This window comes from Salminus brasiliensis, chromosome 22 (assembly GCF_030463535.1).
Source record: "Salminus brasiliensis chromosome 22, fSalBra1.hap2, whole genome shotgun sequence".
In the NCBI taxonomy this organism is placed as follows: Eukaryota; Metazoa; Chordata; class Actinopteri; order Characiformes; family Bryconidae; genus Salminus; species Salminus brasiliensis.
The window spans coordinates 4,164,556-4,236,644 of NC_132899.1; the positions used below are offsets into that span (position 1 = coordinate 4,164,556).

General features: G+C 39.7%; 1 protein-coding gene across 4 annotated transcripts; it reads left to right on the plus strand.

Annotated features, from left to right (window-relative positions):
• Positions 1–14,225: 14,225 nt before the first annotated feature.
• On the plus strand, positions 14,226–58,874 carry pax2b (paired box 2b). 4 transcript variants are annotated; one of them, XM_072666798.1, is made up of 13 exons: positions 14,262–14,304; positions 16,619–16,796; positions 17,552–17,749; positions 23,725–23,804; positions 25,608–25,727; positions 36,111–36,128; positions 36,384–36,410; positions 39,909–40,084; positions 46,704–46,818; positions 53,203–53,208; positions 54,795–54,896; positions 56,796–56,882; positions 58,801–58,874. In XM_072666798.1, the coding sequence occupies exons 1-13, from the start codon at positions 14,262–14,264 to the stop codon at positions 58,872–58,874; spliced, it is 1,224 nt and encodes a 407-aa protein (XP_072522899.1). The 4 variants fall into 4 exon arrangements, with proteins under 4 accessions (XP_072522902.1, XP_072522899.1, XP_072522900.1 ...); XM_072666799.1 differs by having other exon boundaries at positions 16,631–16,796; XM_072666801.1 differs by lacking the exons at positions 36,111–36,128; positions 36,384–36,410 and having other exon boundaries at positions 14,226–14,304.
• Positions 58,875–72,089: the final 13,215 nt, after the last annotated feature.

Sequence of the window (72,089 nt, forward strand, 5' to 3'; positions counted from 1 at the left end):
ATTTCGTTTAAACACATAATGGCAACTTGCTGCAGATTCCTGTTCGTAGTTTGTGGCCATGTGAGAGAAATACAGGTGTAGACGTTTCTCAGACAAAACACAGCAGGCTGTCCATTAGATTTTAATTGATCATCAGAAAGAATGGAGAGAGAAATGGAGTTTAAAATGAGTGTGGAGCCATTCGCTACGACTCTCATTACTGAGTAACTGCATCCATATTCAGTTATTACTCTCCTGTGACTGCGAGAAACAAAAGGGAAGTGATGCGGACTCCGGCGTAACTTACACACCAGTTTTCAGAGCCCTAAATTCCTCCTGCCTGCCGTTACTGACTGATTCTGCCACTAGTCTCAACCTTCACGTCCACTCTTTGCCCACCGCTCTTTCTTCGTGAAATGCCCATAATGTAGCCCAGAGTCCGTGCTAATGGTTCCAGAGAGTGAAATCTCATCCTGAAAATGGTGATCTGTGTTCGACCTTGGCTGGCAACTCGTTCCTCTCGTCGTGTGTCTAAATGATTCCCTCTGAAACGGTTATAAAAGAGAAACTGAGCCATTCGCAGCCATTCTGATTGGCCTTAAGCAGTTTCCTATTTTTCTCCTCTCTTTGTCTACTTTCCACTTTTTTCGTAAGATCACTTGTGAAGACAATAAAACAAAGGACTCCATGTAGAGTGTAGAATGTCATTGCATCTCAGTAATCTACAGGGATGACCCAAAACATGACCACCCGTGGATGAAGCGAAGGTCCGGGATATACAGTCAGGTCCATAAGTAAAGCATTTGGGCAGTGATGTCATTTTTTGTCATTTTTAATCAGTAGACAACCTCAATGAATTTGAAATGAGGAAATCAAGATTTGGTTGAAATGCAGATTTTCAGCTTTAAATCAAGGGATTCAACAAAAATATTGCATAACTGTCAGGAATTATGGTCAATTTCTTACTTTTACAGGCAAATATCATACCTGACCATATCTGACAGGTATAAATATGAGGTGTATTTTAATGCTTGGATGCAAATTTCCCTTGCCATGCCTTTACTGCAGTTTGTTTGGTTATATCTGACCAAAGATCTTCTACTGATCTAGAGCTGATTTAGAGCTTTTCAATTAGTCTAATCTTTAGACTAGTCAATCTTTAGACTAATCTTTAGACTGTTCTTGTGTTACCAGTGGTTTGCCTCTTCAATTAAACCCTCTTTATTTATTTACATTCATGAAGGCATCTCTTGAGCATAGTCTGAAGCCCTATTTGGACGGGATTAGTTTACATTAGGAGGTGGAGTAATTTAATTTTACTGCAGGTCGTCTGCAAAACGTCCAACTTCTGAATTACATGGGACAAGAAATCTCAGCATAATGACTGAGACAGGAGTGGCTACTCAACTTAAGCATTAGCATCACCTCCAAAACATCTTCCTGTGATGTCCTGCATGGACAACCAATCGCATAACCCACTTATTGTAGTAATGATTTTTTGGTTGGAGAATTAGCAGCTATATGTGCAGAACATGTATGTAGGCTATAGGCTACGCTACAAAATGACGTCATTCAAACATCAAGAAGTGTTTTGGCTTGTCTTCTTTGTATTTGATTGTTGAACTTGATGTTTGCCACAGACTTGAACGACCCGGGGTGTCTGTTCTAGTGCCTCCTCAGGCATCTAGTCAAGTTAAGAACACTCTTGAGCAGGTAGCCATATCATTGTCTAAAGCCCTATTCAGATGGGAGTTGGGAGGTGGGGTCATTATTACAAGTTTCTCAGCGATTTTAGTCCCACATCAGTCCATCCATCAATCCAATGGGTGAATATTCAATCATTTTTGGTTTCTGGAGTATTGAGCTGCCTGAGGAGGCACTGGAACAGATACCTCGGGTCATTCAAATGACACAATTCCAACATCTAGAAGTGTTTTGGCTCATCTTCTGGATTTGATTGTTGAACTGGGTGTTTGCCACAGACTTCAGACTCCCGAGGTGTCTGTTCCAGTGCCTCCTCAGGCAGCTCAATACTTTTTTTAACCAAAAATGATTGAATATTCACCCATTGGATTGATGGATGGACTGATGTGGGACTAAAATCACTGAGAAACTGGTAACAATGACCCCACCTCCCAACTCCCATCTATATAAGGATTTTGAACAAGGCTTTAGGCTACCTGCTCAAAAGTGTTCTTAACTTGACTAGATGTTGTGAAAGATTGTTTTCTTAATTAAGGAAAGGATTCTGTGATCATCTCTTTTTGTTGTCTTCTGGAACCCAGGTCCAGGCTTTGTGATGTTGCTGAGCTTTCCAGTGCATTTCCTTTTTTTAATAATTGCTGATTCTCATTGAATTTTCTCATGGTTTGTTTTTAAGCCTCATGATGGCGTCCTTCACTTACGCTGACAGGCATTGGAAAAGACAGGTATGAAGTCCTGAGCAACTTTAACAAGGATCAAATCCTTAAATCATGGATCAATGGATGATTGGATCTCTGTAAAGTCATGGCTTGCAATAGGAGGGGCTAACCATGATCTGGTGACAGACTGTCGGGCAACCAAGGGTCATCAAGGGAAACAAAGGCTATCCCATCTGGCTAACAAGTAGAAGACCTACTGTGGCAAAAGTCACTGTCTTAGTTGCCCATGCTAACACCTGTCCACATCCAAAGGTGTCAGCAATGGAGCTCCAGAACTGGAACAAAACTGGAGCAATAGAAGTTCAGTTAGTCTGATGAGGCCTGTTTACATTTCCATCACATAGATGGCCAGGTACAGGTATAATGTTTACCTGTAGGAGAAGCAACTCGACCTCACAACTTGCAGCACTTAAAGGATCTGCTAGAACATGTTGGTGACAGATACCACAGACACCACCTTCAGAGGGCTTGTAGAGTGCTTATAGAGCAAGTGGAGGGCCAAAAGCATATTAAGCAGGTGGTAGATACTATGTGTTTGTGTGTGTGTGTGTGTGTGTGTGTGTGTGTGTGTGTGTGTGTGTGTGTGTGTGTGTGTGTAAGAGCTGTGGCTGACACAAGGCCAGGCAGGCAGGAGCAGCTGGAGGGTGTGTGTGATTGATCCAAGTGGGCTGTAAGAACTTCATTTCTATTTGAATGAAGACAAAAGATTCACAGCCACTGAATGAGTGAGTGATGTAAACATCATTAAGTGGCAATTTTAGACCAACACCAAGTCCTCACAGTCTCATGCAAATGCACACACACACACACACACTGTTCATATTAGTTTTTCTGTAAACTCTGTATAACTATACATAAATATTGTTATTCCAATGTTTAACCTTCACACCTTACAGTGTTTCCAGTAAATGCCCCCGTCCAGAAATCTCTGATAAGCCAAATGCCCCTCCATGTCTGAAGCTTCTTGTTTTGTTTTGTTTTTTGTTGTTTTTTGTCATCATGAGAACACTTGGTCCCCACAAGGTGATGAAAACAAAGCATATACAAACACATACACTGTTCACAGCCTGGAGCTAATTAGCATTTTTATGTAATTTTAACTAAATGCTCTTTCAGTAAACAGCTTTATAATTAATTTACCCTTCAAACCTTGCCACCAGGAGTTATAGCTGGGTTTTTCTACCTTCACTGTCTCTTTTTTTGTAAATTACAACAATGTGAAACCGATGACAAAATAGAAGTTACATTTTTCAGTATTTGGTTGTTTTTTGATCACATTATATGGTGTGTGTTTAATTTAGGATTAAATGTATTGCTTACATGTCTAAATTATTTAACAAATTCCTCCATCCATCCATCCATCCATCTATCCATCCATCCATCCATCCATCTGTCTTATAAAAACAAACAAACATTAGTTTGGTCACATAAAAGAAGGAATCATATTATTACTAATAGAAATAAATATAAATAAATATATGCACATAAGAATATATTCAAAACATCAGGGTATGTAAATATATATGCACACACACACACACACACACATACATATATCTTACCAAGTGTAAATACCAACTACAGAAAGTAAAATTAAGTATATATTTTTCTGCATTTCTGGTTTTATTTATTAATGCTCTTTTTTATAGAAATATAAATTGTTTATATTTGTATTTGCTTGCTGTTCATTCTTATGTGGTTTTGCCCTTCAGAGATGTCCTTACAGTTTAAAGCATAATTAGTATATGTGTAGTAATAAATGTCATATTTTATATATTTGTCCAACATTGAATTACATCTAAAGATATTATACAAAAATAAAAAATGCCTTCTAATTTAAAAAGATCATTAATAAATAAAACCAAACACACAAATAAAAAAACACCATTAACTGCTTCCTTTTTTTCAATAGGTCCCTTTTACATATATATTTTACGGTAGTTTTTTGGTGTGTGAGTGTGTTTGGTTTTATTTATCACTGCTATCCTTTTTAAGGAGTCCTTTTTTGTTTTGTTTTTTGTTTCTTTTTTATGTAGTTTAGTAAATTTTACATTTACATTTACATTTAAGGCATTTAGCAGACGCTCTTCTCCAGAGCGACTTACAAAAGTGCTTTGCTATTTACCCAAGAAAAACCTCAGCTAGTTTGAATAGACTAATAATTCAAAGCTCCTCTAATCTTAGACTCTACTAAACAGTCAGTACTAAGTCAGTATGGAGACCATAATACTCTTCTCTTCGCCTGAGTCCTCTCAGAAGAGGAGGGTCTTCAGTCTGGGTTTTATAGACTTATTATTTATTTTATAGAAATGACTTGGAATGTTTTTCTCTTTTTACATTGACTTCCATTGTTAAAAGTTAAGAAGGTTTCTCCCTTCTCCTTGGTGAAACAAGAATTTTTGATTACAGTGTGTTTCTTCTAGGAAGCTGAATGGCGTGACCTCAGAACAATAATTTAATAACTCTATAGGCTTGTCTATAAGTTGCCACACTATGACAGAGAGAAGCAGTAGACAGTAACTCAGCTCAACCCTCAGGACTCAGGAGTCACTGTATCTCTCTCCCAATCAGCTTCACATCAACCCATCTGATGAACCATCTTCTGGTAAAGTTTCTCAAGCTAACAACCAAAGACGTGACCACAATAAAAGAATAAATAATAAAAGTGTGTGTGTGTGTGTGTGTGTATGCACTCTCCACTGATGGAGTTGTGGGCATGTTGAGGAGCTCCTGTCTGAATACTAAAGCTGTCCCTGTTCGGGCCGGTTCTCCGCTCTGAGAGAGACATCTATCTCACTTTAGAGCCTCAGACACAGCGCTGGATGTGAGGGATGTGTGTGCTGCTGCAGAGATGATGCCTATTCTTCAAACCCTGCTCACTTCTCACACATGAGCAACTGTGTGTGCTCTCCACACGGGGACTCGGAGCCAGCAGCACATGGGAACTCAGGAATACTGGGCTGTGTGTTCAGCAGGGGGTTAATAGTCTTTTACTGTGGCCCATTTAAATACTGTATGTTCTGAATTCATGTTCAGAATTCATTAAACTTCAAGTTCAATAGAAATAAGCTACATGCTGGATAGGTGGCTGTGTGTTATCCTGACGTTCTACATGGTACAGCTAGCTTTATCATAATGCACACACATGGGCAGGGCTCTGGAGGTCTCAGCAGGACTGTGACACATCGAAGGCCATACAGGGTCAGATGGACTCACATGAAATCAATAATGCTGGTAAACCAGTACAGTCAGGCAATCCTCTAAGACATGCACACACCTTATCTGGAAACTACAGTCCTGTGCAAATATTTTAGGCCCTTTATGTCAAATATCATGATGAATGGACCAATAGAAATGCTCCAAAATGATGTCCATTGAAACAAGACGTATTTTCCTACCCCTACTACAATATACATATTCATAAACATTCCTCAAATGTTTGTGGACACCTCTTCTAATGAAGGCATTCATTCAGCTACTTCATTAAGCTCTGGAGAACTTGGTGGTGCTCCGTCCAACACGTTTGGGATCAGTTGAAGAGTTAGGGATTAGGGGGATCAGCCAACATCCTGACCTCACTGAAGCTCTTGTCGTTGAATGTGTTGAATCATATTCTCACAGTTTTGCTCCAGAATAGAGAAAGTAGAAAGCCTTCTTCCCTGGACAATAGAGAAAAGCAGGATACACTTAACCTAGTTGTCCCAATACTTTTGTCCAAATAGTGTACACACACAGTGGCTTCTGTAATGTTTGGGACAGAGATGTAATTTATTCCAATCAGACGTGAATGAATGGTGGTTGGTGTAGTTGGTTTCAACACTGGCCTCCTCCTCGTGGCCATGTAGGGTTCAATGCTGGACAAGTGCATCACCCTACACCAATAAGAGTCCCTGGGCAAGACTCCTGGCTCCTAGCTCCTAACATGATCTCTGGACCAGAGCTAATCAGCTAAATGACTTCAGTGAGTTGCATATTTGCTTATTAATGTATAAGAAATATGAGAGCTGAAGACTAGAGGAGAAAACAGCAATTGGCCATAACATTAAAACCACCTTCCTAATATTGTGTAGCCTTTGAATCCAGCCCTGACCTGTTGAGGCTTGGACACCGCAAGAGTTCTGAAAAGTGTCCTGCTGTGGTATCTGGCACATGTTGTGAGGTGGGTGGGACCTCCATGAGCATCAATGAGCCTCGGGCATCCATGACCATGTCGCAGGATCAGCAGTTGTTGTCCTTTCTTGGAGAACCTTTGGTAGGTACTGACCACTGCATACCACTGGAACACCCCACAGGACCTGCTGGATGTTTTGGAGATGTTCTGATTCAGTCTGACTCGTCTAGAACATCACAGTCCTTGGTTCTTGTCAAAGTGTCTCACCAGTGCATCACCTTCAAGAACGAACTGTTCACATGCCGCCTAATATCTCCACCCCTAGACAGATGAAGCCACTGGAACCAGATCATCAGTGTTCTTCACATCATCTGTCAGTGGTTTTAATGTTCTGGCTGACCAGTGTATAAAGAGCTTCGCAATGTGTTGGCATTTGATTGCATCTTATGAGGTAGCTGTAGTTAGCAGCTGCAAGCAGATACAGTGCAAGGCAATGAACAGTGTTGCTATGGTTACAGTGTGTGTGTTGCATTAGCCCCCTTTTTTATATCAGGCCCGGTAGCGCTCCAGGCTGGTGTGTTCGCTATGTGAAGGCTGGCAGGCTGTTGGGAGGAAGAATAATCTTCAGACCTCTCCTAGAGGGTGGTCTTTGATGATGTCATCACTGACCTTTGCGCCCTCTGCCCTGCACGCCTGTTAATGACTGCAGTCGCACTACGCGCCACCCCGCGCTCACCTGTGCCCACCTGTGCCCATCTGAACCTGAGGCCACACCCACCGAGCGCCAGGCAGCACCTCAACAGATGTTTCCCGAATGCAGAGAGAAACAGTTGAGCTCTGGAGGCTCACAGGACGCCACCTGACCACTGCTGCTTCCTCACTGTCCAGCCCGTCCACTCCGTCCACCTGCAGTCAGCCTTCATCCAGAAAGACCAGTCAGTGCTAGAGTGCTGAACTCCCACACAGCGGGCCTGAATGCAACCAGCTTAGCATTTCTAAAAATATGGACAAAAGTATTGGGACACATACGTTCTAAACCCATAGGCTGTATTAATATGGAGCTGGTCCCCCTTTGCTCTAAGCTCTACCAGCAGCAGCAGGTCTGGAGCTCTGCTGCAGTTACTGAGTCAGTTGGAGGCTTTTCTGCACTCTGCTCTGAGCTCAGCACTCGGCCCTGACCCCGCTCTGTAACTTTACGTGGTCTGACAGACACTCGGTGGACACTGAGCTGCTCTCTGTGAGCTGTTCTTCCTAAACTCTTCCACTGTTCAATAATAACACCACTCACAGCTGATGGAGGAAGATCTAGGAGGGAAGGTCTAAATTTCACCAGCTGACTTGTTGTTGTTGGTGCAGCGGTGTCTCCTATTACATACAGAACCACGCTGGAGTTCAGTGAGCTCTTCAGAACCTCCCGTTCTTTCACTGATGCGTGGAAGAAAGGCTGACTGCAGGGCTAGGGGCTGGATTTTATACACCTGTGGCAATGAGACTGAATGAGAGAAGGTGATTAGGAGGTGTGTCCCAATACTTTTGTCAATATCATGTAAATGGTATTGTATATAATGTTATATCATTACAACACACACTTCCCTTAGCATGCTTGCCATTTATTTCCTATTAGGCCCACATTACCTTACTCTCTCTCCCTCGTTTGTGTTAGCAGTGTGTGAGCTTTGTGAGATGATGGCACCATATGACATTATAATCATTTGATAATTAAAGCTTTGCAGGTTCAAATTTGCCAACCTGGCGAGGGGGCGGTCACACACGGGCTGCAGCTGGACCTCACATGCGTATTCTTCTGCATACACTATAGTCCTCATGTTCATATACCTATTGTTTACATACACCGATCAGCCATTACATTAAAACCACTGACAGATGAAGTGAATAACATTGACCACATATTAGTCAGCGAGTGAACCGTCAGTTCTTGAAGGTGATGTTGGTGTTAAAAGCAGGACAAATCTGACAAGACAAGAACCAAACTGTGATGTTCTAGACAATAACGGGGCCAGAACATCTCCAGAACATCAGGCATCAGGTCTTGGGGTGGGGTGTTCCTAGTATGCAGTGGTCAGTACCTACCAAAGGTGGTCCAAGAACAGCTCCAAAGACAGGTCCCACCCACCTCACAACCTACAGGACTTAGAGGATCTGCTGCTGACATTAGTCTTGGTGCCAGATCTTCAGAGGTCTTGTGGAGTCCATGTCTCGACGGGGCAGGTGACCGAAGTGGGACCGACACAATATTAGGCGGGTGGTTTTAATGTTATGGCTGTTTGATGAAGCTATAGAGTGTCCAAATTTGAGACAGGACACACAGCTCTACGAATCAGTGCTGAGACTTACTCAGGAACGCACACACACACACACACACACACACACACACACACACACACACTCACTCACAAGCAGTCCTCATTATGGTCAGCCCTTTTTGCCAGGAGGGATCCGAAGAACAAGCGCAGAGCTCAAAAGGCTGATGTATGATCAGTGTATTAGCATAACTATGGGCTAGCAGGGGTGGTCTCTTACGCCAGGGGGGCAAACAGAGAGAGAGAGCTGTACGCCTGCGGCTCCGAAACAGGAGGACTGATTCCCATATTGCAGCAATATGAGGGAAAGCTGTTTCCTGTCCACTCACAGGTTCCTTTCAGGGCACACACATTAAAATACACACACACACACACACACACACACACACACTGAAACATCTGATTTATTAAACCATATGTGCAGCCATGTAAAAAAATAATAGGACACCTAATTTAGACCTTCATCCTTTTGAACATATTTAAAGATCTGCAGATCTGATCTGATTTGGAGCAGAAGATCAGCTGCAGAAGATCAGAACCTGGATGGAGAGGATTATTCTGGAGGAGTCTGGAGTCTGATTTAAACCTCAGACGTTTAGTCTGGTCTGATCTTGATTGATGGTTGAAGTGAGGGGTGGTGAAGAAGATCACCATCATGGCCAGATCCAGAGAGCTCTCTGAGGCCTTCAGAAAGAAGGGTGGAGATGCAGAGGAGTCTGAGAAGGGTTTAAGAAGATCTCAGAACAGTTAGAAAATCAGCCACTGTAACACTGGTCAGGGGAACAGCTGACCAACATGGCCAGATCAGGACGTCCTAACATGCTCAGCCCAAGAGCAGAACCTCTTAGACCTCTTAGACCTCTTGGAGAAGATGGTACCATGTGTATAAGCACACACTGCTCTCTAAAACATAAATATATTGTACAATACTAAGGTAAGATCATAAATAATAATAATAATAATAATAATAATAATAGTAATAATAATAATAATAATTGTGTGTGTGTGTGTGTGTGTCTATGTGTGTGTGTGTGTGTGTGTGTGTGTGTGTGCGCACATTAGTCAACCATTCAGTTGAAGCTGTGAGCCCTTGTGTGGTTTATTTATTTATTTATTTATTTATTTATTTATTTATCTCTACATGTTAGTTTTTTTGGTGGGTGGGTGGTTGGGTGGGTTGGTTTGGTGGTCGTTCCTACAGGCCGCCCCTCCGCAGAGAGGGGGTGTGTGGACGGTCGGTTGAGATTCGAACTGGTTCAGTTTTTAATCCGGGTCTAAACTGGCAGATCAATGGAAAACAGTTGTAATGATCTAATTAATTATGTCGAAATTAAAGGCGCGCGCGAAATCAATCTGTGGCGGCGTCACGCGCCCTCCATCTGTTCCCTCGCGAGCACGCAACAACACACTCCACATGCTCCATACACGAAACGTTTCACACACACACATACACACACACACACACACACCCATACACACACACACACACACACACACACACACACACACACACACATACACACACACACACACACACACACACACACGCACACACACTTATACACAGAGTATCAGTGGAGCATCACATACCACCTCACTTATGTCATATTACTCCTATTATTATTATTATTATTATTTTTATTATTATTAATAATAATAATATTATTTGCAGCAGCAATAGTAGTATATCCAACATTATTTTATATGCAGTATTAGTGTTAGTGACAGTAATTGTATTATTATAATTAATAATAATAATAATAGTAGTAATAACAATAATCATAACAATAATGTTGTTATTAATAATAATAATACTAATAATGCTACTACTAATAATAATAATACTAATACTAACAATAATAATTATTATTCCACTACTACTACTACTACTAATAATAATAATAATAATAATAATAGTAATAATACCATAAAACTGCATAAAACTAAATGGTACATAATTAATCAATTAGTTTCATATCCTAATAATTACATTATTATTATTATTATTATTATTATTATTGTTATTATTATTGTTATTATTATTATTATTATTATTATTATTATTATTATTGTTATTATTATTATTATTATTATTATTATTAGATAAAAAAAAAAAAAAAAAATTAAAAACTCACACACACCGGACTGAACTCTCAGTCCCACCCGACCTTTACTGCTGTCCTGGCTGAGCTGTAGAGACTCGCGCTTCCTCCAGAAGCTCTGAATAAACCCGGCAAACATGAACAGTAGAAAGGTGCGCCAGGACTGCGCGTGCCCAGAATACCTGTCATTCAGTCCAGGTACAAACACACCCCGCTGAAATGGGAGGTGTGTTTGGCTCCTCCTGCTCTCGGTGATGCTCTGCAGCTCCTGATCGATCGGCGGGGGTGAAGAAGGAGGGGGGGGGGGGTCTTGGTGAGGCTCGTGGACAGACCCATGAGAAGAGGCTTTGGGCCATTTCCAGGTGTTTGTTTTGGAAGGTAACTGAGAAACCCACCTCACCTGAGCAGCTTTGTGCACAGACCCCAAACAGAGGAGAGGAGCAGAGGAGCCGCGATACCTCACATCCACTGCTGCCCGAGCTTCTGGCTTCTATGCTAATTTAAATAGTTTTTAAAGAGGACACGAGCCGCTGTAATTGCCCGCGCGCCCAAAAGCAGGGGTGCAGTGACCCAGCGCAGGGTGCACGCGCCACCCAGGGGTGGATGCGGGTGGAGCTAGGTGGTGGTGGAGGGGTGGGGGGGGTGCATAAAGCGCTGATTCACCCTATCTGTTTACAACAACAACAACAACAACAACAACAACAACAACAGAGAGAAATGCGCGAGCGCTTATAATTGCAGTAAGAGGCAAAACGCGCGGAGCACAAGGGCAAGTGGAGGAAGCCTGAGGAGGGGAGGGGCAGGAGAGGAGGAGGAGGGTGGAGGAGGGTGGAGGGAGGGAGGAAGGGGGAGCTTCAGACAAGAAAAATGTAGCTTTGGGCTAAGTGTGCAGCGGAGGGTGAAATTGCAGCCCAGAGTGCTGCATATTGTAGCAGAAGCTCCTCCAAAACCATCCTCTAACCCAACCAGGAGGCACACACACCCAGACCTGCCCCCATCCCGAGCACCGCGGCCCCCGCGCGCAGACCGACCCTCGCTGGACCCCTCTCTGCTGCATTAGCCGCAGTTTGAGACGCTGATGATCGTTTAGGGGGAAGAGCGCTGCGGTTTCCTTTCATTGGCGCGCGCAGGTTTTTTTGTTTTGTTGTTGTTTGTTTGTTTGTGCTGCAAATGTAAACATTTTAGGAATGAATATAATAACTGTGGGATTTAGGAGACACGCTGCAGGGCTTTCTTTGTGGTGGTGATTTAGTATCAATATAAAAAAATACCTTTAAAGCCTTTTTATGATTTAATATTTAGAGAGGGGAGTGTGGAGAGGACAGGGGGGTTTTGATTATAGGGGAGAATCAGAGGGGGTTTGAGGGAATGAGAGAAAATTTGAGGGGCTGGAGACTTTTTTAGGGAATGAGGGGAATGTTAAGATATGTGGGGAATTTTGGGGAATGAGGGGATAGTTTTAATGAATGAGGATACTTATGGGGGAATGAGGGGATTTCAGAAATCAGCGAAATGTTGAGGGTATGGGGAATTTTAAGAGCATTAGAGAAATGTTGAGGGGTTGGGGAATTTTTTGGGGGAATTAACAACATTTTGAGGGGGTGGGGAATTTTTTAGGGAATTTGAAAAATTTTGAGGGTATGGGGAATGTTTTAGGGAATGAACAAAATTTTGAGGGGGTGGGGAATTTTAAGAGCATTAGAGAAATTTTGAGGGTATGGGGGGTTTTTAGGGAATGAGAGGAATATTATGGTAATGTGAAAAATTTTGAGGAAATAAAGAGATAATTGAAAGAATGGGGATACTTATGAGGGAATGGGGGGATTTTAAGGTGGGGAGGATCATTTTAAGGCATCTATCGATCTGTCTATTGATTTTTATTAGAAACATATTTACTTATATTTTATTTTATCTTATTTTAATCAATAATTTCATATTTTAAGTGAAAATAACATTTACTAAAACTACAGCTGAGATAAAACAATAAAGTGCAGATATTATTATTATTATTATTATTATTATTATTATTAGTGTGCAAATATTGTATCTGATCCACTTAAACACACACACACACAAACACACACACACACAAACACACACACACACACACAAACACACACACACACACACACACTGCAGACAACAAACAGATATTACAGCAAAATCAGCTCCTGCTTGTTTAATTGAACTCGGAATCTTTCAATAATGATTATTGATGATATCAGACCTCACCCCCCTTTTTTTTAATCTTTTTCACAGAGGGGCGCTAACAGCACAGCGCCATCTACAGGGCACTCGAGCTGATGAGAAGCCAATGAAGCCAATTCTCAGATATAGAGGGAAACCACTGCTGCTCTACGTACTCTATTCAATTAGCATCCACCATTATACATATATTGAGTTTATATATATAAATATATAATGGGATAATACGTAAATAATAAGAGGCATAAACTCAGCGTATATAGTAATAACTAGTGAGCTATGGCTCCTGTAAGTGTGTGATGTGTGTGTTTTACCTGACTGTCTTCAAAATAAAGAAGGAAAAAAGAAAAAACACCTGAACTTCATCATTGTCCCTCCTCCTCCTCCTCTTCCTCCTCCTCTTCCTCCTCCTCCTCCTCCTACTAAGAGTGACAGGCGGTGGGCCCTCCTCGCTGCAGCTGCTCCTCTTTACGCTGGCGAATCACACACACACACTCACTGGAGTCTCCTGCCTTTTGTCCCACAGCTCATCCATATAAGCAAAGCAAGGGAGCTGCAGCTCCGTACACACACACACACACACACTCACACACACACACTCACACACTCTCACACTCTCACACTCACACACTCTCACACTCTCTCTCATTCACTTACACACATCACAGGCCCGGGGCTGCACTTCCTCCAGCCCGTGCGCAACGCGTCTCCACCAGGGAAAGGGAACGTCCTACATCTCCACCCGCACCTGCACCCTCTCGCGCGCGCTCATTCACGAGCTTCTGACCCACGAGGATTTAGGACACATCGATGGCGCGAGCGACCGGCATTCTTTTAATATAAACTCCAGTTTATTTTTTGGTGGGGACACTGACGACCACCATGGTCGACACCTGAGCTCCGCCAGAGTCGACTGCAGCGCTTCTGTTGTTGTTGTTTGTCTTTTTGTTTGTTGTTGTTGTTGTTGTTGTTGTTTTTACCCCCTCCACGTGATCGAACTCGCTCAAGTTGGCTCGCGGAGCTCGGAGCTTCACTTTACCCTCATTTCTTCTTTAATTCTGCGCGTAAAAACAGCGAGACGGCGGCTTCAGCTGAGTACCTGTCCCTGCTCTGCTGCCCCATGGATATCCACTGCAAAGCAGACCCCTTCTCCGCCATGCACAGTGAGTCCACTAAACTAAAACCAAGCTCACATACATCCACACAGCGAGAGAGAGAGAGAGAGAGAGAGTGTTAATACACACTGGAGGACACCAGTGGTCGTTTATGCCCTGTTAATGCTGATCGATATAAATTAAAACAAGTTTTAGTTCAATTTTAGCTTAAAAATTAAAAGCATTTTTGATTACACGATAATAAAAAATAAGGTAAATTAGCCCATCAGACATTAGAATAGAGCAGCATTTCGTGTGTTTAGAGGGTGAGGATTTATTAAACAGTAGGTTTATTATAAACAAAAAAAAGTTTAAAATAACACAAAAATTTCAAAAATCGTAAGAAGTAAGATAGTGTTTAAATTATTTTTAATTGCATGATAATAAAAAGAAGAAAGCTGAACAAGCCCCCATGAAGGCATTAGCCTAGAGAAGCATTTCATATGTTTAGAGTGTGAGAATTTATTAAACAATAGGTTTAAACATTAACAACAAATTACAGTAAAACGCGAATTTTAAAAACCGCTTTTCTGTAAGAAATTCAAAACGGGTTCAAAATCGTTTTTAATTGCATGATTAAAAAATAGAAAGCAGGTCTACAGCTGTAGCACAAATGCATACACATGCACAGAGGGTCATTTCATGTGTATAAAGTGTGAAACTTGTTTTAATATAGACTACAATAACATAATTTATTTAATTACGTTTAGTCGGAAATTACATGGCGTATTTTTGTGGCTAGTCTAAATCATAGAGTAAAAAATGCTAGGCTCTTTTAATGCCAAGTAACACTATACAAGCACAAAACAATAATGTGTATGTTGTGCTATAACCATGTTCAAATAGGTGCTAATTTAAAACAGGGTTAAAATGAACTGTTTTTGTTTTTAAGCGCTGTTGTAACACGAGAAACTGAAAGTCTAACCGGTCTCTAATTACGAAGAGAGGAATATGAAGAGGTGTAACATAATCAGGCTAATAAGATGGAGCACCGGGGTGATCAGAGAGGAGTATCAACACGGCGGACAAGAGGAAATTTCATTAAATAATGATGACATTTTAAGTCTTAAAAATTTAGTTTGGACATAAAAAGGGAGCGGCAAAAATCACAATACAGTTTAAAATCATTTTAAAGCTTTGTTTATTTTATGCCTTTCTGCCATGATGACGCCAGACTAGATCTTACAGAAACTAATAATCATAGAGCTTGTTTTTATGTTTCAAATGTTAAATATGTTTTTATAAAAGTACACCTAATTGTCCATGCATGTAGTGCAGTAACACTGTGACACTAATATAAATATAAAATTGACGTGGGTGCCACTTTGCTTTAAAATGATTCAATGAAAGGCTGTTTTCACATTCATAATAATAATAATAATAATAATAATAATTACGGCGCCCGAATATAACATGCATTTATGTTAAAAGGACAAAAGAGGAAAATGTTTTCAATAATTTAAAAAGGTAAGAAATATAAGCAGCTTCATTTACAAAAGAAACTAATCGTTGGACACAGATATATACATAAAGACATTGATAATTAAATTAAAAATATATTAATAAAAGTAATACATTACGAATATTTTTTTTATTTTCGTATTACAGTACTGGAAGGAGTACATACAATTCTACCATTCTCCAAACCTTAACCTTGCCCTTAACTGGAACAAAAAGCCACAACAACAACAACAAACACACAAATAAATAAGCAAATAAATAAATAAATAAAACTCGGAGATAAAGCTAACTTGTCTTTTTTTGATTCTGCTTTTTTGCAGATTCCAAATTTTAAGATTCTGCTTAAAATTCTGTTTAAAATTCTACACATTGTTACTCTGCTGTTTCTACTATTTTATTAGTATATTATATGGTATTAGTATTAATAGTAATATGTATATTTTCCTATGTGGCTGTTATCACTCCTACAGGGCATGGAATAACTATTACTATATTTCCAGTGATGATATTTCCCTACTGTTATCTTTACCTGTCTGGCTCTTGCCAGTACTATAGGGGAATGGACTAGTGAACCAGTGTGTGGAGCCTAGGCTTCATGCCTGTTGTTCGCCAGCATTGTGATGCTGTATATTTCACTGGTGCTGTTGCTCATCCTATAGGGCATTGTAATTAAATGTATGCTATTGCATTGCTGTGCTCTACAGAAGAGTGAAGAGTGATGTTATATATCCCTGTATACATATAGAAAGGTATTTAGCATATATGTGTTATATCCAGTATATAGCCTCGGGTATCTACCCTAAAGGGCTTGTCACAGTAAACCAGCTTGTGTAATGTTAGTTTTGTTCCTGTGGTGCTGTTGTGTCCCCTATAGGGCACGGAGGAGTGAACCAGCTAGGTGGGGTGTTCGTGAACGGCAGACCCCTACCTGACGTTGTGCGCCAGAGGATAGTAGAGCTGGCCCACCAAGGGGTCCGACCCTGCGACATATCCCGACAACTGAGGGTCAGCCATGGCTGTGTGAGCAAGATCCTGGGCAGGTAAGAAAGAGAAGTTCTAAGAAGGCTTCAGGGTTTTGTGGGACATTTGTGGGACAATGTTCTAGCTGTTCTAGCCTTCAAACTGTACTTTGCACGGTTGGTGGACAATAAGGTCAGCAGAGGAGATAGGAATCCCAATTCTTTCCATAGGATACCTCCATAGCATCCACCTGCATCTTCTCAAACAGGTCTATAGTCAGTGTGAAGGTCTGCAGGATAGACTGTCCAGGTCTTTCTCATCTTATAGCATAGAGAAGACACTCTCTCCCCTTTTAGGATCTTCTCATTACGAAGATGGGCTCAATTGACAATGCGATGGTTTCTCTACGAGTCATTGGATTTGTAGGATAACCAAGTTTGGATTTCCAGAACCTCTTTTAGTTCCATAAAGAGTTGTAAGAGATATAAGAGTGTGAGGAACGTCTCAAAGGTTTTGAGAACCTTCACTGAGCACCATGCTGAGGTGAGGCCTTTCCTGAAGACTAGGTTGTACACTCTTGAAGGTAAAGGTGCTGCGAGGTGTTCCTTGAGTGATACCATAGAAGATACACTTTTGTAAAAGAGCTGTGAGAGCTGTGAGAGTGAAGAACCTTCAAATGGGTTCTTCACACTCCCAAAAAAGGTTCATTTATGGACCCAAAATGCTTCATGTATTATTTTAAGAGTGTAGGATGGGACTGGTGTATAGATGTATTGTTGGTGTTGTAGGGTTGTAATGTGGCTGATGTGTGTGTGTGTGTGTGTTGTGGGTGTAGGTACTACGAAACGGGCAGTATAAAGCCTGGAGTAATCGGAGGCTCCAAGCCAAAGGTCGCTACGCCCAAAGTGGTGGATAAGATCGCGGACTATAAGAGACAGAACCCCACCATGTTCGCCTGGGAGATCCGGGACAGGCTGCTCGCGGAGGGGATCTGCGATAACGAGACCGTCCCCAGCGTCTCCTCCATAAACAGGTAAACCCAGATTCTCCATCACAGCTGACGTGTGGCTATATGGAGGGTGGTGGTGGTGGTGTGGGCTGTGTGCGGGGTGAGGGTGGACAGATGGATGTCCAGTTCTCTGCAGTATTAAGTGGCTTTGATCTGACTGCGCGGGTTCAAGTTGTGGTTGGAAGCGGCTTGCGCCTCCGCGCTGTCCGGAGACCCCCGACGGGGCAGCAGAAGGGGGCAGAGTGAGGGAGGAAGGGAGGGAGGGAGGGTTGACTACGAGCCTTCATGGAGAAACACACCTTTAGGCTTTGGACAGTAGAGCTGGGCTTCCAGACTCACCACTGATAAATGAAGCTGACTTCATTACTTAGACAGACAGACAGATAGATAGACAGACAGATAGACAGACAGATAGATAGACAGACAGATAGACAGACAGACAGATAGACAGATAATAAATAATAACAAAAACTGAAGAAATAATAAATAATAAAATTTTAATATTGCGCCGTGTAGCCATAATTATTAATAATAAAAAAATAAATAAATAAATATATACAATCAATATTGAGAATATAAATACCTAAATAAATAAACTGAATAATTAACTAAATAAATCGCCCAAATGTATAATCATATAATAATAATAATAAATAAAATAAAATAAAATAAATAAACAAATGGAATAACGATCTAAACAAGTAACAACATGTAGCAGTACTTATAAATAATACAGAAATATCTAACTAACTTATAAATAAATAAATAAATAAATAATTAACAAATAAAATAAATAAATAATCACTCACCCCAAAGAAACATCATTGACAAAATAAATAAACAAATAAACTTGAAAGCTAGCTATTTAAAAAAGTAGATTACTTTGCTACCCTTAAAAGGTGCTGATTTGGTTATTTGAGGGATGTCACCACTGACATAGAACCACTGCTGGTTCTATAAGAGAGATGAGTGAGAGTGAAGAACCTTGCAAAAGTTTAAAGAACCTTCACTTAATGTAAAAAAAACTTTAAAAATGAAAACAAAAATTATGAAAAGGTTATGAAACGTTCATGTAGCACATTTATTTCTAGGAGTGTAGAAGTAGGTCTTAATTATAATGAAATATATAAATAAATTGCCCCTTTATACTTTATTAAGTACTGATACACTGCATAATTTATTTATTTGGTTAGTAATTATAATTGTTAACTGAATACGTAAATTATGCCATTATAAAATAAATAAACAAAGAGACCACCAATAAATCAGTCGATAAAAAACATGCAGTAATAAAACTCAGGGTTGGAAAGAGGCTTTTCCCACAGAGGTACGAGTGTGTAACTGATAAGGAGCAGAACCTCAATGGTGTTAAAGCAGTAAAAGGTGGAGAGAGAGAGAGAGAGAGAGAGAGAGAGAGGAGGGGAAGGTGCTCTCCTCCATAAAGCAACCCTGCCTTACATTTTAATGAGACCACACCAAAGAATAGAGCAGTCTCGCACCCGAACAGAGAAACGCCTGAAAAAAAGCTTCATTTCATGCCTCGTGGTCTCCTAAAAAGACCCGCCTGAGCAGCTTTTCACACAAACGTATGAGCAACTCGACATGTAGGCCACATTAATATCATTAACAGGGCCTCCTTCAACTTTTACGGCTTTTAATTGAATTGGGGCTGCTTATTTAGAAACTACGTCTTTGATTAGGAGCAAAAATGGAAATGTGAATGTAAGGTAATGTGATTGTGCAGCTGTAACCGAGCTGTGATTAACTCCATTATTCTTCAGAAGGCAGAGAGAGCCTCCTAACTGATGAAACACAAAACCCATTCCAGTCCTGTGTCTATATTTTTAATATAAAAAAACTGGGTTGATTCATTCATGCATGGAGGTCCTGTTTTACAGAGAGGGAGAGAGAGAGGGGGGTAGAGAGAGCTAAGGAAAGAGTAAGAGAGAGAGAGGGAATTCTCAGTTGATATAATTAAACCTTTTTGGGAACTTTCTCTGTCCTCATGACCCCCCAAATGTAAAATATATATAATATAACATTCATTTATATATATATACACTTTTCTATATAGCGAAAGTTTACAACAAATAATTTACATATTAAAATCGAATGTATTTAAGGTGCCAATACTTTTGCACAAGCCACATTTTTCATATTTTATGTTTTTTTATATATATTTATATTGTATACAAGTGTTGTCAGACAGTACCAGCAGTCCCCAAACTAAAATATACACAATCTGCCATAACATTAAAACCATTTAATGTTTTTCTCCTAAATAACATTGATGACCTGGTTCCAACCGCACTGCAGTCAAGGGCTGGGATCTACATGTTAGGCAGCGAGAGAACCGTCAGTTCTTGAAGGTGAAGTTCTAGACAGGTTCTAGGCAGGTCTTGTGTTGTGGAGTGTTCCCAGTATGCAGTGGTCAGTAGTACCGACCAAAAGTGCTCCAAGGGAGGATTCATAGACGTGACTAATGGAGGCCCCGCCCACCTCACAACTTACAGGACGTGGACTTAAAGGATCTGCTGGACGCCTTCAGAGGTCTTGTGGAGGCCATGCGTCGATGGGTCAGAGCTGTTTTGGCTGTAATGTTGGGCAGGTGGTTTTAATGTTATGGCTGATCTGTGTAGAAGTCCATTCATTTCGGTTCTATAGATTGCACAGTGTTTGTTTACTGTGAGTGTGTGTGTATGTGTGTGTGTGTGTGTGTGTGTGTGTGTGTGTGTGTGTTTGGGTAGAAAGCTGAACCTAGTGAGAGGCCGTTTTAGCTTTAAGCACTTTTCTATGGCATGCATTATTAACTCTTCCCGAGGTCCTGTTGCACCGAGGTGTCTGGTCCTTTACCAGCCACTTCCAGCACTGACCACAAGACATCCAAACAAACCTCAATGGCACTCGATAGTATTGATTCACATGTAAGGCAATTTTAATATTTCTTCAGGGGATTTTCGGCTGTGGCCGTGTCATTAATTCATTCCCCCCAAATTACTTATTCAATAACAGGGAACAGGGATCCTGTGTAAAGCCTCTGGATTTATACAGCCCACTGCAGCCAAGGGGTCAAATTACTCTTATATATAAAGAGAGAGAGTAAGAATAAGAGAACGAGAGAACAAGAGAGTAGAAATAAATATTGATACGTGATCACAGCTGGAGCGACGGCCTGGGGGCAGCGGTTCCAGGCTGATTTGAGCTCCAGTCGTACGACTTTCGTCAGACGTCAATACGAGCACCGTCATTTGAAATGGGAACATTTCTGACTTTTGAGTGGAATGACCACAACACCAATATCACCAGACGACAAGCAAAGGGAATTAAAATCTTAATGTATTTACAATCAATATCTTCTATGAGCCATGAAATGAAAGATGGTCAAACATGTAAATGGTGTGTATGGCCGTATATAACTGTGTTCGTAACTGCGGGTGGAAGAAGAACCAACAATAAGTGTCTTATTTACTTCTACAATTGTAAAAAACGAGGTTCCTCCATGGTTCTTGGCCTGGACACAGCTTAGTGCTTTGCTCTGGTGCTCCATCAAATAAAAAAAAATCAGTAAGAGAGAGAGGGAATTCTCAGTTGATATAATTAAACCTTTTTGGGAACTTTCTCTGTCCTCATGACCACCCAAATGTTAAAAAAACAAGTATATTACATTAATGTATATATATACACTTTTCTATATAGCGAAAGTATTTAAGGTGCCAATACTTTTGCACAAGCCACATTTTATGTTTTTTTCTTATGTATACAAGTGTTATCAGACACAGACTAAAATATACACCGATCTGCCATAACATTAAAACCACTTTATTCTTCACCTAAATAAAATTGATGACCTGGTTCCAACCGCACCGCAGTCAAGGGCTGGGATCTACATGTTAGGCAGCGAGAGAACCGTCAGACAGAACCAGAGAGAACCACATTATCAATCAGCTGATTGAGAAGTTGGGAAAATGTGTAGCTAAAACTGAGGTATCTTTCTGAAAATAAAGGTGCTATAAAGGTTCCTTTGAGTGATGCAAATAAAAAAACACATTTTGGTTCCATAAAAATAAAAGTTTGAGTGTAAAGGATCTTCAAATTGGTAAAAAGCTCTAAATCAAGAACCTTAACCGCACATTTTTGCCATTAACTCTTAAAATAAAAGGTGCTAACAGAAGCAGAACCTTTAGATTGGCAAAGAACCTTTACATCAAGATCCGTTACCACACATTTTTACTAATGAATGGGGCTACAAAGGGTTATTTTGGCCGTGCCATTGAAGAATCACTTTTGGTTGCATTAAAAATTAACTGAACCTTTATACTGGTAAAGAACATTTACGTCAAGAACATTTACAATGTCTTTTGGCCATACACTCCTTAAATGAAAGGTTCTACCAGGGGGTCTTTGGTATTTTAGACATCCCATAGAAGAACCACTTTTGGTTCTTTAAAAAAAGAACTGAACCTTTAGACTGGCAAAAACCTTTACATCGCCTCAACACTCTTAAAATGAAAGGTTCTACCAGGGGTTCTTTGCACAATGTCACAGAAGAACCACGTTTGGTTCCATTACAGAGATATTTAAGTGCGCAGGACCTTTAGACTGGTAAAGAACGTTTACATCAAGAACATTTACAGTGTCTTTTTTCCATACACTCTTAAAATGAAAGGTTCTACCAGGGGTTCTTTGCACAATGTCACAGAAGAACCACATTTGATTCCATAAAAAGAGATATTTGGGTGTGCAGAACCTTTTGACGGGTAAAGAACATTTACGTCAAGAACATTTACATCCCCTTTGGGCCATACAGTCTTAAAATGAAAGGTTCTACCAGGGGTCCTTTCCACAATGTCACAGAAGAACCACATTTGGTTCCATAAAAAGAGATATTTGGGTGTGCAGAACCTTTAGACTGGTAAAGAACGCTTACATCAAGAACCTTTACGATATCTTTTAAAAATGGAAGGTGCTACAAAGGGTTTTTGCTTGAAACCATGCCATTGCAGAACTACTTTAGGTTCCATTAAGATCCAAGTGAGTGTGAAGAACCCTTCACTATCCACATAGAGGCTCTTCACACTCACACACCACCTTCCCAAGCATGGTTCTTTCTGGAAACAGCAAAGGGTCTTCTACAGCATCAAAGAACCCTTTATCGCGGCTTTGTTTTTTTTAAGAGTGCATGGTAAAACATGGAGGTTTAGTGCTTCCTAGCTTCTAGGAACAACCTTTCATTTGATGTGGAACCTTCACAGTTCTCATTTGGGTTACAAAATTGGTTCATCCACTGAAAGGTTCTTCGAGAGACCCACCTAGGTGATTTTACGGCATCTCCTCATTTATTTTGGCGTCCGTTTTCAACCTCAAAGCCATGTTTTCTTGCATATTTGAGCCAAAAGTGGCGCAGTGTCATTGATGATGAATGAAGCTTAAGTTTACAAACGAGCGTGACAGCCTCCTCTCTCCCCAAAGTGCCTCTCGGATTAAAGGAATCAGATGCTGGCGTAAGCCGGTGCAAAAGCAGCGAGGAACTATTGCTTTCCTGTCACATGTAATTTATAGCCTTCCATTTGCATCCGTTTGCCCAAGTGGCTAATCCAGAACTTTTTATTCCTGAGTTCGGATCAATAAAACCTCATTCACACCAGCTCTGGGGTTTTCCTCAAGAAAAGAGAGAGAGGAGGGAGGGGAGGCGTAGAGAGAGAGAGAGAGAGAGAGAGAGAGAGAGATGATTAGCGCAGGGCAGGTAAGGATGGCATAGTCGATCATTGAGGTGAATTGATGTGATTTCATGCTTTGTTTGCAGGATCACTCAGAGCAAAAGTGCAGCTGGAGCTTTTCTCACTCTCTCACTTTAAAAGCTAGACTGGCTCCAGGTCTATCTCGGCTGGAAACTGCACATACCTTGGCCGCCCATGTTAATGTGCAGTTACAGTCCCAGACCAAGACCAGGGCTTTGCGGTTTTGTGTGTATGTAACCCATTCTGGTGTTCACTCTGCAGGATTATCCGGACGAAGGTTCAGCAGCAGTACCACCCTTCTCCGGATGGAACGTCCCTCTCAGCTCCTGGACACACTATAGGTGAGCTCATTCTACTGTACTAGGCTGACCACAGGTCTTGGGTTTTTTGAGTAGACCCTCAGAATTGAAGCCCTCAAAAATCTCTCTGTAATGTTACCTATACCTATAATATATATATATATATATACCTATAAAAATAGAAAAAGATGCTGATGCCATAGAATTACCACTTTTCGAAATATTGGTGAGATTGTGAGATGTGCGAGTGTGAAGAACCTTAAAATTGGCAAAAGAGAAGATGTTTGAGAACCTTAATTAAATGTTTTACACATGGTTCTTCCTCATAGAACCAAAAGTGGTTTCTTTTATGGCTAGCTCAAAGAACCCTTTTAGCAAAGTATGTGGACACATTATTACTAGAACATTATAGCTTCCATGGAAGTCATATAAAAACTAACCTTTTTTGTAGCTTTATTATTGGTATTATTTTTATAGTATTAAAAATAAAATACTTGCATTGTGAAAAGAACCAATAGAAATGTTCCAAAGTTACATTAATGTAAATGAAATATGGGAGTTCTTCCTCTTACTCCCATAAAGATGTTAAGATAGTAAGGTTGCATTACAGCAATATTTCTATTAGCAGCCGTTACTTTGTGTTTGGCATGTTGGTCTTGCAGTAGTAGTTGTATGCATTGCTCAGCACAGCTCACTGATGCACTCAATAAAGGCTGTTACAAATAAAGTAGCCTTTGTTACTTTGTTACTTTGTTACGCTTCTAGTAAAATATTGCCATGAAGAAATAGAGTTTACAAGAGAGATACAAGAGCAATAGGGAGGTTTGGCCTTGGGTTCATTAAGGCTCATTTTGCTTGCAGATTCATCTGTTATAAAACCAACAAATCTACAAATTGACAAAAAGCTCCAAAAGGGTCCAAATAGATCTCTATATTGTGTGATATGCATATCATCTACACATGTTCCCATGGTTCCAATCTGGTAATTGTTTTTTAATTTCATGATGAATAAAATAGAATGGTAGTTGTTTAATTTAAAATTTCATGATAAACAGAAATAGAACAATAGAAATGCTCAAAAAAATTACCTTCGATTTTCATTAAAAGTTATGACGATTGCGAATTTGCAAATACATTTTTTTGCCTAAAAGCAACAATATGATTAAACTGATGGCAAAAACACTGGATATCAACTAAGTTACATTTGAAATGATTTTAAATAAATATAAAATATTAAAAATATGAGCTAAATGGCTACACGTACTGTGAAATTTAGTCAACAGCAATCCCCAAAAAGTGCAGTGAAATACTAGTGGCTCTTATTTAGGAATGACTACAAACTCATAAAATCAGAATCAGAATCAGAATCAGAATCTCTTTATTTCACCAAGTATGTTACACATACAAGGAATTTGTCTTGGTGAGAGCAACACGTATGACAAGTAACAAAAAACACAGAACACAGTCTTAAACTAAAGGAAAGTGACACTAAACAATAAATAGAGTAGGGGATAAATTAAAAAAGTAAAAAGTACTAAAGGTAATAAAATCAAGTCTTTCTTTAGAGGTTGATACGATTTATAAAGCACATAACCTCATTTAAAAGCTCTAAAGGTTGAATGAATGTGAATCTGGTAGTGCTTCCTTATTGTTTTGATGAATGGACTGATAGAAATGTTTGAAATATATATATTTTTAATTAATATGTTTTATTGCCTTCTACTGTAAAGTTATCATTTTGAAGATGCAAGATTTTGTGTGACAGCAAAACAAATATGTCAAATGTTTTACAATGAAATAACTTACCATCATGTTCCTCAGTCAATCTGTCCTCTCTCTGGATAGTGCCCAGCACGACGTCCCCTCCAGTCTCCAGTGGATCCAGTGACCCCGTAGGCTCCTACTCCATCAACGGCATTCTGGGCATCCCTCGTTCCAACGGAGAGAAGAGAAAAAGAGACGACGGTAAGCCTGCGGGTTTTCTCTCTCTTCTTAGGTTTGGTTTTCTGAGTTATTCCAAACTCATTTGGAGGATGTGTCACTTCTCCTGAAATATCTGCAGTGCGACTGTGTTGGAAGTTGTCCAACTGATGTATGAGGTTAATAGTTGTCTTGTTGGTCTTGCTCTTGGTTCAGTAAAGTCTACATTTCTAATCTATGCATTAAACTTTATTCATTATGACCTTTATTCCTACAGAATTGGCAATGTGCTATTTGTAAATCCCTAATATTTACATTAGAAGTTGTAATAAACCACCCTGTTATGCTAATTATCTTGTGTTGTTAAGTCCGTAATTAGCGATGAATACTATGTGTAGCACCTGAATTGTCCATTGCACTTCTGTATGGAGCTCATACTGACGTAGTAGCGTTTATTGTTTTTTTGCAACCAGAGTATCATGAATAGGGACTGCATTTGTGATTCATTTAAATGAAATATCTAGTGAGTAGAACCTCACTTTAGAATATGGAGCATTACTGACTTATCAAACTCCTATTAGCCCAATAAACTCACATGAAACAAAACACCTGACACTATCTAGAACCCATTTTAATTCAAGTCCTGCCAGTGACATACTAATACAATGTAAATATAGGTAATAATTCATGCTCTAGTAGCATAACAGGGTTGTAACACAGTGTGTATTGTGCATTATTACGAAAAAATAATGTAATCATTCACATTTTCAACAATTCCAATTATATAGTAATAAAGGTCATAATTAATAAAGCGTATTGCATAGTCTAATTTAGAATTCCTGTTCCTTAAAATTGCTGCTCTTTATAGTTTTACCTTTATGCAGCATAGGTCAATGGTGCAGTGTTCAAAAGCTACACGTGAAGGATCTCAGACCATACAGTCTTATTATAGACAGTAATTATAATTCTAATGTTTGGAACCCTTGTGTGATCACACGGGCTGTGTTTCTATTGGTCTAAAAGTATGGGGAAGAGTGACGTAATCCAGCGTCGTGGTCCTGACGCCATGACCTGGTGTCCCCATGGTTAATCCACTCTGCTGTGATTAAGAGCGCTTCAGTAATTACGTGTCAGAGGGATGCAGCCAACTAGCTAACTCAGAGAAACAACGGTGGACGCGGTCGAGGCGAGTCTCAGGGAGATGTTCAGCACAAGGGACCCCTCATTTCCTTCTGTCTTTCTGTGTTTTATAGGGCATATACACACTTAAAGCATCTCTTCTGCAGGCGTACCTTCTTACAGGGCTAGGATAACTCTCACTATGCAGAGAGAAGTGAGGACCTTCCTGGTTTTAGACCCTCTAAAGTAGTGTAAGCTTTACCTCATGGTCCACTTATATTGGTCTAATATTGAAGGACATCAGATGATAAGGCAAATCTAGTTTGAACTGATCTGTGCTCCATCTACAAATGCATTCATTAAATAACTGCAAATATTGAGGTTTACTTAATGCTACCACAAATCTCAGTTTATCTGGGCAGTGCTAATATTAGAATAAACACTAATAATAACACTCCTACAGAAAGTGGTGGAGGTTCTCCATCACTGTGTTCATCATTAGAACATCTCCAAAGTTCTCCTCTCTCATGGAGTCTAGTATTATTTAGAGTTCTCCTCAGATTAACACCTGGTTTGGTGGTAAATCAGGGCTTAATGATGGTAAATCAGGTGAGCTGCTGCTGCTGATGATGATGATGGAGTTGAACACATCCTCCATGCTGTGCTGGCTGGACTGGGGGGCGTCCAGGAGAAAACTGGAGGAACCGAGCTCTGTTCTTCAGACTAGCTCACAAGATCTACTATCAGAATGAAGAAAGTAGGTCCTGAAGTGATCCTGAAGTACCTGGATCTGGAACAATCCCATTGTAATATTACTAGTTAAAATATGTAAAGGACGGCTATGTAGCATTTAACATCAGACCATAATAAAGATATGACCAGAAATTAATAGCATTTCTATATAATTTTTGTAATCACGTTTCTGTATGTTCACAAAAACATGTTTTGTGAACTGTATGTTTCTCTGATGTTGTCATATGACAACCCAGGGCTGGGAGGTTTTTAACGATGGAGCATTGAGCCCTTGCTGGGATTTGAACTTATGATCCCCTCACACTTGATGTTGAGCAGCAGTTAGATTGTAGGGCCGGTCTAGAGCTGTGAAATTACATTACATGAAAACACAGCTCTTCCCTTCCCCTTCTTCTGGAACCAGAAATCAACATGGCTTCACAGATCTAGAGTGGAGTGACTGTCTAACTGCCTTATGAGTTTGAATCCCACATCACAATCCTCAATGGTCAGGAGTCTGAGAATAGGAAGCCTCCCCTATTCCATGTGACCTAACTTAGAGATGGGAATAAACAGTAAAAAGGTAGAAGGGGGAGGAGCCACAGACGATCTTATTAATAAACATATATGTAACACTAGAAATGCTATGTAACCAGGGTGGGTGATGTTAAAGCTTCAACCAATAGAACGTTTGTGGGTGGAGCATGGACTAGTCCATCGAGGGAATGCATGTAGGCTGTTGTTTTCGTCTATGAAGTAACCATTTATGCAGGGTTTCAACGATGGGCCACACAGCTGAGTGTTAGGAGGGGGTAAATGTACAGGGGGTAAATGGCTTACTGTATGGAGCCCATAGCAGCTAAATCACCTCGGAAAAAAAGGACAGCGCCCAGCATGAAGCTGATACACACGACAAATGCACTTAGCCGGCGTATGGTACAAAGCTCTGGGTAAGGGGGTCATTCTCCTGCTTAGAGAATCAGTCACCATGGGTTATTTCCATTTGTTCTGTCTCAGTTGGGCACGGCAAGGGCACAGCACCACATTATAGCTGAACCACGAAAATGATGGGAGCTCGGAGACTGGAGATTTGTGTGTGTGTGTGTGTGTGTGTGTGTGGTCTGCTCTCTCCAAGATGACTGACTGTTTCAGGGGTTTTCCTCCCTCTGAAATGACCCTCTTGATGGGAGGCTATTTTCGTGATTTAAGTGTCGGAACTGGAAAGATGCAGGGGTGGAGGGATGGGAGGATGGAGAAACGGGATGGAGGACGCGAGGTCCGGGGGGTTTTATGCACTCTTACATCAACGCATGTGACACAACACGCGGACACACATACACACGGCACGTAGAGTAAGTAAATAAGGAAATAAATAAGGTGTGTTTTCTCTTGACCAGGTGAACATCTCACACAAACACAAATAAAAACGTTCAATCAATCACTTACTCACTCACTCAAGCATGTACACACACTCTCTGAGCAGGCCGTGTAGGTGGTAGTCAACACTGAGTGTTCTGCATTCGGTGTAGAGGCAAAAATGCTGTCAGTCCAACTTCAGATAACGCACTGGTTACAGATTAAAGTGCTTTGAAGAACCTGCAAGTAAAGGTTTTTTGAAGAAAGGGGTTTCTTGAAGGCTCCTTAAAGCACCTTCGGAGGTTCTGCTACAGTTTCAAACTGAAAAACCTCCAGTAGTTCCTCAAGGATCTCATAGTTTTAACTGTGTAATTTACAGCTCTAGGCCGGCCCTACAGTCTAACTGCTATTGTTAAAAAACTCCCAATCTGGGGATGTTATGTGATATGGGGAGTCTCAACCTGCATATGGGAATAACAGTAATCAAATGGATGGTGTGGAGCCACAAAACTCAATCACTTTCAGCTGCAGCTCATTTACTAATAGTTTGTTGACTAAATTAAGATGCATAAGGTTCAGGGGACTTCAGTACAAGGAGTTAACTGAGTTAACTCAAAAACCTCACATTCATGAACTGACTGTTCACCTGCTGCCTAAAATATCCACCCCTTCACAGATGAGCTGGAGCTGAAATTGATTAAATACTCTGTACGATGTTTAGTCTGTGGCTCCTCCCCCTCAATGTGTCTACTGTTCATTTCCATCTGCAGGTTGAAACTGCCCCCTCATTGCATGAGGGAAGCTTTCCTATTGTCAGACTCTTGACATTGAAGGGCTGTGGTATTGAGGAAATTCAAAGCTATGCCAAGCAGGCAGTTAGACCGTTGCTCCACTTCAGATCTGTGAAGTCATGCACATTTCTGTATCAGAGAAGGAATGAAACAGTACATTTACTCAGAACTGTGTTTCTATGTAGTGTACACTGTTAAAAGTATAAGATCCATGAGGAACATTTGGATGTTCTTCAGTTTTAAACTGTGGAGAAACCTCTTAAGGTGCTTTAAAAAACCTTCTGTGTTTTTTTTTATAAATAGCTTCCTCCACAATTTCAAACTGAAATTTGATCCTCAAGGACCTTATAGTTTTAGCAGTGTAATTTCACAGCTCTAGACCGGCCCTACAGTCTAACTGCTACTCATCAAGTGTGAGGGGATCATGCATACAAATTACAGCAAGGGCTCAGAGCTACATTGTTAAAAACCTCCCAATCTGGGAATGTTAGTGGCTCTTCTACTGAAGAAAACTATATACAGCCATATATCAGACTTCCATGTGGTCATATTCTAACCATCAGCCAATGCAGAAGCCCCAGGCTAACGCACTAGCCTGTGATATGTGATTCAATGCATTCCAATGTGATGTAATACCTTACAGGTTTACATATTAATGTACCTAATGATCCTAATATGCTCCTATCGTTTACAACCCTACTATTCAGACATGTGACCATTGTTGTACTGCAAATGCATGACAATGCCTAATCACAGCATGCTATCTACTCAGTACATGGATAATAAACATTCGCCGGTGCTGTAACATGTGGCAAAAAGTACAAATGCTGACACAGCACTGCTGTGCGCCGTCCTCTAACTGCACAGACTGGAAGGAATCAGCTCTTAGAAATGCTTTACACCCTCAAACATGATGTAGAGTCGGAGTTCTCCTTGCCTATTTCACTACAGGAGGACGTCAGCAGTATAAGGAGAGACTGCAGCACATAAGTAAGGGCTGTTTCGAAGCGAAGGGGGTGGGGTGGAGTCTGAGCAGTACTCAGAGAAAACCCTGGTGAGGGTTAAGAGCCGCCGTGTCAGCTACAACATAATAGATGGTCTTAGCAGCGACAGGGGTTTGTTTTCAGCCTGCACCGTGGCCTCGTGCCAGCCAGGGCCATCAGCTGTTACTCCTGCAGCCCCTACAGTACGGCTGGATCAGCAGCAGGCCCCGATACAGCTCCCCTTACACTCGGAGCAGGAGATAATGCGGCGTGACACGCGTTATGTACACCACATCTCTACCAGGGACGGCCACAGGGACACAGGTGTCACCTCAGCTATTAATCTGCCACTGCCACTGTATTACTGCAAATTAAAACCAGCGAGATAGAGTCAGAGAGAGAGAGAATGTGAGAGAGAGAGAGAGAGAGAGACTGGTGGTGGCTCTGGCACCCATGACTGTCCGAGCAGCGAGGTGGAAGTGACATTTAAGGGAATTTGCAATTCCGTCGAGAAAAGCAATTACCTCACAAATTAACATCTACCATCCATATTGCCCCCCACCAACCCTCCCCCCCAGCAGCACCTCATATCAGAGCCATTACTTTAGCCCTGTCTCATACGCTCGGGCTATTAAAGAGATGAAAGATCACACCGGTCACCCTCATGCATGGTCCAGCACTGGACTGCAGCCTTAAATGCTGCTCAAGTGCTCTGAAACTGGCTTGATATAGACCCAGCAAGCCTGAGGTCGGAGTAGGATTCACTGTGCTTCTGCTTCATTCACTAAAGAGAATCAAATCGAGGAGATATGAATCATTTGGATTCTGAACTGAATCAGATTAACCCTCAAACCTAAAACCCTTTAAACTCAGTATGTAAGCCTACACTCCTTCATTACTATCATACTATATGTCAGTTTCATAGGCCCCACAACTGAGCCCTGTGGGATGCCACAAATATAGTAAACAAAATGATTATGACTAACATTAATAGTTTGAGGGGTTAAACTAGACAACACTGTGTATCAAACTTATCTTAAAATATCAGCTTCATCATAAAATATCAGCATTGGTCATGTTGATGTTTCACTGACTGTAACAGGGGGATAACAGCGTCTGCTGCTACTGCACTGTGGAGGTTTGGTGATGGAGCTGCAGGAGGAGAACCTCTCTCCAGAACTGCTGCTGTGTAACGCTGCGTAACCCATAGAGTCATATTAGTGTAAGATCCTGTAGTATTACTTTACTGCCTCAGCCCACATGCTTCTCTCTGGATCTCTCAGCTTGTCCAGAAATGCATGTTTACAGCTGTCCACCAGGGTCTACTTACATACAAGACAAGACAAGAAACACCAGAGACAGGAAGGGTAGACTGTATACAGGTGATGGTAAAGTCATGGCAAAGGGGGTGGAGACGTAAACCAAAGCAATAACAAATGGCCATGAAGGAGACATGAAGAAAGGTGCACGAGATTAGAAAAAAGACAAAGACAATGGCAAATCAATCTGACTGTCTCTGGAGACTTATTTACATGTATGGTCTCTTTTCTGATGTTTTTATCCTGAGCAACTTACAACTCACAATGTACTAACCCTGATTTGAGAACCACTAAGGTAAAGAACCTCTGAAAAACTCATGAAAGCATTCAGTGGAAACATACAATTAAAGCATTCAAGGTTCTTTAGGAAACTAAAGAATTTTAATGGAGCAATGCTCCAGAATGTATACCATATATGTACACTGTTGGGGAACTGGGTTTCTTCACACTTGAAAATGTGCTTTAAGGGACCATCAAAGCACCATAAGAGATTCTTCAACAGTTTAAAAGTACAAGTAACCTTTAAGGAATCTTCAACAAAAGGTTTTTAGAAAAAAGGTTCCTTGAAAGCACTTTAAAAGGTTCCTCGACAGTTTTAAATTGAAGAACCTCCAACAGTTCCTCAAGGGACTTAGACTTTCAACAATTTACAGTTCAGAAGGAGAACCTGCTCTGTTAAAAGTATAAGATTCTTAAAGTTCTTCAATTTAAAACTGTGAGGAATCTCTTTTGTAACCTTTAAGGAACCTTCAAGAAAAGGTTTTTAGAAAAAAAGGTTCCTTGAAAGCACTTTAAAAGGTTCCTCCACAGTTTCAAACTGAAGAACCTCTAAAAGTTCCTCAATATTCTTATACTACACATAACAGTGTAGATGGGTTAGGGATGGCCAGATGCTGATACTTTGTAGGCCATTGGAATACAATGCCTTTGAACCTATTTTGAGAGTGGATACTTTATAAGGTTCATCAAAGGCAATGGTTCTCCACAGAACCATGACAATTCTCCACTCTCCAGAGAACTGTTTAAATGTTAAAATTGTTCTTTTTGAGTAGAATGGTTCTTCGACAAGCAAATCGTTTTCCTGATGGTTCGTCCAATCTTTTGAACAGTTGGTTCTATTTATCACCAACACGTGTTCCACCATTGTTAGAAGTTAAAGAACCTCAGCAGAACACTTTTTGCTAAGCATGTACAAGAAAAACCCCTTAGACCCTTTCCATCTCTCTGCATCGAGGCCTTCCCACCGTTCTCAATCCTTTTCCATTCAATTCTGCCGCATTTTTCCAATCGCAATCTTTGCCCCCCTCCTATTATGATCTCTCTTCCTCTTAACCCTCTTCTCTTTCTCTCTCGGAGGGGTCGTGACCCGTGGGTGTGCATTCCGCAGTATTTCAGAGCCACTCCCGCACTCTGATAGAGTGGCCTCCCTCGTTACCTCAGCTCTAATGCCGCCCCACGTCAAAACGAATCCACTCCTCGCAGTGGCAGATCAATACGGCAGCAGCAGGGCAGGAGAGAGTGTGGCCAGGGGGCCGGGGGGCTGGGGGGCCGGTGGCTCAAAGCCCACAGCCATTCTGTCTCCAGGTGGAGGCTATTACATAAGCACTGATGGGCAAAACGCTGGCTCCATCTCTGACAGGTGTGAAGGTGTGCTGGTGTCTTGATCACATTTTGAGCACCACTTCGCCGAGAGGCTCAATTACTCTAGAGAAGCAGCGAGAGGTGATTTAGTGTAAAAAGAAAGAGAAGGCATTGAGCGAGGTTCTGCTGCTCAAACTCCACTCACAGGTTGCGATAGAGATTTAAGTGGCGAACAAATTGCTGGCTCAGGACTGGTTTTGGAATCTATATTCTGGTCGAAGCTGGTTGTGACAGTGTATTAAATAGGGATTCATGTGAATATCGGAATCATATCATTAGCGTTAGATATTTGATGGTATATTTATTTTACTCTGGAAGAACAGAAAGTTTAGGTGATGCTAAACTGAGCTGCTCCAAAATGTACTGCATTTGTAACCCTATTAAAAGACAAACAGTATTTCTCAGATTGTTAATCCAGGCTGATGTAGTTGTACCTTTATGGCATATATGTACGTGAAAAATATCAAATATTGAAATAGGCCCATATTTCCCACATCGCTGCAAGCCTAGTATTCAAGCAAAATCAAACTTGCACCCCAAGAACTCTGATTGGTGTCGGGTGGTGTACTTGTCCAGTCAAGCCATCAAACCTGGACCCCATCAATCAGCAGTTGGTGTAGCATAGTTGGTGTAAAAAATACTGCCTTTCCTGTGGCAGACTAGAGTTTGATGACCCGTCTGGACCAGTACACCACCCTACATCAATCAGAGTTCTTGTAGTTAGTAGTCTTTCCCAAGAACTCTGGTGTAGGGTGGTGTACTTGTCCAGTCGGGCCATCAAACTTGGACCCCATCAATTAGCAGTTGGTGTTGCATAGTAGATAAAATCACCTCTTTCCTGTGGCTGACTAGGGTTTGATGGCCCAACTGGACCAGTACACCACCCTACACCAATCAGAGTTCTTGGGCAAGACCACTAACTACAAGAACTCTGCTGTAGGGTGGTGTACTTGTCCAGTCAAGCCATCAAACCTGGACCCCATCAATCAGCAGTTGGTGTAGCACAGTTGGTGTAAAAAATACTGCCTTTCCTGTGGCAGACTAGAGTTTGATGGCCCAACTGGACCAGTACACCACCCTACACCAATCAGAGTTCTTGGGCAAGACCACTAACTACAAGAACTCTGATTGGTGAAGGGTGGTGTACTTGTCAAGTCAGGCCATCAAACTTGTACCCCATCAATCAGCAGTTGGTGTAGCACAGTGGGTAAAAACACCTCTTTCCTGTGGCAGACAAGGGTTTGATGGCCTGGCTGGACCAGTACACCACCCTACACCAATCAGAGTTCTTGGGCAAGACCACTGCCTTTCCTGTGGCAGGCTAGAGTTTGATGACCCAACTGGACCAGTACACCACCCTACACCAATCAGAGTTCTTGGGCAAGACCACTGCCTTTCCTGTGGCAGGCTAGAGTTTGATGACCCAACTGAACCAGTACACCACCCTACACCAATCAGAGTTCTTGGGCAAGACCACTGTCTTTCCTGTGGCAGGCTAGAGTTTGATGACCCAACTGGACCAGTACACCACGCTACACCAATCAGAGTTCTTGTAGTTAGTAGTTTTGACCAAGAACTCTGATATGGTGTAGGGTGGTCTACTTGTCCAGTCAGGCCATCAAACTTGGACCCCATCAATCAGCAGTTGGTGTTGCACAGTGGGTAAAATCACCTCTTTCCTGTGGCAGACTAGGGTTTGATGGCCCGTCTGGACCAGTACACCACCCTACACCAATCAGAGTTCTTGGGCAAGACCACTGTCTTTCCTGTGGCAGGCTAGAGTTTGATGACCCAACTGGACCAGTACACCATGCTACACCAATCAGAGTTCTTGTAGTTAGTAGTCTTGCCCAAGAACTCTGGTGTAGGGTGGTGTACTTGTCCAGTCAGGCCATCAAACTTGTACCCCATCAATCAGCAGTTGGTGTTGCATAGTGGGTAAAAACACCTCTTTCCTGTGGCAGACTAGGGTTTGATGGCCCGTCTGGACCAGGACACCACCCTACACCAGTCAGAGTTCTTGTAGTTAGTAGTCTTGCCCAAGAACTCTGATTGGTGTAGGGTGGTGTACTTGTCCAGTTGGGCCAGGCATAAATGTGACGCTACAATAAAGTGATTGGATTTGATACCAATATGATTCCAGTATTATTGCAATAACTAGGGTATTAGGGTATTAGGGTATTAGGGTGTTATTAGGATATTAGGGAATAGGATACACAGGATTTGTGTAAACCAGACCTTTTCACTTCCAGTGTTCCTATTACCATTTTCTAAGCTTCCAAACAGGCCTCGGCGCTCCTGTACAGCTTCATTGTTGGCTGTAGAGAGCCCCGCTGTTCTGCAGGCGAAGACATTTGATAGTCGCAGTCAAAATGCCAAAGCCACATTAGGCTGAGCAGTAATAGCCTTGTGTGTGTGTGTGGTTTATCTTGTGTGTGGGAAGTTTGTGTCACTAGTGTGAATGACAAATGCACTCGTATTGATCAGGTTTGTGGCCCGGGCTCTGTAATGGAGGGTAATTAATGACTCCATTTGCTCCAGCACACACTGGAGGAAATGCTCCCCTTGCCTTTAGGACCCTCTGGGGTGGGATGGAGTGGGTGGGGGGTGGGGGAGTGGTCTGCCTGCTTAGAATGCCTGCTCGGAAATACACAGCCAGAACATCTGGCTTGGAAAAGAAGACCCCCAAAGAAAAGGGTTGTGAGCTCCATACGGCATGGTGCATCACGAGCTAGGAGGGTTTATCGTAGGGTTTCGTAGATTTTGATATTTTTATCGTAGGGTATCGTAGATTTTGATATTTTGAAGTATTGCGATAGAGTGTTACGTTTTACGATGTTGTATCGATTCTCAAAAACACAGTCTTGATTTTTTAAAATAATATCTTACACGCAAAAATTGATGTCAGACAGTGGTTCATTTTCCGTAGTGTTAAAATTTCCAACCACTAGATGGCAGTGTTGTACTCTGTCTTCAGATCCCACTGTTCTGATTGGATAAAAAGTCCAGTTTTATTGTACTCAGATTTTACGCAGATTTAATTCAGAGCTAAAATTATTTTGACAAAAGTATTGGGACACCTGCTTATATATTGTTTCTTCTGAAATTAAAAGAACTTAAAAAAAAAAGCCTAACCTGCTTTTGTTGGAGTCACTGTCCAGGAAAGGCTTTGTACTAGATTTTGGAGGAGCATTGCTGTAAGGATTTGATTGCATTCAACGAGAAGAGCTTTAGTAGGATCAGGATGTTGGATGATCACCACCTCACCTCATCGTCCCCAACTCCCTAACTCATCCCAGAAGTACTGGATGGAGCACCATCATCATTCCATCATTCCATTCCACTTCCACTGCTCCACAGCTCAATGCTGTTAGGGGGCTTTATACCCCTCAACTAGCCCATGCCTGGCATTAGGCAGCATAGTGCCAATAGGTTCAGTCCTATCCCACTGGCGGTGCTTCTCTACAGGGACTAGGAAACCATATGCATGTGTGCATTTGCACATCTGCTACTTGATATAGCTGAATGCATTCACCAGAAGCGGTGTCCACAAACATTTGGACATACAGTGTATGTCAGTCCAGGATTCAGCAAGGATAGAATTCCGACCATCGTGTTTAAAGGGCTTTAGGACATTCGTGACTCCGCCGTCGTCTCACTGTGGTATAAGATCAGGTCATGGAGCATAATTTGATGAACGCACCCACAAATACACACTGGATTGAGTGTGTGATGGGCCAGGCGCTCACGCCTGGGGTTGTGCGATGAGGAGAAGGTCAGGGAGAGGAGCAGAGAGGCAATAACGCTCTGAAATGGAGCCGGCAGACAGACATGATTGATCAATTGAATTCAGCGGCGGAAAAAAGTGCTGGATTAAGCTCGGCATTATAGACACAATGAGACGGGCCATGATGTTCATCTCGGCCTTATTTCAAACTCCATCCCCCCACCCAGTCTCCACCCAGCCTCCACACACACACACTCTCTCTCTCTCTCCCTCTCTTTCCCTCTCTCGCGCCTGGGCAATCGATAGGGCTCTTGCATATCATACATCATCTGTACTCGTGAGCCACTGAGAGAACATAATCTGCTGCAAATTTAGACTGGCAGCTCCGTAAGATAGCCGTGACTCATGCCAGTGCCAGTGTGTGTGTGCATGCACGTGTGTGAGGGCAGCTTAAAAAACAGGCTGTACACCATTTCGCCACGGCTGCACCCAAGAAGGCAGCGACGACGTCCTTCTCAGAGGCTAATCAGGTCAGAGGGCTGTGGTCAGGAATGGCTGCGTCTGCAAATGTGGTTGTTTAGGCAGTGAAGAGACGGACAATGGCGGTTTTATTTGACCTGTGTCAGCTCCACCTCTACGGCCAGTGAATAGGGCCCGAGACAACCAAACGACTGCTGAGAGCGGTGAAAAAAAAAGAGAGAGACAGAGCCGTGTTTACAAACCCACCCACCCTCACCCACCCGCAGTCTTGCTGCCTACGCTTTTATCAAGTTCCCTTCATTCATATGTCCAGATGTTTGTGGACACCCCTTCTAATGAATGCATTCACTTACTTTGAGCTGCACCCATTGCTGCTGACACAGTTGTGCAAATGGTAACACACAGCTTGTCTAGCTCCTGTAGGGAAGTCCTGCCAATACTTCAGGAGATATGCATGAACCTGTTGGCACCATGCTGCCTAATGCCAGGTGTCGGCTAGAGGGGTGTAAAGCCCCCCAGCATTGAGCTGTGGAGTAGTGGAAGAACTGTGTTCTCTGGAATGATGGATGGTGGAGCTCCATCCAGTACTTTTGGAATGAGTTGGGGAGTTGAGGGGAGCTTTTGTTGCTGAATCCCCCCCAACCCCAACCAATTTTATCCTTCCATACAGTTTCCAGCACATTTCCCATGTGCATATTGTCATCTTGTTAAAACCTCACCTTCACAGAGCTGCAGTTTTAAAAGAGATTGTTAACTTAAAAGGGCCAAGATCATGGAAAATCAAATTTTCCTATATATCGAAATAAATGATGTTCAAGATGTACCATTCAGCCCCCAGTCCAAACGCTCCGCATATCGTCCACAATTGTCAACTTTACAGTAGAAGTGAAAAACTTATCTAAATTAACCTGCTGGAAGTTGTAAGATGTAAAAAGATTTTATTCCAAGTCATTTTGGAGCATTTCTATTGGTCCGTTCACCATGAAATTCTAAACCAATGCAAAGAACAAGTGCCAAATTCACATTATGTCAAAAATGTTAAAACAACTAAAAAGGAGATGCAAGATTTTTATGAGATAGCGGTGATATGGCCAACCGTTTTAATCTTATTTTAGTAGCAAGTTCCAGTTTCCAGTTTCTTATATTTCCAAAATTTAAATTTTACAAGAGACTGAAAATAGTTACCTTTGAAGGACCCACGGAAAAGCAAATTGTCCTAAATTTTCTATTAAATAAATGACTTTTCAAATGTATGATTCATTCTCTATTGTTGCCGATACACAAAAACATTGTATCTCAACTTTACAGTAGAAGGAAAAATATATTAATTTTCATTGGAAATCAAATAAAAAATATTTTATTCCAGGTAACTTTAAAGCATTTCGTCATGGAATGATAAATACAATGTAAAGAACAACTGCCAGTTATTTCAAATGATTAAAAAAAGAGTAAAAAAAAAAGGCAAAATAATTTTTTTGTATGTTATTAATAATTTTATATAATTTTATTTCATTATAGTAAGTTATTAATATTAATTTATGAACAATATCTACATTTATGAATTCAATACTATCCCATTCAGCCTTCAGCAGCTTCAGTCAGGCCAGGGCTGTGTTCCAGTATGAGGACAGCCAATTAGATCAGAACTCGTTTACATATACCAGTCTTAAAGGCACAGTAACCCAAAAAGTCTGCTAATTCAGTGAGATAAATGACTAATTATGCCAGTGTTTGGACAATAAAACCACATTGAAGAATAAATATGGCCTCATTAATATGTTTTTATATTTTATTTTAAATTATTATTATATATTGTATATATTTTTAAGCAATTCTCAGCCATTACTGTACAACATTTTAGCTTTTATTAAAAGATTCATGTCAACAACAGCATGTGGACAGTTTGCAGGATTCCACAGCTCTGAGAATCACTGCAAAGTATCTCCATAAATCATACATATGAGGTTCTTTTGTAGTATAATGCAGATGGTTCTGATCTGGTGTGGTTGTGTGAAGATCAAAAACACTTTAATAACTGACCTAATTAATGTTCTGACACTCTGCTCGTCTCTTTGTAGATGGTTCAGAAGGCTCAGGTCAGAACAGCGACTCGCAGGGCAGTGTGGAGAGCCTGAGGAAACATCTACGCGCTGATGCCTTCACCCAACAACAGCTGGAGGCCCTGGACCGAGTGTTCGAGCGGCCGGCCTACCCTGACGTCTTTTCCACCACAGAGCACATCAAACCTGAACAGGTGAGAGGCCTTACCTGTACTGTCAATCAAGCTCGTGGGTCCATACCCACACCATACTACACATATGGGTACAGCTGACTCTTTCTTAGATGCTGTAGATGCTGTACTTTGGTGACAGCTTCCTGCTGGTGACATTTTAGGACTGATGGAGACTCATCTTGAGGTTCTGCTCTTGGGCTGATCTTGCTAGGACGTCCTGACCTGGTCATGTTGGTCAGCTGTTCCACTTGTAAATGATTTAGTGGACGGTGGAACAGTGTCTGATCTCTAACTGATCTGAGATCTTCTAAAACCCCTTCCCAGACTCCTCTACAACATCTCCACCCTTCTTTCTGAAGGCCTCAGAGAGCTCTCTGGATCTGGCCATGATGGTGATCTTCTTCACCCCTCACTTCAACCATCAATCAAGATCAGATCAGACTAAACGTCTGAGGTTTAAATCAGACTCCAGACTCCTCCAGAATAATCCTCTCCAACCATGTTCTGATCATCTGCAGCTGATCTTCTGCTCCTGAGTCTGAATCTACACGTCTGAAGGGGGAATAAATGTGGGGGTTCAAATGAAGATCAGATTTCCTGATGGTGAAAGGTTTTCATGGGGTGTCCTGATGTTTTCACAGGACAGTAATATTGATTAAAGTGAAGACGAGCAATTAGACAGAGGTGATTTATTTTATTGTTTTCCTTGCCTTATACGTCACCGAGCGTTGCCGTGTGGTCTGATTTGAGCTCGGGCCCTGCTTTTGACTCGGCTTCTGCTGGAGGGTGGAGGGGTAAATTGTTCCAATAGGCTATAAACAGTGTGGAAAGAGAGAGAGAGAGAGAGAGAGAGAGAGAGAGAGAGAGAGGCTGAGAGGCAACTGTGTGGTTAGACAATAATTGACGGTCATTCTAAAGGTACACAGACAATGTGGTGGAGGTCTCTGAGTAAACCGAGTAAAAAAAACAAACAGTGTTTTATTGATGTTATGATAGAAATACAATAAATAAGTCAGTAATAAATAAAAGTATGAATTCCTTTCTGATCACACGTGCAGCTAATTAGTGCTATTAACTTAAATACAATACAATACAGGAAATTCTCCTATACAGCCTACAAAATCATACCTAAAGTTTAGGCACCCCTCACACAAGAGTAAATAAGTCAATGAGTCCTTTACAGGAAACAACCTCACATTCCCAGATTTTTTTCATTTTATTTATTTGCAGTCTTCTTCAAACATTTAGGTGCCTCTAGTCAAACATCTGTATTTTCATATCTGTAGTGTAAATAAGTTCCCAGCCTCTGCAGAGACACACTTCTGCACATTTTATACATAACTGCATAAATACTAAAAATAAAACATAACGTTCAACATGTTAAAATAAGCATATATAATTACTAAAATAATTATTACTTAAATTATAATTAATTAAATAATAAGTAATTATGTTGTAAAATTTGCAAAAGTGTGTTTCTGTACGATGAGAAGTCATTAATTTATATAATTTGTAAAAATTAAAATTGTACATGTAAACAACATTTGCAGCCATAATTTAATTTATTTAAAAAATATATTTTTTTAATAAATAATATTATTTATTTAAAAATAGATAATAGATATATATATATATATATATATAATTTTTTTTTTTTTTTTGATAAGACTAATAAACAAACAAAATAAAATTAACTATGGAAATGTTTATATTTAGGTTTGTTTGCTGAAAAGGACTTGTTTGTATAATAAACAATATAAATAACAAAGTAAAAACTATTTAAATAAACAATAAAGCATTGATTTATAGAAATTAACTCTTTAATTTAAGAATAAATAGTCTAGAATCTCCAAATCAATAGTGAAATCTAAAGTCTCCTTTAATTATTGAATTACTAATAAAATTAGAAAAATGTGTTTGCATGATTAACAGGAAAAAAGAAAACAATCTAGCAAATACAAGTTATTTTTATAGGAAGTGATTTCCTTAAACAACAAAATACAAAAAAAGAAATGAAAAAAAAGGAATTCAATGAATTAATATCACTGAAAAATGGAATAAAATGAAATGTAAAATGTATGTTCTACATATATGATGTTATATATGAGTTTGTTTAGTAAAGTAGATAAATGCACTTATTTTATTCAATATTATTTTCCAAACTCTAGACTTGATCTAAAAAAAAACAAAAACAATAAATCGTAAGGCTGGTGGTGCTTTCACAGTGGCATGTGACACACTTTATGTTCAATTTTTCCCCACAATGTTCACCGAAGAGTGCTGAGTTTATTACAATGGATAACCTTTATTTACTTTGGGCAGACTATTAAACAATAAGTGACTATTAATTTTCCCTTGAAAGCAGAAGTCTGTGCCATAAAGGGACTGACCTAATTGAGTTCATTTTAATTTGGGGGCGATCGTGTGGCATTACTTCAGCGATTAATCAGGCCGACAGCACTCACCTCCAGAAGAAGGCCTAATTTGCAGCTAATTACAAAACTGATTTTCACTGCAAGATCAATACCAAAACGAATTGGAAATGACTCGCTATCACAAAGAGAGTCAAAGAGGGTGTTAAACGCCTGGGGGGAAGGAGTACAAGGCACTGCAGGAGAGACAGGCTGGAAACGGCCACAGGACGTTCTCGCTCTCGCTCTCGAAAAATCGCCTTTAATTTGTGGTGGTATTAATCAGACCACTTTCTTATTGGTTCCACCCTCCCCCACCCCTCTATCCCCTCCCCTTTCCCTTTCTGTGGTGTATGTAAATGCAGGGTTATTACTCAGGGCTCTGCTGAGGGCATTAAAAAGGCATTTCGTAGATGCCGAGCACGATGGCGCTCTCCCCTCCCTCACTTCTGCTGGCCATGTGCTCATCCCTTTCTTTTCATATCTTCCTCCTGCCCTCGTCGGCGGCATCTGCATGAGAATACGGCCGTTCTGCACCGGGGCCTCTCAGGAGAAGAGAGGAACATCGGCTGGGGCATCGGAGAACAGTTGTAGCAGACAATTAGAGTTTATCTGTGATAGAGACAGACATGGCTGGGGTCAGGGGCCTCCCCTGTGGCACACAAGCCTGCACAACACACACACACACACACACACACACTCAGAGCTCTGGGCAAACATTATCAACACACAGACGCCGGAAGTCTCATTTTATTAAATAACAATAGAATGGGGGGAAAAAGTCTCACATCTGTTGATACGGTCTGAAGACCCCGCCTGACAAAAGGAGGCCACTGTCATACTGAGAACGCTCATGAAAACACAGGCAAGAGGAAGCAGTTATATGACCCCTGAAGAGCACAGCAAAAATTCACTGCTATTAGAGAGTTTATCCAAGATGCATTTTCTGAAGATACTGCAGAAGCATGTCACTGCCTCATTAACCCCTTCAAATCCCAGCTACACTATATGTCCAAATATTTATGGCCATCCCTTCTAATGAATGCATTCAGCTACTTTAAGTTGCATTGATGTATATGTGCAAATGCACATACACATTCACACACATACAGCTTGTCTAGTCCCTGTGAAGAGAGGCACTGCCAATAGAATAGGACTCTCTAGAGCAGATACATAAACATAAACCTATTATTGGGCATGGGCTAGAGGGGGTATAAAGCCCCCCAGCAGCATTGAGCTGTAGAGCAGTGGAAGAACTGTGCTCTCTGGAATGATGGACGGTGCATCATCCAATACTTTTGGGATGATATGTGGAGTCGGGAATGAGGTAGGGTGGTGATCATCCTGACCTCACTAATGCTCTAATTGCTGAATGCAATAAATCCTCACAGCAATGTTCCTCCAAATTCTAGTAGAAAGCCTTCTGGACCGTCCAGAGACAGTTACTCCAACAGAAGCAGGATAAAGTAGTTTTTAATACCCTTGATTTCAGAAGAAGCAATGGTTTAACAAGTGTCCCAATACTTTTGTCCATATAGAGTGTGAGTACAGGGTGAGCCTGGAGTTGAGAGATTAAAGGCCTTGCTCAAGATTTAGCAAACCCAGGTTTAGCTAAACCCTCCACCCTGTGATCAATAACCCAGCCCTCTAATCACTGAGCAACCACTGCCTTATTTGCATAAGTAAAATTCCAGCTCTGTTTTGATTGGCTGTTATTGTCATATACACTTCTACAGTACAAAGAAATTTCTCATCTTGCATATTCTGTCTTAGAAAGAGGGTTAAAGAGGGTTTTGCTTGAGGGTCAAATAGTGGCCTCTCAGTGTGCCGTTATAACATGCCCAAAGAGTAGAACAGGTTCTATGGCAGACCCCTGGACATACATGTATTGGGTGTGTATGTAATTGGGGGGTCTTTTTTGTAGGTTCTGCGGCGGTATGGCAGATTTCATTCACATTAGCCCTTAAATTAGCCATATTATAACTTCCCAGCCTGGTCAGCCATGTTATGGCAAGCAAAGAGTACAGGGCCTTGCTCAAGGGCCCAACAGTGGTGCCTTAGTGGATAGTTACTGTATATGACCCCCAAAGACCAGAACATGTTCTAATGCTGGCCCATGCAGGTGGGTATGTTTGAAGGTATATATACACTGGCACAGTGCAATGAAATTCTTCTCTTTATATAATCCAAGCTTTGAAAGCAGGGGTCAGAGCAAGACATAGCCATGCTGTGGTGCCCATGGTACCCATGGAGAAGAAAGGGTTGAGGGCTTTGCTCAAGAGTCCAACAGTTGCAACTTATAGTGGACCCAAGTATCAAACCTACAACCCTGTGATCAAACGCCCAGTGCTCTAACACACGTAGTAGAGACGTAGTTGTTTTTTACATTTGATCTGAATTGATGAGACGAGTTGACCAATAGAATTGCCAAAGTGTGACTTTTTACTTTGGCTTCCATCCATCCAAGGTGTTTTCCTTCTTACCTAAAAGCTTATTATTCCATGACTACAGTGTAAGAAAGGTTAGGACCCACCAGCAGGTCCTGGGATTGTTCATGAGTCAACAATTTTCCACTTAAACTCAATCTGCTGCTTCTGCACATTTTGTACAGCCAGTCTCCACAGACATGAGGGTTTGACACAATTTCCTGTACTTGGAAAAGTAGCCTTTGGGCAGACGCTGAATTCTCAGGGAAGACACTGAAAGTGTAGAACATAAATCTGGAACTGCCGTCGTTAGAGTTGTATCCCATTCTTTAAAAAACTGGAGCAACAAAAACAGCAGTTGGTACATTTCGTCGCTGCACACTTTTTGGCATCTGGCAGTTGTTCTTTACATCATAGCGAAAGTTTATGATAAATGGACCAAAAGAAATGCTTAAAAATGACTTGGAATAAAGTCTTTTTAGATAGACTTCCATTGAAAGTTAAGAAGCCTTCTTCTGTAAAGTCGTCGTTTTGGTGCTAGAAGGAGCAGATTCCGATTCTTCCTTCTGGAAAACCACATTTCTACCAGAAGACTCTGGAGACAATGTAAGCACGTTAGAACTGTTGACTGACTTTGGCGCAGGCCCCGTCATTTACATTTATATTTACATTTAAGGCATTTAGCAGACACTCTTCTCCAGAGCGACTTACAAAAGTGCTTTGCTATTTACCCAAGAAAAACCTCAGCTTGTTAGAATAGGCTAATAATTCAGAGATGCCTCTAAGCTTAGACACTACTAAGCCAATAAAGTCAATAAGGTGACCATAGTACTCTTCTCTTCGCCTGAGTACTCTCAGAAGAGGAGGGTCTTCAGTCTGGGTTTGAAGACAGCGAGCGTTGGACTCTGCTGTTCGGACACCCAAGTTCATTCCACCACTTCGGTGCAGGACAGAAAAAAGTCTGGACGCTTGTCTTCCGCGGATTTTGAGGGATGGCGGGTCGAGCCAAGCCGTACTTGAAGCTGGAAGGGCTCTAGGTGCGGATCGGCTTTTGACCGTTGCTATCATCATCCCAGGTCTTGCACCATTGGGACTCTCGCAGATCCTACCGAACTTAGAGGCAGGGGGCAGAGACTACCACCGGGCAGTTGCCGAGACCAAACTGGTGGCGGTTGAGAGTAAAGAGGGAAAGTCACTTCATAATTTAGAGGTCTTTTAACACAGATGGAGGCTGGTGATTGGCTGAAGAACAGTGATGCTGCTTTCTCTAGAGCTTTCATTTACAGTTTTACAGTTTACAGTTTTATCCAAAGCGACATACATGTGAACCAGGTCATTACAGGTAGGAGATTGTCAAGTTAGGAGTCTTGCTCAGGGACTCTTATTGGTGTAGTGTGATGTGTTTGCTCAGTCTGGCAGTCAAACCTATGAGAAAGTAGTGTTGTTAGCCACTATGCTATTCAACTAGTCCCATCTCTGAAAGAACAAACCATACAGATTCACTGTTCAATTGAATTGCTTAAACTCATGTCCACTGTAATCGACTGTATATTAATAACAGGTGCAGTATCGTAGCTAATAATAGTATACAATTAATAACTGAATAATAAGCCTAGAGATTAAAGGATTAACCCATTAACATTCATGGATATCCACAGCCTAAGTCTTATTATTCAGGACCTCATGGAACTACATTCAGAAACTGCCTGTCAAATGATGATTATTGTTCAATTGCAGGACTGAGCTGTCGAGGTCTGGATCTGCCAATGAAATTAAGCTTCATTGTTCTGTCTGTGTTGGTAGGCTGGCGAGTATGCCCTCCCCGCACTGAACTCTGGACTGGATGAGGTCAAACCCAGCCTGTCGTCCAGCAGCTCGTCAGATCTGGGCCCCAGCGTGTCACAAAACTACCCTGTAGGTAAGATCACCTGGGCTCTCTCACTAACCGCTCAACACACCACACATTCAGCTCAGAGAGCACAGAGAACCTCTACGTCACACACAACGTTTTGGGCTCAGTCACAAATTAGCCATACATAGTGTCAACTAAAGCACCGTGTGATGCCAGTGAACAAACACTAGTCCAGACTGGCGGGCAGCCACCTCAACACCTGGTGTTTCGGTGCCTTGCCCCAGCCTTCTGGTCCTATGCCCGTTTTCCTAACCATTAGGCCTAAGAGGGCACTGTTCCATTTCTCCATCACTCCATCACTGCTACAGGGGATTGAACCAACAACCTCTAGCACCCAAGCTCGTTCTCTAACCATTAGCCCACTGATGGTCCAGTAAATTGGACCAGTGGCCTTTTGGTCAAAAGGTTGCTTCCCTAACTATTAGGCCTAAGAGTGTGCCGTTCCTTAACTTCCCCTCAGCTGGTCCAGAAGATTGAACCAACAACCTCCAGGTGCCGAGCTTGCTTCTCTAACCATTAGCCCACTGATGGTCCAGTAAATTGGACCAGTGGCCTTTTGGTCAAAAGGTTGCTTCCCTAACCATTAGGCCTAAGAGTGTGCCGTTCCTTCACTTCCCCTCAGCTGGTCCAGAAGATTGAACCAACAACCTCCAGGTGCCGAGCTTGCTTCTCTAACCATTAGCCCACTGATGGTCCAGTAAATCGGACCAGTGGCCTTTTGGTCAAAAGGTTGCTTCCCTAACCATTAGGCCTAAGAGTGTGCCGTTCCTTCACTTCCCCTCAGCTGGTCCAGAAGATTGAACCAACAACGTCTAGGTGCCGAGCTTGCTTCTCTAACCATTAGCCCACTGATGGTCCAGTAAATTGGACCAGTGGCCTTTTGGTCAAAAGGTTGCTTCCCTAACCATTAGGCCTAAGAGTGTGCTGTTCCTTCACTTCCCCTCAGCTGGTCCAGGAGATTGAACCAACAACATCTAGGTGCCAAGCCCACTTCTCAAACCATTAGGCCAAAGAAGGTGCAGCTCCTTCACCCTGAGCCAGCAGGTCCAGAGGACTAAACCAATAACCTTCTAGTCCAAGCCCACTTCTATAACCATAAGGCCTAAATGTCCCCTTCTTTCTGTGGTCCAGGACCTACACTTTCCAGCACCTTTATTTTTCTAAAAGCTATAACTACCTTAGACACTAGGACCTGCTCTCTTGATATTTAGTTACTGAGGGTTACTATCAGGTGTCCTGGATAAGTGTTGCGTCCCCAGGCCTGAGATTTGGACCCCCATAGTCAAACAATACAAACGAATATAAAATGTGCACAGCTTCTACTGGACATGTTGTTCTCTGAGCTGTAATGGTGGTGCAGTATTGCTTAACTGATTGTTCTGCCTCATAACATCGTGTTACTTTCCCTCCACTGATTTCGAGCTGTGGCAGTTGATAACGGTGATACTGAGCAGCACAGCTCTAAAGGCAAACTAACTCAATCTTAGGACACAAGCTTGATATAAAGTACGTGGAATCAGCTTTTAATAGCTCCCCAGTAGCTTGGCAGTGTCAGTCGGCGTGGACCATAACAAGTGCATCATTAGCTGAAACATGCTGAGAACGGCAGGGATTCATTTCTGTTGAGGGGAAAGACAAAGAGAGGGAGAGAGAGATTGAAAGAGAGAGAGAGAGAGCAGTAATGACTGGCTGGATTAATGAAACTCTTTTGTTGTGGCTGTTTCAGAAGGACAAGATAATGTTGACGTTCAGCCCAAGTTCTCTCTCCCAAAAAAAACCCTAGTTTTGGAAGCCTTCGAGAGTTTGCGCTCATTCACATGATCAAAGTTAAATAGGTTGTGTGTGTGTGTGTGTATGCATTTGCCTGTGTACACAGCATATGTGTGTATATGTGTGTGTGTCTTTATTTTCCCCATGGTGACTGCTAACACTAATAAGCTGTGTGTATGTTGTAATCAGGTGTACGGTTTGTGCCTGAGCTAATGGCGGTGCCACCGTTTACACTCGAGTGATAAACAGCAGACAGAGACTCGAGCCAAGCAGAGGCGGCTAAATGATCTCCCGCGTTTAGGCCCGGATCCAATTTCCAAATGAATAGTTCCTTTACGAGGGAAAAAGGAGTGCAGATTATACTCATCCTTAAAATGTTTTCCAGCACCAATTAAAACGGCCACAGTTATTGATCATGTTGATTTTAGGCAGGGACCGATTTGCATAATCTATTAAAAATGAATGATTCATGAGGTGGCGGGTGCCAGAAGAGCCGGGGATTGTTGGCGAAGTGTGAACACTTTCCAGATAGGAATCTTTTGTGTCCCCCTGCTCATCGCATTAAGCCTGTGCACCACCTTTCGCAAAGGCATCGCAAAATGAGAAGGGGGATTAAAACTTATTGTGCACATCATCAAAATTCAGAGCCCAAAAGTCAACCAGAGAACTGGCATATTTGGCTATTGGAGTCTAGCGGCGTCTCTTTACGACTACTTCAATGGATCCTGGCACAGGTGGTGGGATGTGTGTATTTTGGAATAAATTCCTTTATTAAAACATGGTGTTTTTCAATTGTAAACTTTGAGTTAACTCAACTTAGTGTTGTCAAAACTCACATTTTCTACCTTGGTCAACAATTCACACTGAGTTGAGCCTCAAAAACATCAGTAAATGAGCTGCAGCTGAAACTGATTAAATTCTGTGGAACTTAAAATGATACAGTAACTGATTACGAAGCATTTTTGAGTTAAACCAACTTAGTTTAGTTAGAAAGTTCTACTTACTCCAATTTATTTACATCTACATTTCAGTTTGGTCAACAATACACACTGAAATAAGCCTCGAAATCATCAGTAAATGAGCTGCAGCTGAAACTGACTAAATACTTTATAAGTGGTTTAGTCTGTGGCTCTGCCCCCTTAATCTGTTTACTGTTTATTCCCCATCTGCAGGTTAGAACTACCCCTATCACATGACTCCCCAGACCTGGATGCCTTTGACAATGGAGCTCTTGATAAGCCCTTGCTGGGATTTGAACTATATGATCTCCTCGCACTTGATGATGTTGAGCAGCAGTTAGACCGTAGGGCCGGCCTAGAGCTGTAGAGCTGAAATGACACTACATGAAGACACAGTTCTTCTTTCTCAGATACAGAAATGTACTCGGCTTCATAGAGCTCTAGAGTGGAGCGACTGTCTAACTACATACTTATTAAGAAGCGCAGGAGACTATGAGTTTGAAGCCCAGCAACATCACAGCCATCCATGGTCAGGAGTCTGACAATAAGAAGGCCTCCCCTAATCCGTGTGATGGAAGGAGCTCTAACCTGCGGATGGGAATAAACAGTAAACAGATTGAGGGGGCGGAGCCACAGACTCAACATTTTACACAGTATTTAATCAGTTTCAGCTGCAGCTCATTTGGTAATGATTTTGAAGCTCAGCTCGTGTGAATTGTTGATCAAACTGAAATGCAGAAGTAAAAAATTTGAACTTTAGACTAGACTAAGTTAGTTTAACTCAAAAAATGCTCTGTAATGAGTTACTGCATCATTTTGAGTTGGTCTAATTATTTTTTATGTGATGTAGAAGCACTGAAACTGGAAATATCTCACTACTGATTTGTTAAAGGCTTTAAAAAAACAGTAAATGGATTAAAAATCCTTGTATCACACCTAACTCATAGACATTACTGCTGTAAAACATCATGCACTCAGAAGATGATGCAGTCATTACCTACGCAGGTAAACGAGGCATTAGTAAGCACAAAAAGCAGAGAGCTGATCTTTCTAAGCTCTGCACAGAAACATCTCATGCTTATAGATTTAACCCACGCTTAGGGCCGGCGAGAGTAGTTAGCTCTCCAGCAGCTCCCAGCACTTTCTCTCTTAACAAAGCACCTGTCTGTGTCCTCACCCTGGGTGCCCGCACTCTCCGGCTCAAAAATTAATGCTTATTTCGTCTTCACAAAAGCAAACTAACCTTTGAGCACACATTTGATAATGAATGACTTTCACCACGCGGCCAGGGAGTTAAGGCAATTTGGCTTTCCAAACATCCTTTGCTTAGTCGTAATTAATTAGGGTGCAGGGGCTTTTGGCTGGTGATAAATTGCTCCATCCTGAATTTCGAAAATGGGGGTCAGAAGATCCCTGTGCTGTGTTGTTGCAAACATGAAGGTGTCCCTGTCGTGGGAAATTTAATACAGCAGAATGGAAATAATGGGGTGTTCCAGTGCAACCTATTGGCTATTATTATGATTATGATTATGATTATTATTATTATTATTATTATTATTATTATTGAACTGCCCCTATCTGTCCCTGTTGGTGAATTCTGCTTTATTTCAACAAAATCAACAGCAATTAGTCAATCAATCATTGCCAATAACAAGTATTGTGGTGTTTCAGACTATATAAAATATATTTTCTGTAGTTTTGACATTAGCAGTATGATTTCTGTATATATTTAATTAATTTAGTTTTAATATTGCTATACAAATTGTATTTTTGTCAAGTATAATACAAAAAATTGTTACATTGTCTCTTGCTTTATATAGACCAGTTATAAGCAATTATTTTGTATAGATTTATGAACATAATTCTCAAATAAGTCAAAGCTCATAATTGCCCTATGATCATTTAACTGGATTGCGCAATAAATGTGTCCTGTGGATATTAAAAAACACACTTGAGACAGTCACACCATAGAAGAAAAAAGTTCAACACAGAATTTTCCACTACATAAATATATGAAAATTATGAATAAATGTTAGATATTTCATAAATATTAAAACAAGTATTTTTTTCTTTACAAAAAATCCTATTTCTCAGCTACCATATGTATAAAGTACAGGAACGAACCTGCCAGGCCTAATAAAAGGCCTCTTTATGCTGGTTTACCAGCCGTTTTGAAACTGCCTTTTCTGCCAGCATTTCTCCTCAAACTGGCAGTTTAATTTTACTATTATTATTATTATTGTTTTATTTACGCTCCAAATATCTAAACTAATCAGGTCTCTGAAGGTCCCTTTCAAACTAAAACTAACGCTGCCTTAATCTCCTCAGACAAAGTCTGTTCAGATAAGTCTTGGGACGCCTCCCTTCCTCTCCTCTAGTGTGTCTGAATGGAGAGATTATAGAAATAAATCAGAATATATATTTGTGCTTCATATTTTTTTTGATCAAGTACTCATTTCGAGATTGCAGACTGTAGCTTCCCTCTCCAGCTCTCTGGCCTGATGAGGCACCGGGAAGCTGCTTAGTCTCATTTAGATAAGAAGTTATGACTTGGGCACAGTTTTTAGGGTACGGCTATGTAGATTTTATGACTGGTCACTTCCAGTTAAGACAGGGCAGGCACTTAAATACCCTTTTTAATGACACAGGCAGAGCCATTCAAACTCACTGACTGATTCTTAACTGAACACACTGTCCCTGCTTTAGTCCAGTCCTAGTCCAGACGGGGGAACCTTAGCACATACCTCAGGTCACTAGAATAGCAGTGATACAAAAGATGTATATATATATATATATATATACATAGTTATACACCTTATATATATCTCACACCAAGTTATGACTTGGGCATAGTTTTTAGGGTACGGCTATGTATAACTGTAAATAAGGTGTGAAAAACCTTTTTAAGGTTAAAGGATTCTAAGTTAAGGTTCTCATTTACAAAAAATGGTTCTTTACCAAAGCCAAAAAGTGGTTCTTCTACACTTTAAAAAATAAACACCATTGAAGAACCACTTTGGTAATGGAGCTGTGAGCATGAGGAACCTTAAAAAATGGTATGGAAAACACTCAAACTACCTTTTATGGCACCTATATATCTGCAGTAAACTGTATATATATATATATATATATATATATATATATATATATATATATATATATGGCACCTATATATCTGTAATATTACCTATAACTAAACTATATGTATTATCTTAACTAAAACTATATATATATATATATGCATTTTATGGCACCTATATATCTGTAGTAAACTGTATATATATAGTTTACTGCAGATATATAGGTGCCATAAAAGGTAGTTTGAGTGTTTCCATACACTTAAAAATAAAGGTGTTACAAAGAATTCTTTTGGTTCCATAAAGAACCACGTGTGTGTAAAGAACATTTTAAAGGTTTAATCCAGTCAGTGTTAAGGTTCTGTACCAACATGAAGGTTCCTCATGCTCACAGCTCCATTACCAAAGTGGTTCTTCAATGGTGTTTATTTTTTTGTTTAAGTGTAGAAGTACCACTTTTTCCCTTGGTAAAGAATCATTTTTTGTAAATGAGAACCTGTGAAATTAAAAGTAAAGGTTCCTTTAACCTTAAAAAGGTTTTCCACACTCACACATCTCTGTTACTGAGATGTTGCCTTTTTTAGCGACCGGTCTTAAGAAAAAATATTTGCTTACAACAGAAACTCTTTTTTAAAGATTTTGATGTTCACTATTATTTTTTCTTATTTGAGATTTGTTTAGTTTATATATTATTATATTATTATAAGAGCAGAGCTGTGAAAGTTGGATTAGATATATTGAGTGTACCCCAATCTTGGATATTTACAAACGGCAACAAAAAAACACATGAACTTAATGGTTAATTGTGCTTGTTCTAGGACTTTCTAGGACTGTGGTACAGTGCTAGACAACCATGCTAGACAGTGCGTAAGACAGCGAGTGTGAGTGTGTGAAGAAAGCTCTCTTGGTTGGTAAAAGTTTAACAATATTTGAGAAACAGAAAAACTGCAGGACGGGAAAAAGGGAAAGGCAGAACGCTCTGGTCTGAGCTGCCTCGTCTCGGCGCTCTCTGTAGAATAGACTCTATGGTCAGTGATTGCCATAATGGTTGCTGGCCTGCTCATTAAAGTTGCACTGGTGACCGACTTTTCCCTCGTCGCCCACCGCCTCTCCCTTGTTTCTCCCACTCCCGCTATCTTTCCCTCTCCCCTTTTCTCTCTCTCTTTCCAACAATACCATTAAGGGGCCCCCCGACTGGCCGCCTCGGCAGGCTCGGGGCTACACGTGGCTGCCTGGGACAGCCAAGCGTCAGCCCCAATTACTGCTCTGAATGCAGAGCTGCTCTGTGCTCTGTTGAAAAAACGACCGTCCGGCTGGGACAGCATGGCCCAGTACTTACCCCGGCTCGCATCTGCTCTCATCTCTGAGTCATAGATGGGACAGGGCCCAGCGTTTAAAGGTGTCTGATTATAGTAGAAATTAGAGGTTCTCAGTCGGGCGGAACTGGTGGGCCGAGGCTTTGTGCTTCACGTGACTCTGGTTAAGTACAGTCTTTTACAATGGAGGCAAAAATAGCCAGTGAATTTACTGGATCCAAGTGGACACAATTTCTACAAGATTAACCCCTTAACACTCTTATTAGGTTTATTATTACGCAGTAAGGCGTATTCCTCAGGAGCTACAGGGACTTCTGTACAAACTGGTGGGGCTATTCTTTGGTAATAGAAGTTTGGAATAAAACTTTCGGCCCACGGGCGGCCGTAGGCTTTTTAAGGGGTTACAGCATTTCAAAAATTTTATTACTTACATAAACACAGTTATTCTCAAAAATAGGTTAACTAAAATGTTCCACAGCTGGTCTAATTGCTTATTACAATTTCTTCAATATGAGATTTAACATAAATTTGCCCCACCTCTAAGTTTAACAGCCGAGAAACACCCCCCCCCCCCCAAAATGATCTTTCTCAGCTCGAAATCTAATGGCTATGGCTTTTCCTAGAGTGATTCCAACATTACTGAAAGTAAAACAACACCTGACCCTTAGGACAGTAGGGCAGTATACAGGACATTAAGAATACCCAAGGTTCAATGTGCTGAGACAATGTACAGTTTTCCACCGCAAGCTTCTGAAGATCCCTGGAGAACCTTGTTTTACAGCCATGTTTCCACCAATTTTAGCATTTGAAGGAAATACATCTGTCAGATGTTAATGAAACATCTTGTGTTTTGTGTGTAGGTAGAGATATGGCCAACACAACCCTACCTGGCTATCCACCTCATGTGCCCCCTACAGGGCAGGGCAGCTACCCAACATCCACCCTGGCTGGAATGGTTCCTGGTGAGTAACCCGGAACTTTCTGTAAACTTTTACTTATTTTAGACCATTACAATATCAAATAAAAGTCTCTAAAAAAGGGTCTCTATAAAGACCCTTTTAAAGACCTCTTTTAAAGATCTTTAAATTTGATGTTTGAGAGTGAAAAACCTCAAATACAAAACATAAGGAATCTGGATCAGTGCCATTCCTGGATCAGGAAGAAATTGATAAGAAGTTGGATGGACGGATGGATGGATGGGTCTAAACCAACTGATGGTTTCCTTTCCTATTCCGTACCCTCTTAAAAATAAGGGTGCTCCAAATGGTTCTTTGCGAAATGCCATTGTAGAACTACTGTACCTTTGCAGTTCCATAAAGAACCATTGTAGTAATGGACATATATAAGTATGAAGTCCCTTCTAAAGTTCTAAAGACCTTCGCTTGATATAAAGGTTTTTTTCCCAAAGCGCCTTCTTAATGGTTAGATCTTTTAAAGATCTTTAAATTAGATGTTTGAAAGTGAAAAACAAATAAAAAAAATAAGGAATCTGGATCAGTCCCATTCCTTGGATTAGGAGGAAATTGAAGAAGCTAGATGGATGGATGGATGGGTCTAAACCAATTGATGGTTTCCTTTCCTATTCCATACCCTCTTAAACATAAAGGTGCCCCAAATAGTTAATTGAAGAACTACTGCACTTTTGCAGTTCCATAAAGAACCATTGTAGTAATGGACATATATAAGTATGAAGGCCCTTCTAAAGTTCTAAAGACCTTCGCTTGATATAAAGGTTCTTTCCCAAAGTGCCTTCTTAATGGTTAGATGTTTTTAAGATCTTTAAATTGGATGTTTGAGAGTGAAAAACCTCAAATAAAAAAATAAGGAATCTGGATCAGGAAGAAATTGAAGAAGCTGGATGGATGGATGGATGGATGGATGGGTCTAAACCAATTAATGGTTTCCTTTCCTATTCTGTACCCTCTTAAAAATAAGGATGCTCCAAATGGTTCTTTGAGAAATGCCATTGAAGAACTACTGCACATTTGTTGCAGTTCCATAAAGAACCATTGTAGTAATGGACATATATAAGTATAAAGGCCCATCTAAAGTTCCTTCGCTTGCTATAAAGGTTCTTTCCCAATGTAAAGGTTCTTCACACTTATAACCAGGGTTCTTTATGAAACCAAAAGTGACTCTCTTCATTTTGAAGAGCATATCTCACTTTCTAGCGCAGAACTTAAGCCTTCATTTTTCCCATCCATCGATTTCCACTGATCGATAGCGTAGGGTGATGTTTATCTTTTCATGAAGCACTAAAAGAGTGTATATAAGCCCGAGCATTTGAACCACATCTTTTTCACCTGCTCTTAAACTAATAAAAGGTCTGAAACCCATGGCCAGAGCGTTCCTACAGGCCCTGCTCTTCTCCTGACTCTTCCAGAAAGAGATTAGAGCCAAGAAAGCCATTCTTCACCTTCTTCATATAAACCCTGCCCTTTACGGTCTCGTAAAAACAAAAGGGTGTTATCCCAACGCCGGAGCCCACTGCCACAGTCTAACTGGCTTCCTGCACAATGAAATTCCAGTGCACGGAAAAAGAAAGAGAAACTTGGGGAAGTTAAAAGAGCACAAGAGCAAGTTGTCACCAGGGAGTTTATACTGCCAGAGAGAGAGAGGGGAGGGTTGGGAGGGTGGGGGCTGAGACCAACATCAACTGGAGAGGAGGACTGCATTGATTTTAACATGAGATTACTGTTCACCAGAGAGCAGCAAAATCAGGGCAAATTTCCAGCCGGCAAAATAAAGAAGCTATCGGTCCTGTCTGCGACTCCCCTGATGATTCTAAAAGTATAGCATCTCTCCGTGATGAAGTGCTCTGAGCGCTGTGTTTTAATGCCCTTATGTGTCTCTTGCTACAGGGAGCGAATTTTCAGGGAATCCCTACAGTCACCCACAATACACAACATACAACGAGGCATGGCGCTTCAGCAACCCAGCCTTACTAAGTGAGTACTACCAAACCGTCCTTTTAACATTAGCAGCTTCGTCTACTGTAGAAACACCACAACAATCAGAATATGAACAAATTTACAATTCAATTAAATCCTAATACAATTCTGATTTAAATAAAAGCAATAATGTTCATTGTACATGATTACATGATTGTGTATAATATAGTATTTATTAATGAAATTATCTAAATTGGTCTGATATTAATTGATAGATAAATTGTATTTTTCTTTGCATTTAAATGATTAATTAATTAAATAAAAAGAAAATAAGTAACTTTATGATACAATGAGCTACTTTACAATTATCTGGCAATTCTAAACTGATTTTATTGTATTTGTTAGATTATGTCAGATGGAGTAACAGTTACAGTAGTAGTAGTAGTAGTAGTAGTAATATTTTAAGGAACACAAATTGGGGAAACACCACAACAATCAGAATACAAACAAGTTTACAATTCAATTCAATTCTAATATAATTCTGATTTAAATAAAAGCAATAATGTTTATTGTACACGATTACATGATTATGTATAATATAGGATTTATTAATGAAATGATCTAAATTGATCTGATATTTATTGATAGATAAATTGTATGTTTGTAAATGTTCATTTAAATTATTAATTAATTAAATAAAAAAGAAAATAAATAACTGTATGATACTATAAGCTACTTCACAAGTAGTTTTTTAGTAGTTTTTATGTTATGTGGAAAAAATAATGTGCATTAATAGTTTATCACATTTTTATACACAAACCACTTTGTTACCACCCTGTTATGCAGATTATTAAGCATGCTAAATGTATATAATATATATATATATATATATATATATATATATATATATATATATATATATATATATATATATATATATTATATAATAAAAGTGTTTCATTGGCAGCCCTTTAATTCATGGGGGATTCATGTGGGTTCTAGATAGAGGTAGGTTTATCCCTGTATATGAGTTTATTGATGTATTATAGATTAATTAACACTCATAATACATCAATCAAGTGTCCATCAGCTTCTCACTGCTTGGTTGTTGAAAATGGTTGAAAATAAGGTATGTCCAGTTTACATAGTGTGTAATACATTATTACATTATTACATTATTATTATAATACAGGTTCTATGGGTCACATTTGTTATAAAGTAGAGACTAAATATCACTATATAAATAAATAATTAAATAAATAAATACATTTCCATATGTATTATCACCATTACCAACATGCCACTTTACTATATTTATATAATGTATTTTATATATATATATATACATTTTTCATTTTCTTCCTCAATTTTTCTCTCTTTGTCATAAATGTATTTTATTTTATAGAGTGTTTATTTATAGAGTGTTTATTTATAGAGTGTTTATTCCTACACAAACAGTTGCAACTGTAACAACAGCAATTTCCCTTCTGGGATCAAAAGTATTTCTGATTCTGATTCCGAAATAACAGGGTGGTAACAACGTGTTCATTGTGCATTATTACAATTAATAATGCAATTATTCATAAAACAGACTCCTAATTATGTACTAATAATAGTCATAATGCAGAAGCGTAATGTGTAGTGAATTGATTATTTAGAAATGTCTAATTTAAGCTTCATCAAACAAAGATACAACCCTAATGTCTTGAAATCCCAGCTGAATAAAATCTTAAGGCTTATAAAACCTTAAAACTCCAGTGACTGCACAGCACACGAGTTGGCTTATTCTTAGGCTACAGAAGTGTGTAATAAACATGTGGTATTGTTAATGTGTTCATTACCCCTAAATGACACTGCTGATGAATAAAGTAGACTGAATGGAGCATGTGCTGGTTCCTGGTAACGTTTAGGCTCTGAGTGTGTGTTTAAATGTGACTTATTGAAAATGTTACGTTCCTCTCTCATTAACTTCCAGGTTCCCCTTATTATTATAGTGCATCCCGAGCCTCTGCCCCACCAGCTGCTGCCGCTGCCTACGACCGCCACTAGTTACCACGGAAACCAAACCAGACACCACACCCATAGCCTCGGACTTCGTATTGTGCCAGTGTGAGCGGTGCAGCTGATTGGACGCGGGCCACCTTGCGTGCATCACATGTTGAAAGAGCGGGCCAACCAGGACGCCGGACGGCTAACCCACATTCAGCCATTCAAATCCGAGAGGCCAACTGTTACAGTGGGTGCACTCATCTTAAAGACTTGACTAATAAATCTTATGAGAATTACTATGAAGAGGGGAAGACGAGAGGGCGCAGGAGGCAGCGGTTTTTAAAGAACAAACAGGGGTTGATGGATTTTGCTTTCCTTTGAATACTTCAGGTTTTGTCTTTGTGGATGAAAACACTCCTTTTCCATCACTCTTCGTGTTCACCCTTTCCTCCCTCTCCCTTTTCCTGTTTCTGAACTGGACAATGTAGCATTCATATGGACTTAAGGTTGCACTCTGAAAGATAAAGGAGCTACAAAAGGTTCTCCAGGGGATGATCACTTGGAAGAACCACCACTTCCATAAAGAACCATCAATTTGAAGGTCATGTCTCTATTACAAAATGGTTCTTTATGGAACCAAAAGTGGCTCTTCTACACTCTGAGAAATAAAGGTACTCTAAAAAATCAAGGTGCCACAAAAGGTTCATAGAAGAACCACTTTTGGTTCCCTAAAGAACCATGTTTGTGGTGAAGAATCTTTTAAAAGACCCAAAAATCTCTAAAAGATCTTTTGATGCAAAGATTCTTTCCTAATTTCCCAATTTCAAGGCACATCTCTATTACAAAAATGGTTCTTTATGGAACCAAAAGTGGTTCTTCTGAACTCTGAAAAATAAAGGTGCTACAAAAGGTTCTTTGAGTGATGTCTTAAAAGAACCACTTTAAAAGACCCGAAAAACTTCAGTTTGATGTAAAAGTTCTTTGTCAATTTAATAGTCAAACTTCTATTTCAAAAATTGTTCTTAATGGAACCAAAAGTGGTCCTTCTAAGGCATCGCTCAAAGAACCTTTTGAAGCACCTTTATTTTATATGGAACCACTTTGGGTTCCATAAATAAACAATGTTTGTCATAGAGATGTGTGAAATGAAGAACCTTTAAAAGAGGTTATTTATCAATTTAAAGGTCTATTACAAAAAGGGTTCTACACTACACTCTAAAAAATAAAGGTGCCACATAGAAGAACCACTTTTGGTTCTGTAATAAACATGTTAGCTGTGTGAGTGTGAAGAACCTTTAAAAGACCCCAAAACTTCCGTTTGATGCAAAGGTTCTTTATTAATTTAATGGTCATGTTTCTATTTCAAAAATTGTTCTTAATGGAACCAAAAGTGGTTATTCTATGGCATCACTCAAACAACCTTTTGTAGCACTTTTATTTTATATGGAACCACTTTGGGTTCCATAAAGAACCATGTTTGTCATAGAGCTGTGCGAAATGAAGAACCTTTAAAAGATCCCAAAAACCTTAAAGATTTCTTGATGCAAAGGTTCTTTATCAATTTTAAAGTCTATTACAAAAACGGTTCTTTATGAAACCAAAAGTGGTTCTTCTACACTCTGAAAACTAAAGGTGCTTCAAAAGGGTCTTTGAGTAATGTCATACTTTTGATTGCATTGAGAACCATGTTTGTCATAGAGATGTGTGAATTGAAGAACCTTTTAAAGACCCCAAAACCTTTTTCTTAATGGAACCAAAAATGGTTCTTCTATGGCATCACTCAAAGATCCTGTAGTATCTTTATTTTATATGGAACCACTTTGAGTTCCATAAAGAACCATGTTTGTCATAGAGATGTGCAAAATGAAGAACCTTTAAAAGATCTCTTGATGCAAAAGTTTTTCATCAATTTGAAAGTCAAATCTTAATTACAAAAACGGTCCTTTATGGAACCAAAAGTGGTTCTTCTACACTCTAAAGAAAAACCTTGAAACACCTTGTTTGTCATAGAGCTGTGTGAATTAAAGAACCTTTAAAAGACCCCAAAACCTTTAAAATATTTTTAATGCAAGGGTTCTTTATTAATGTAATGGTCAAATCTCTATTTCCAAAAGGAACCAAAAGTGGTTATTCTATGGCATCACTCAAAGATCCTTTTGAAGCACCTTTATTTTATATGGAACCACTTTGGGTTCCATAAAGAACCATGTTTGTCATAGAGATGTGCAAAATGAAGAACCTTTAAAGATCTCTTGATGCAAAGGTTCTTTATCAATTTTAAGGTCTATTACAAAAATGTTTTTTTATGGAACCAAAAGTGGTTCTTCTACACTCTGAAAACTGAAGATGCTTCAAAAGTGTCTTTGAGTAATGTCATACTTTTGGTTTCATAAAGAACCATGTTTGTCATAGAGATGTGTGAATTGAAGAACCTTTTAAAGACCCCAAAACCTTTAAAATATTTTTATTTCATGGTTCTTTATGGAACCAAAAGTGGTTCTTCTGTTGCATCACTCAAAGATCCTTTTGTAGCACCTTTATTTTATATGGAACCACTTTGGGTTCCATAAAGAACCATGTTTGTCATAGAGATGTGCGAAATGAAGAACCTTTAAAAAAGTTTTTAATGCAAAAATTCTTTATCAATATAATGGTCAAATCTCTATTTCAAAAACGATACTTTATGGAACCAAAAGTGGTTCTTCTATGGCATCACTCAAAGAACCTTTTGTAGCACCTTTATTTTATATGAACCGTGTTTGTCATAGAGATGTAAAAAGAGTGTGAAGAACCTTAAAACCTCCTTTGACGCAAAAAAAGTTCTTTATCAATGTAATGGTCACACCTCTATCACAGAAACGGTTCTTCTATGGCACATTTTAGTTCCTCAACAAAAACAGGTTTGCAATTGAGATATGCAAATGAGAAAAACCTTCACAAGCTTGAGGAACCAAAAGTAGACCTTCTAAAATACCTTCACTTCCATTTTTAGACTGTAGGTGTTCACACCACCCATGAACACACCCAACAACTACACATATACCACCATGTCTCTCAGCATGCGAGCCGATACTTCAGTGCAAACCATGAAAAGATGGGTGATTAGCACATCTCCTCTGTGTGAAAAACAATCAGTGGTATATAAAGTAAAGAGCCAGGAGAAAGACGTTCATCCATGTGAGAAGACAAACCTGCTGTACGCTCCGGTCCTGAGCTGACCAGGCTGTAGAATTCCCTAAATATATATTCTTAAATTAATTTTTTTGCATTTCCTTTTTATAATATCGAAAGCTTAATCTTAAAAAACAATGCAGTATGCATGGTTTATTTTTGTTAGTTCTGTGTTTGTTGGGACGATACCAGGCATTATCAACTCCACCTTATTTTTGCACTACAGATAATTCGAACTTCACTTCGTACACTCTGCACACAGCGCTACCTTCACAATACCAACACACATCCCATATTTTACAATTACGGTTGCCTGAAGGGATCTATTGGCAACATTTGCACCCCGCTCGCCCCTCTTGCTGGAGGACGAGCTGGTGGAGAACGAGCAGTGTGACTGAATGTGACTGCAGGGCCAGTACTCCACATTCTGAAACGTATGTTTACTAGTCTATGAAGGTACTCTTGCGAATCTGAGTAATCCCACCCAAAACTATGAGCTTGTATGTAGTGTACTTTTCAACGGCTACTGTTTCAAAGGAGCCGTAAAGGGAGCTATAGCACACACTGCTGATCGGACATCACACCTAATGCTCGAATGTGTTTACAGAAAGGTTTCCTACTCCTGACATTTTTCAATATATCACTGAAACCACATTTATAGCTGAAATTGCATTGAATTATTGAATTCTTTAACTATTAAAATTGGCTAGAAGCTTAAAATAAAGGATCCCACTTATTAAATGTCTTTAAAAACTGTGTAGTTATACATAAATAGTCCTCATAGACTATTACCCTATAACTACTGATGATCCATTCACTGTTACAAATGAATGAATGATAGTACCACACATATACGGAACGTAGTTTTGACACAAGTGTACCTCAATAGCTGTAACAGCATGGTTATACATGTGTAATATCATGAGGGTTCTTATATGGGTATTTATATGAATGGTTGAAAGTCAAGCTGAACTCATCCATAATTATATAAGCTGTACTAAAGTAATGCAGCTGTAATAGCATATGTAATTCATAACATGTAGTTACATCGTTATTACATGCTTGTTAATGTGGAACTACACAGTTATTACAGACAATTAAGATAAGTGGGACCAAAGTGTCCCGCAAAGACCTGCTGTGTTGATGTAACCCAACCTGCTATTTTCCAGTCAAATCTTTTAAGTGCTTTTAAGTGCAATTCACAGCTAAATTCAACAGCTGAATGCCACTCGCGGGAAAATCAGTCAAGCACACCCAAAAAAACAAAATAAATAATAATAATAATAATAATAATAATAATAATAATAATAATAAATGCAAAGACAGGATTTAATGCAACACAAATAAAACAGACCGTACTTTCATCACTTGCCAAAGATTTTTGTTTGCTATTTTATTTACAGTCTAATTGTGATAACAGTATTATGATAAAGGCATTTTTTAAGGATGTACACCTATGCAGAGTAAAAAAAAACAACTAAACTGTCATATGCATATAAAACTACTGAAGATTGTTTTGTTTGTTTTTGTTTATTCTTGTTATTTATGTATTTTTGTTATTTTTTGTGAAAAGTTGTTGTTTTATTAAATGATGTGTGAATTTACACCCCCCCCCCCCCACCCCACACTCTGTAAATATATATATTCATGTACAAAATAACAATTACATGCTGGTCTTCAGCAGTAACGCACGTACTGGTCTCGTCTGTCAGTTTGGTAATAACATATGGAGGAGAAACATGATTGCAAGACAACTGGTCTGTTGAAACGACTCCCAAAACATGGATGATCATAATTCGGCTTTGCTGGATAATGTACAATTTTAATCTCCCCCCCCCCCCCCCCCCAAACAATAGTTCTTATCTTCTGCTTGAAAACACAACGCACAAATCCACAATCCAGACCTGAATCACAGGCTGAAACCTAATGCTTTGTTAGACTTTGGTTCCATTAGAAAATGCAGCTCCCAAGTAGTACAAACACTAGCATGGCTGGACAGCTCACGATGCTCCCACTGTCAACACAACCCCGGAGACAAACCACAGAAGACACTGGCTCTTATTTAAGGACATTTTTTCATTCCCTTTGAAACAAATGTGTGATAACTGAATCTGATTCGGGATCTGACGACTCAACCAAGCTTCAGATGTTCCTGAACGAATCCAATCGTTAACATTTTGTCAAAAAACGTATTATTATTATTAAAGGCGTAACTGACCTTGAAGACTGACCTTGAGAGCTAAGGAGTGTCTGAACTGTGAAGAGATGTCAGTTTATGGCAAAAAAAACAAACAAAAAAAAACAAAAAAAAAACAAACATATGACTTCAATCATTGTTTAAATATGAGTCTGAATTTTTGTGCACATGAGAAATAAATTTTATATGTCAAATCAGAAACTTCAGTATGTGGACCTCATTTGTGCTGGCAATTATGAATGTGTCAATATAAAACTGTTGAAATCCAGGTCATTTTGGAGCATTTATATGGTTCCATGCATCATTATATTTTGACATTATGTGAAAAAGAACAGTCAGGTCTCTCATCAATCAAAGAGATTCTACTGTAGAAGCTCCAGATCTCACCAGAACAGATACAGCAGGTGAACATGAATCCAGTAAAAAGGAGAAACAAGAGCTTCTCATTCTGAAGAGAGAAAGTAGTGAGATCTTGTCGGTGAGCTAGTCTGAAGAACAGAGCTCGGTTCCTCCAGGTTTCTCCTGGACGCCCCCCAGTCCAGCCAGCACAGCGTGGAGGATGTGTTCAACTCCATCAGCAGCAGCAGCAGCAGCAGATCACCTGATTTACCATCATTAAGCCCTGATTTACCACCAAACCAGGTGTTGATCTGAGGAGAACTCTAAATAATACTAGACTCCATGAGAGAGGAGAACTTTGGAGATGTTCTAATGATGAACACAGTGATGGAGAACCACCACCACTTTCTGTAGGAGTGATATTATTAGTGTTTATTCTAATATCAGTGTTTTACTGAGGAGATAAACACTCACTGACCAGCAGATTTTTCCTCTAAATTTCACAGGGGGCTAAAACCTTTGCCCAGTAGTGTGTATATGTCCAGACAGCACAGGTTGTTGATTTTCTAAGTAAAAGTGAAAGTAAAAGTGACATAAATGTTGTGATAATACAAATGTATATGAATAATGTGCCACTATTTTTGCACATGGAAAATGCAATGTATTTTTAAAATATATATTTAATACATTATATTAAGCTCGTAAACTGTAAGTACACTGTGTGCTCTGTGTAGAGGATGTGAACTTTTTTACACTAAGAAAACCAAAAACCCATATTATTTTAGCATGGCTGTGCAAATCAAAACACAAGGAGGCATATTTAGCATTTTGCTTTTTTTTTACATTGTGTTATTTTTTTTCCTAAATATAATAATAATAAGTAATATGAATTAATAATAATACTAAGTATATGTTTTTCGGTATTGATAAATATGTTTGTATATTTTAGCTACAATTTTCACAAAATGCACAAAAACACAAAATATTACACATATTCAACATGAATTCAACATCAAACATTCAACATGAATTTTACATGAAATAGTTTTTGAATTGAAATCATTTGATTTAGTTTTTCTATTCTATTAACAGTTATCAAGTCAGTTGTATAGATTATCCACTTCCTGTGGAATATGTCATTTCAGTAATTAAAATTATATTTGATATCAGTCCCATCGTTCTGGTCAACTCTGTTGCCTTTTATGTAAATGCATAAACTTGTGTCAAACTTGATCTCAAACTTAAACCTAATCTCATTAACTGGTAACACTTAACTTGGATCGTCCATTGTAGATGTGTCTTAGAGGGTCATCTGACCCTAACTCTAACCCTAACCCTACCTTAACCTTACTCTTTTAGGGTTAGGTTTAGGGTTAGATTTAAGGTTTAGGTTAAGCTTAGGGTTAGAATTTAGGGTTGTTTTTAGGGTAAGGGTGAGATTAAGGTGCAGGGTTACATACAATACACAGTCATTTCCATTTCCAGCTTAGAGTTCAGCTGTATTTAATACATATTCAGTTGAGTTTTAGTTGAATGTCAGGTGAGCATCTACGAGGTTTCTACAATGGACCATCCAAGTAAGTGTAACCCATTATTTTGTATCAAATGTTGAGGATAAATTACCAGTATATAATAATAGTAATTATTTGTCAGATTTGATATTGTGATATTTAGTCAATCTCCCATTCAGTTTTTAATAAATATTAATGCATTGAAAATCAAAAAACTCTGTTTCTAGACATAGAGTTAAAGCACACATTGGTGGAAAATGTCAACTCCGTTACTGTCGACTGTGTTAATGGTTCAAATGGGTCAATAATAAAAACGAGCATGCACAATCATCACAGTATATAAATATTCATATGGGAATCATTATTATAAATAGAAATATAATGTACTTCTACATCAGTCTTAAATGCTATTAATTTAAGAAATCCACAGTGAAGTCACTTTCAGAAGCATTCATGAATCCTTGTTGACAAACCATCTGAGGGCCTGACTGAGGCCTTCCCTTGGGGCTGTATAAACAGCTTAATGCCTAATGCAACACACTCTATTCAGCCAGTCCAAAATGCAATTAGGAAATTTAAAAGCTGAGTAAATGAACTTCTTTAAGGGAGGGAGAGAAAGAACGACGGCAAGCGCAGCGAGGGCAGGAGGAAGAACGCCAAAGAATGTTTTCTTCATGATTTGGATCACTGAGCACATAAAGTGTTTAACCTCTCCATGCATTGGAAAGCAGAAATATTATTTCTAGAGATGGGGCCAAATTCAATTAGCGCAACCCAACAAAAAAAGAGAGAGCCGTTTATGCAGGAAGCCTCAAACAGGAAGCTATTTCCGCCCTTTAGAAATGTTTTCTTTTTTTATTCTCTTAATCCTTCCAGCTTCTTGGAGAACTCTTTTATGTGCAGTTATTGATCATGAATAGGCTTGGATGGGTAGATTAACATTGTAAGATTGCTCATGGATTTCCATTGTGCAAAGGAAATGATGCAAGACGTCCTTGCGCTCTCTCTGCTTGAATTAGTCCACTCCGCTCGCCCTGTTGGAAACTAGTTTCATCTCTGCAATTTCAACCTCAACGTTACACACTCATTCCTTTAGCTTTAGCTCAAGCACGGAAGGTCAAAGTCCTGTTGTTTGAAGAAATACGACTAGAAACCGATCAAAAATGAATTATATATAGTTCGTTATTGGCAACATCAGGATTTTTAAGCGAGGGTCGAAATCCCAGACCTAAATTAGGCAAATGAAACATTTTTGGTCCCATTGCTTATTGTTTATTTCCAATAATGTTGTATTTACACATTAATAATCTACGTAATAAAAATGGTCAGTGGTTTTCTTCATAATCTGAACCCTGTAGCTGCTTCTGTACACTGTGTAAATACCTCTGGATGAATGGGCCAATAAGAAAACTCAAAATTACTTGCAATAAACTTTTATTTGACTTTAACTTCCATTCGAGTTACGAACATTTTGCCTTCTCCTGTAAAGTCACCATATTGGAGATACATTGGAGACAATATGTACCAATGTTATACATTTGATCAATGTTTGTATATACGTCTGTAATAAGATGTGGAACTGCTTCTTTTCCTGTCACAGCTATTTAAAAACACTAGACTGAAAGCTGAAGTTGACACTAGCTTGTACATACATACATAATCTGTTCCCTGTAATTTAGCTGAACGACTAAATCCCATTGTTATTGCACATCTTATTACTGCATAACTGCTCAATTATTAGAGACATGTAATAAAATGGGATCACAATTTCAATGAATGTTCCCAATCACAAAAAGTAAAACTCTAAACTTTGCTGCTGCTGTCTTCATTTCTCCTACTTGTGTAGTCATAACTAAATCTATATTTAAGAGGCCTCTCTTAAAAAACTAGTTAGCTTTGTTTGTTCCATGTGATTACTGAATTATAATTCATACACTGCTAATGGTTTTAAGTTGTGTTCAGCTGTTCTACTGGAAATATTGAAGTTATATAGAGAGACTTTCACAGGTGGACACTACTACTGACCCTCATTTTATGTTTATCTGGGTTTATTATAATGTTATATAGAGTTAATTACAGGTAGACACTCTCACTGACCACTGACTTTATGTTTATTTGGGTTTATTCTAATGTTATGTAGAGTTGATTACAGGTAGACACTCTCACTGACCACTGACTTTATGTTTATTTGTGTTTATTCTAATGTTATATAGAGTTAATTACAGGTAGACACTCTCACTAACCACTGACTTTACTGGTAGACACACTCATACCATTCTTTTTTGCTTTTGTTCTTTTTAATTTTTTATTTAAATATGTAATAAAATTACATATTCATGTCTGTGGTTTAGTGTTACACAATGTGTTGGTTGAGTTTGTGTCTTTTCTATTGATTAGGATTTCTTAATTATTTATGTCAAAAGCCAATTAAAACTTGGCATGTGGATTGATTTACAGATGGACTACATGGTTTTTAGAGAACATATTTTCTATGCTATTTAAAGTTAAATTGTCATTAGCAGTTGACACACATTTGCATGCTTTTTATTATTGTGTAGTTTAATATAAATTTTTTATGTTATAAATTAGGGGTGTCACACTGAAGGACAACAAAGCAAAACATTTCAGTGAGCTTGTAGAATGTAGACAAAAAATATACCTTGTGCAAATGTTGTTGGCTTCACAAGGGACTTTGGTAACACATCCTTAAATGGGACCCTTTGACCAAAGTTGCCATAGAATGAATTGATTTCATATTGAGACGGGATGTGTCACACCCCAGGGATGGTTCTTAGTGACAAAATGTATCAAATTCTTCAAGGCTAAAAAATGGTCATTTTCTGAAATAGACTGTTCTATAATTCTATAATTATAAAGTTAGATTTTTAAACCATGTTTGGACAGTCACACCAAATGAATCTAAGATTTGGCTCAAAAAATAAAGGATAAGGATAAAGGTGCACGTATTCGTCACTGTACAGTGTGGACTGTACAGCGAAATGTGTCCTCCGCATTTAACCCATCTGGTAGTGAACACACTCACACACACACACGTGTTAGGGGCAGTGAGTACACACACACACCCAGAGCGGTGGGCAGCCAACTCCAGCGCCCGGGGAGCAGAGAGGGTAAAGGGCCTTGCTCAAGGGCCCAACAGTGGCAGCTTGCCGAGCCCGGGAATCGAACCCACAACCCTGTTATCGATATCCCGGCGCTCTAACCGCTGAGCCACCACTGCCCATGTTTAATGTTTAATGTAAATCATCTAATAACAGGAGGTCCATCTAAAACAAATATGCTTAACAACGTTTGGCATTTGACAACACACCAATGTTAATTGTGTACAGAAAAATGCCATGTCATGTCCACAACAACCTGCATACACTTATATATTGTTGTGGTCATGTGAAAACCTTGTATCTCCAAAATGGCAACTTTACAGTACAAGGAAAAAAACCTTCTTAACTTTATTACAAATTATTTTGGAGCGTTTCTATTGGTCCATTCATCATGGAATTTTAACACAATGTAAAGAACAACCTCACTGAAAAAAACATGTATTTCAAAAATGATGACTTTAGAAGAGGAGGCAAAAATGTTATTCATTTTGAATGAAAAATGTAAAATAAAAGTTTATGTAAGTAATTTAAGTAATTTAGAGCATTTCTATTGGTTTATTCATCCGGGATATAAATATATATTATATATTATGTATATATTTTTTATATATATATATATATATGTATAAAAATATATTTTATATATATATATATATATATATATATATATATATATATATATATATATAAATATATATACAGATATATTAATTGGACAGCAGTCATATACATATATGAGTATATATGAGTGTATATATATATAGGTATATAAGTATATTTATTTATTTATTTATTTATATCTAAACTTTGTGTGATTTTCTCACTTAAAGAAACTTTTGTTTTCCCAGCCTGGTCTCCTCCTTTATCCTTTTCCTTTCCTCGCCTGTTGTTTGTTGTGAGTCTCCCCAGTGAAACTTCACAGCCGGATGTTCTGTCAGCTTCGAACTGTCGTCTATGTTTGTCTTTCAGGCCTTGTTAGTGAGCGGGGGAGAAAAAAAACCCACCTGATTTCTTCCTTCCCTCTGCCGAGAATTCCCTGTGGTAAAATTATTCCATTTAGAGGCAAAGTTTTTTTGTCACTCCACTGTCTAAATTGGCATATCTGGCTCTTTCACAGAAACCAGTAAACTGTGAACCTGGATGCAGCTGCCAATCAAGCGCAGTGTTTCTTCAGCACGCCAGATGACATCCGGAGCAGGGGAGGAAAAAAAGAGAGAGAGAGAGAGACAGAGAGAGAGAGAGAGAGAGAGAGAGAGACAGAGAGAGAGACAGACAGACGCAGATTGAGACGGGGTAAGCTGATTGGCTTTCATAAGAGAGGCATTACAAAAAAGCACCTGCCACTGTCGGGATTTCTCAACATTATTATGAACACACACACATACAGTATAAATGCATTCACGCACATACACACACACACACACACACACACACACACACACATACACACACACACACACAATGCACTCACACCTTCTTAAACAGAGAAGGCTCAATTATTATGAGGACCCAGCAGAACCTACTGTTACACACGTTCCACCATTAAAAACTACAGAACGTCACACAGGAAACACAACCTTCAGTATAACTTACATCACGTGGTTATCGTCACTATTACATAAACCTCATATCTCCAAAATGTCAACTTTACAGGAGAAGGAAACGTCTTCTTAACTTAACAATGGGAGTCAATGTGATAAGTCATTGTGGAGCGTTTCTATTGGTTCGTCGGGAAGTTTTACACCATGTGGAAAACTACCGGATTCACATTGTGTGGAAAAGTTGTGGCGGGTAGAAGACTGGGTCAGAACATCTCTAAGAAATCAGGCAGGTTTTAGGAGGTGTATGCAGCAGGCAGGATCTGCCAAAAGCGTTCAGTAAAAGGACATCAGGAAAAGGTGAACCACTCAAGGCTCATTGATGCTCATGGAGGCCCCACCTCACAACTTATAGGACTTACCTTGATGGGTCAATGCAAGGGGGCCTACCTAATATTAGACAGGTGGTTTTAATGTTATGGCTGATAGGCATACAATCACGGTCAACATTCAGTTCTCATATATATCTATATATAAATATAAAGGTAGTTTACAATATGATTTTTTAATGATCATTAAAATGTAAAGTTCAAAATTTGGGATAATAAGTCTCCCACAAATGGGAGCAAAGGCCTCTTAATATATAGATGCCCAAAAATATTAAATGTAAATTTTAATGTGAATCATCTAATAACAGCATTTTTATAACAGGAGGTCCATCTAAAACAAATATGCTTAACAATGTTTGGCATTTGACAACACGCCAATGTTACTTGTGTACAGAAAAATGCCATGTCATGTCCACTTTTGTTGGTGTGGTCATGTGAAAACCTTGTATCTCCAAAATGGCAACTTTACAGTACAAGGAAAAAAACTTCTTAACTTAATCACAAATTCTTTTGGAGCGTTTCTATTGGTCCATGTAAAGAACACAATGTAAAGAACAACTGTCCAATAAAAAAAAAAAAACATGTATCTCCAAAATGATGACTCAATAAGAGGAGACAAAAATCTTCTTAATTTTGAATGAAAGTCAATGTAAAATAAAAGTTTATTCCAAGTAATTTAAAGCATGTCTATTGGTCTATTCATCCAGGATTATTAAAATGTAAAGTTCAACATTTGGGAAAATAAGTCTCCCACAAATGTGAGCAAAGGCCTCTTAATATATTGCCCAAAAATTATTATTATTATTATTTATTATTATAAAAACAATAATTATTCAACTGACAGACAAAACTGACATTTAAAGTAGTGTCTTTAGTTTAGTATGTTTTTTTCAATTTGCTTATTATAATGGCAACATGCGATCACTGAGATAAACAGACAGGCCTGTAATTATTTTTATTGAAATTTTATTTTACGTCATAATATTAATAATATGGTTTTTTTTTATAAAT

What these genes read in the sequence shown, in the direction of transcription:
- pax2b (XM_072666798.1), top strand. Translation starts at nt 14,262, where the DNA reads ATGGATATCCACTGCAAAGCAGACCCCTTCTCCGCCATGCACA. An exon ending in AGCTCCTGGACACACTATAG is followed by an intron (nt 23,805 to 25,607) that starts GTGAGCTCATTC and finishes CTCTCTGGATAG; the next exon opens with TGCCCAGCACGACGTCCCCT. An exon ending in CAGCAACCCAGCCTTACTAA is followed by an intron (nt 56,883 to 58,800) that starts GTGAGTACTACC and finishes ATTAACTTCCAG; the next exon opens with GTTCCCCTTATTATTATAGT.